The 51,679-nt window shown below is 27.6% G+C and overlaps 4 protein-coding genes and 1 pseudogene across 6 annotated transcripts; 3 read left to right on the top strand and 2 right to left on the bottom strand.

Annotated features, from left to right (window-relative positions):
* Window positions 1-421: 421 nt before the first annotated feature.
* On the top strand, window positions 422-852 carry LOC112690635 (ubiquitin carboxyl-terminal hydrolase 10-like; the record flags this gene model as incomplete). Its single annotated transcript, XM_025564680.1, is given in 1 exon segment — window positions 422-852. A coding segment is annotated over 1 exon segment (234 nt), but the record flags the coding sequence as incomplete, so codon positions are not given.
* A 4,966-nt stretch (window positions 853-5,818) lies between these two features.
* On the top strand, window positions 5,819-9,778 carry LOC112690633 (DNA mismatch repair protein Mlh1). The gene is made up of 13 exons (XM_025564676.1): window positions 5,819-6,020; window positions 6,226-6,289; window positions 6,353-6,552; window positions 6,617-6,773; window positions 7,667-7,806; window positions 7,874-8,007; window positions 8,077-8,303; window positions 8,388-8,605; window positions 8,668-8,841; window positions 8,907-8,970; window positions 9,031-9,232; window positions 9,329-9,498; window positions 9,558-9,778. Exons 1-13 carry the CDS (start codon window positions 5,905-5,907, stop codon window positions 9,714-9,716), a joined length of 2,025 nt encoding a protein of 674 aa, XP_025420461.1. The 5' UTR covers window positions 5,819-5,904; the 3' UTR covers window positions 9,717-9,778.
* A 12,013-nt stretch (window positions 9,779-21,791) lies between these two features.
* Window positions 21,792-38,060, top strand: LOC112690636 (EF-hand domain-containing protein D2 homolog). The gene is made up of 4 exons (XM_025564681.1): window positions 21,792-22,328; window positions 36,175-36,322; window positions 37,393-37,527; window positions 37,602-38,060. The coding sequence occupies exons 1-4, from the start codon at window positions 22,099-22,101 to the stop codon at window positions 37,731-37,733; spliced, it is 645 nt and encodes a 214-aa protein (XP_025420466.1). The 5' UTR covers window positions 21,792-22,098; the 3' UTR covers window positions 37,734-38,060.
* Window positions 38,061-38,872: 812 nt separating this feature from the next.
* LOC112690634 (SWI/SNF-related matrix-associated actin-dependent regulator of chromatin subfamily A-like protein 1) lies at window positions 38,873-42,592 on the bottom strand. Of its 3 annotated transcripts, XM_025564677.1 has the most exons (13): window positions 42,463-42,592; window positions 41,898-42,272; window positions 41,707-41,822; window positions 41,532-41,641; window positions 41,340-41,474; window positions 41,063-41,240; window positions 40,830-40,999; window positions 40,495-40,656; window positions 40,233-40,394; window positions 39,661-39,768; window positions 39,397-39,571; window positions 39,141-39,326; window positions 38,938-39,069 (listed from the first exon to the last, which is right to left on the bottom strand). In XM_025564677.1, exons 2-13 carry the CDS (start codon window positions 42,226-42,228, stop codon window positions 38,938-38,940), a joined length of 1,965 nt encoding a protein of 654 aa, XP_025420462.1. In that variant the 5' UTR covers window positions 42,229-42,272; window positions 42,463-42,592. The 3 variants fall into 3 exon arrangements, with proteins under 3 accessions (XP_025420463.1, XP_025420462.1, XP_025420464.1); XM_025564678.1 differs by lacking the exon at window positions 42,463-42,592 and having other exon boundaries at window positions 38,873-39,069; window positions 41,898-42,228; XM_025564679.1 differs by lacking the exons at window positions 38,938-39,069; window positions 42,463-42,592 and having other exon boundaries at window positions 39,215-39,326; window positions 39,399-39,571; window positions 41,898-42,429.
* A 4,100-nt stretch (window positions 42,593-46,692) lies between these two features.
* Window positions 46,693-51,272, bottom strand: LOC112690632 (annotated as a pseudogene).
* Between the last annotated feature and the right edge of the window lie 407 nt (window positions 51,273-51,679).

Below are 51,679 nucleotides of genomic sequence, written 5' to 3' on the forward strand. Positions count from 1 at the left end.
GAATTTTTAATAATTAATTATTCTAAAGAAATAACTGATACATTAATGATTATAAGTTTTATTTTAAATAATTTGATTCTTATTGAGTATATTTCACCCCATTTTATTTAAGCCAGCTCATAAAATTGCCTATTGTTTTTTGGGTGTGCTAAAAATGGGTATATTATTTTTCAGTTTGTGTGTATGGAATTTTTTTATTAGTAAATTATTCTAAAGAAATAACTGACACATTGATGACTATAAGTTATAATTCCCAGTTGGTCATTTTCATTTTAGCACACTCGTATCATTGCCTCTTGTTATGTCAAAATAGGCATTTCTAATATATCAATTTTTTAAAAAATACTTATAATTTGTTTTTCTTAATTTAATTTTTAATTTTAAAAGAGTTTACTTTTAAAATATATAATATATTATATTTTTATTTTTTTAAGTCGTTTATCATGATGGTAAAGAAGCAACTAAAGGTCATTATTTTGCTGATGTATTTTACGTGGCTCTTGGTAGATGGTTACGATTCGATGATGCATCTGTACGTTTTGTTACTGATAAAGAAGTGTGTCAGCCAAAACCTCCATGTATGCCATACCTGCTGTATTACAGAAGAAATGACACAATTGCTGCGCTCTCGGCATTTGATAATAAAGGCCGATAAATTGTTGTATATATATATATATATATATATATATATATATATATATATTTACATTTTTTTAAAAAAAACAATTTTGATATGTATTTTGCTTTACCCTGGGTCATATATGCGATTTATGTAAAAACAACTAATTACTATTTATATATATGTATTTTTTTTTTTTTAAAAATTCAAAATGGAAACCCCTTAGTGAGATACACAATATTTCTTGTAGATATTAATACTTAGTTGACCTTGGTAGACATGGGTAGTTTTTCTTTTTGTCTCTATGTCGAAGTATATTACACAGGGTTATTTCAAATATATATTTTTTTTTTTATTATTATCGAAAAAAAATTATGTTTGATTATGACAATTTTTTATTTGTCTTTCTCTTTTAAAGTACTGTCAAATTATCTTAAGGCCTATATAATTCATGAAGATGTTTTAGAGAGTATTATTGAGTGAATAGTTTTGAGAAATTGTATTGCCTGTTTGTGCAAGGAAATTTGTAACATATAAAATATAAATGATACGAGACTAAAATTACTATTTTTTATTAACTCAATTATTTGTTAATTTAAATACATTTTTTAATTACATATATTTTTTTCTTTGTAAAGTATTAATTATGTTTGTGTATATAAAAATTAATTATAATGTATAGTATCATAGAAATAATTAAGTCATGGTTGATTTTGATAATAAATAAAGAGAAATTAATTTGTATAATAATACCTAAAGTAAATACTGAAAATATGAGAATATTGAATATGTTTTTAAAATCATCCGCCTATGTATATTTATAGATACAATTATATACCATTATATGTGTGTGTATATTATAATTATAAATATATTTGGTATTTTTATTTTATTGCATATTATGCTTCTAAAATAATTTCAATTTAATGTATCATTTATAAACCGATGGTGTGTATTCTTTTCTTAGAATTTTTTTTATTTTGTTTATATTTTTGAGTATCTTAGATGTTTGAAGATGCAACAGTGTAAACTATATTAATTACCTATCTACACATGTGAACATAATTTATAAAAAAAAAATTTAACAGTTATAAACAGTGTTTAATGGGTTTAATTTATGTTTTGTTTTTTATTATTATTATTATTTTTATTATTATTATTATTATTATTATTATTATTACTTTTATTAATTATATTATTGTTAGTGGTATCACTTACAATCTCAATGATCATCTGTAAAATATAAGTGTCTTATAACAAATGTAAAATGGGACTGTGGAGGGGAAGTAGAACTAACCATACATGTCTCATTAAATTATATAATTTATACTTTATTTAGTCACGACTGCAACTTTTATAACAAATTTTGAGCATATTATTAAATATATGCTTTATAAATTATTATGTTAACATTTCAATCGTTTTGATATGTGTAAATCCTATTTTTCCTTTCTAACTATCTATTGTTCAGGCAACAGTCTTAAAAGTATCAGCTAAAACAAGATCAAAATATTATTCAATAATAGTAAAGCACAATTATGCTTGATCTTGGTCAGGAAGACTTCGAAATGAATAAAATTATAAATGGTCATCAATATGGAACGGATTTATATGTAATAAAAATACAGAAATATGTACATATGTATGTAAGTATAATTTATAAAATATATGTTAAAAACATCCAAATATGTAAGAAAAAAATTGAATTGAAAAAAAAAAATTATAATTATTAAATTATTAAAATGATTTGTTGCATTGAATTATTACAATATCTTTTAAATTATTAAATATTATATGTCGCTTATTGGATCTGAATATTTTTTTAAAATGGCTAATTGATCGTTCCACATCAACCTATATTGGTTGATTGAAGCGCATAATATCAGAAGGCGATAATTCTAAATTTTTAGAATGGTGTCTACCACTGATTATGTCATTGATTAATTTAAAATCAATATCGCCTGGAATTTTTTTTTGTAATAGCATAAATTTTATTTTTTACAAAATTGTTGGTCCATTTAAGAGTTTTCATTTTTCAATCGTTGATTCGACAATTTGCATACTATCATTTAAGGACTTATTTTTTTTCTAATTTTGTAAATGTATGTGCAATAAAACTAAAATTCACTGAAATGAAAATTAAATTATTTTTCAATGTTTCATTTTGCATAATATTTTGAGCTTTTCTTATAGCGATAGAAGTTACTAGATTTAAATTAGAAATAATTTCTTGTATTTTTCATACGAAGAAGACGTGAAATGATAAAATATGTTTAAAAATATTTACAAGTTAGTGAAATATGTAAAAATGTGTAATTATACCAAAATATTTAAAATAAAAGTAGCATCATATTAATAGGAATGATTTAAATCATGAACATTTCTTATCGAATCTTAAATAACTCGTTTTAATAAAAATATGCATTTACATGTAAATCCGTTCCCTAGTCATCAATTTACTAATTAAAGCAAATGCATTTAACTAGGCTTAAAAAAAATATTAAGTGCTTTTGAAGTTTCTATTTCTTAAACTAGTCGAAGAATACATGATTATCTGCAAACTATATTTATCCACTTCAATTGTGTATTTTAAAGAGTTATCCCGTTTTCTTGATGTCAGTATCTTTTTGGAAACAATTTTTTTGTTATCAAGTAAAACATGTTAAGTTTGCTGAATTTCACTTAACAAACACTATCAAAATATAGTGTCTGAACAAAACTATTTTGTCCACAAATATAATTTTCAAACCATATATTGACATACATATTTTTTGAACAGCTAGAAAAAGTTGAGATTAATTAACAGTCCTCGTTCAATATCCTTGAAATACCTACATACTTCACCAAGGGAACTATTATATTAATAAATAAATTGAATGGGAAAATAACACCTGGATTTGAATTTATTAAAGATAAAACAATATGGAAACTTTATACAATAGTTGTTATTCCTAAACTCAAACAAACTAAAGAATGAAATTACCTTTTACCTACTCTTGCTAAACTTCTTGAGAAAATCATAAAAATAAGACTTAATACTACAAACCTACAACATTATTTCTTAATTTAAATTTAAATCTTTATTTAGTTTAAAAACAAAACATTTGACTGTACATCAAATGCAATAAATCGATGATCAAATATAATTTTCCTTAGAAAAAAATAATTCTACCCGAAGTTATTTACAGTTAATTAAGTAACATTAAAATAATATTTAAATGTATTTTATGTTGATGTACAAACTATACACTTCATAACCAGGGCTGTGTTAAGGGGGGGGGGGTCAAATGGGCAATTTCCCCTGGGCGCCGTAGTTTTTTAAAAGTAATGGGGTGCCCTTATCTGCACTTAATATGCTATCTGTGCCCAGCGGCCCTGTAGAAAAAATTTGGCCTGAGGCGCTGAAATGTTTAACACGGCTCTGTTCATAACTACTTTAAAATAGAACCAGTTAATCTATTAGCCACATAACATACTAAAAAATAATGTAATCAATGAATTTGCAACACTTTTAAATCACTTCTTGGATATCCTTCTCGTTGACTTAAGATGAATAGTGTTGGGATGTATTTAACGATTTACATGAGATGTTCTTACTTTTCGTAATATAATGAATTAAATTGTTTGTTTATTATGCCTCAGAAAATAGATTGTAAATATTCTTTTAATAAAGAAAAAATAAACATTTTTTGTTCTCACAATCTCTCGTTATATATATATATATATATATATATAATGACTTTCATTCGCTTCACATTGTTGTATAAAAAAAATGTATTTTTGTAGTTTTATAGTTATCTGTAGTATAACCAATCTGTAATTAAATAATATTATTTTTAGATGTCGAGGACAGAAAAAATGTAGTATTTTTTGTTACAAGACTAGTGCTTGAATTGGTGGAGAAAGGGTGCGCAGGCGGACGGAGATCCTCTACTAGTTTTTTTTTTCTGCATACCCCCAACTACCTTTATTTTTTCACTGGAACGGGGACTATTAATCGTAGCGTTTTCCTCGGGCGTAAAAATTCCTAGTTCCATCTCTGTCCACGATCAGAACCCAAAATTCAAGGTGGGTCCCCAACTTACTTACAAAATCTAATATGACATTTGATGTACAGTCAGGGCCGGCTCAAGTAAAAATAATGCACTAGGCAAAATCAAATTTTGCCGTCTCTAAAAAAAAAAAAAAAAAATGAGCTCTTATTTTAACTTAGCCCCTCCTATTTTTAATGTGACATATCTACGTAAAAAACATTATAATTTTTTACTTTATGTATAAAATTATATGTAAAAAGACTTAAAAATGATTTCTATAATTATTACTCAAAACCCATCACAATCGCGTCTACTGGAAATCACTGAATTGAATATTTATATTTTTGGAATAATTGAAAACGCTCAGTATAGGCTATAATATAATGTAATATACCTAATACTTGTAACTTCAGACAATATTATTATATTGGTAAGTAGTTTTCACGAAAAAATTGATTTAAATATTTTTCTTATAAAACACAGATAGAACTAAAAAAAATGTATAAGTAAATTTTGAAAATGCCGCTCTAGGCAGATGCCTAGCTCGCCTATACCTTGAGCCGGCCCTGTGTACAGTGTATGCGACCATTTTACTTTACATGATTATTTTATTTTTATATTAATATTTACGTATAAACGAACAATTTCAAAAATGTTGAAAACTTGATAGATCATTTTTGAATCAACTGTGAAAAGCTAAGTTATTTCAATTGCCAATCAAACTAGTTAATGCCCACCTTTGTACAGGACTATATAATTTCATTACAAACGTAAAAAAAATGTATTAACTATTAAGAATTAAATGAACCATTTAGAACTGCTGAAGTTGAGGAAGGTCATTTTCCCGTGTTTGATAAAAATTAAATTATATCTCTTCAGAGATAGTAACATCGTGATTTTTATCGTTGATATCAGTGATAAACAACACGTATTTCAGTTTGCCGCCAAATTGTGTGCTATATTCGTATATTTTATAATATACGACATATTATTTATTATTACTGTTATTGTGACACTATTTTTTTTTGAATTTCTATTTGACTAATTTATTTGATTTTCTTATAGTTTTTTGATAGATAAAATACTATAAGTTAAATTATAAATTTTTATGTTCACTCAATAATTAATATTAGGTAATGTACGATTGTCTTTTTTCTAAACTATAATAAAATACAATTTTTGGTAGTGTCATAACTTAATACTATAATTGTAGGCAAATATTTTGTCAATTACGTTGTGACAGAACAGATAATGGATCAGCAGGTGCCTATTGTGAGACGGTTAGCAGAAGATGTAGTGAATAGAATTGCCGCTGGTGAAGTGATCCAAAGACCAGCTAATGCCTTAAAAGAACTTTTGGAAAACAGGTATATAAAGTGTAATATTTTATTGTATTGTTCCTGATCAAGATGTATACACATAAACCGTCTTGGATTAAATCTTATCTGTATTATATTTTAATATTAATTTACGTTTAAAATTATTTTCTTAATTATAAATTTGTTTTGGATTTATCAAAGTTTATAGTTCTATTATACCATTTTACTATTGAACATTTTATTTATTTTTCAGTTTGGATGCTAAATCTACAAACATTCAAGTTACACTGAAAAATGGAGGATTAAAACTACTACAAGTTCTTATTTAATATTTATTACTATGAAAAATTCACAAATTTTACTATTCTTATGGTTTTTAGATACAAGATAATGGTACTGGTATTAGAACAGAAGATTTGGGTATTGTATGCGAACGATTCACGACTAGTAAATTAGAACAATTTGAAGATTTAACTAAAATATCTACTTACGGATTTCGAGGTGAAGCATTAGCTAGCATTAGTCATGTTGCTCATTTGACAATTACAACCAAAACAAATGGAGCTCTTTGTGCCTACAAGTATTAATTATATATAGTTTGTTATTTATTCGATCTAAACAGTATATAATAATTTTTTTTATAGAGCATCTTACAAAGATGGTAAATTAAAAGCACCACCAAAACCTTGTGCTGGTAATGTTGGAACTATAATTACTGTTGAAGATTTGTTTCATAATATTGCTACTAGAAAAAAATCAATGAAAAGCTACAATGAAGAACATTTAAAAGTTGTGGAAGTTGTAAGTGATTTTATTATTATGATCTAAGTACTTACAATTAAAATACCACTTACTGACTGATAGATCAGCATACAACCAAAACTATAACCGATTCGTTTTAAATGTTGAGGGGGTGTACTCAGGGGCGTATTTCTATATTTCTCACATGTAGGCCTGTGGAAAATGTCCACTTTAAATAATTAATGTACTGCACTAACTGGATTATCATTTAATTACCTACAATAAAATATATATTAATTAAGTAAGTATGCAAAACAAATTTTATTTAAATACTAAAACATAATTTCTTAAGATTTAAATCATTTTTATTTATAATTATTAACAAAGTACATTCTTCAAATTTGCCGCTGTAGGCACGTTTCTTTAGTGTCTGTATATAAATATGCTACTGCATGTACTATACATAAGTGCATTAAGAAAAGATTTTTCTAAAATTGCACCTTAAGAGTTTTAATATTTCCAGGTTAAATTTATAAATTTTTTCACTTTTTGATCAGGTATCTAGGAAATATTTTATTTTGTATAATATGTTGATTTCAATAACTATTAATTAAGTTATATGAAAATTAATAATATATAAATAAACAAAAATAAATATCATTAGAATATACACACATTGTATGTTTATTTTAATCTAATTTTTTTCATGTCTAAATTTTAATGCTCTAATCTAAAATGGTAAAATATCTTCTGGGTGAGGTTGAGTAATTCAGATAGTTTTTATTTTTTTATTTTATTGAATTGTATTTTATATAGATTATTTTGATTTATATTTCAATAAATTAAATGTTATAATATTTATTATTAAATTAAGTAAAAATAAATATTTGTATGTTTTTTAGTTCTAAAAAAAATTAATGTTGGATTATTTACATTTTATTTAATTTTCTAAGGTAAGTCGATATGCTATACATAATCCTTTGGTTGGGTTTACCATAAAGAAACTAGGTGAGTCTTTAACTGAAATAAAAACAAATCAAGATTCTACTCATATTGATAATATTCAAGCCATTTTTGGATCAACTATATCCAAGTAAAGTATAATATATTTAGTTATATAAAAATATTTAGATTATGAATTTAATTAATTAAATTTATAGAGATTTGTTAGAAGTAAATGATTATTGTAATATTCTTAAAGTTAAAATCAAGGGTTATGTGTCAAATCCAAATTTTTCTGTAAAAAAACAGATTTTCATATTGTTTATTAATAACCGTTTAGTTGATTCTCAAGGTAAATTAGTTTAGTAATTTATTTAACACCTTTTTTTTCTTGAAGTCTAATTATATCTTATAACATTAGGTTTAAGAAAAGCTGTTGATCAGATATACAGTATTTATTTAGCTAAAGGGTCGCACCCATTCATATATCTTAGTTTAAACTTAGATCCGCTGAATGTTGATGTAAATGTACATCCAACAAAACATGAAGTTCATTTTTTACACGAGGATAAAGTGATTGATAAAGTAATTGATGCTATTCAAGATAAACTTTCTGGTGCTAATACTTCGAGAACATTTTATACCCAAGTAAATGTGTATTTTATATTGCTTGAATACTTTTATTTTATAAAAACCTAAATTAATGATTTTTTTAATTTTCTTTTTTTTTAGACTAGATTGCCAACAAATGATATTTCAAAAAACGAGTCTAATATAAATATAGAAATTAAAGAAAGTGAAAAATTAAAAATCATCAATTCTCCAAGTGTTTCACAAAACAAAATGGTCAGAACAGATTGTTCTGAACAAAAAATTGAGAAGTTCCTCAGCAAAAGTGATACTAGTATGTTAATGCTTGGTAAATCACAGACAGATGACGTTATTAAACGGTAAAAATTATAATAAATAATATCTTTATGCTATTTATTAGTAAATATTATTAATAATTTAGACGAGAAATAAAGTTAACAAGTGTGTTATCTTTGCGCAAAGAAATTGAAAACTGTTGCAGTGAAGTCCTACAGACAATTTTTCAAAATCATAAATATGTTGGTGCAGCTTCTCCTACTTGGTCATTATTTCAACATGATACAAACTTGTACATTTGTGATTCTAATAAAGTGCTGTAAGATGATACAATTTTTTTTTAAATAATATTATTTAGTTAATTATTTTTATTTGGGTTTTTAGGCAAGAAATGTTTTATCAAATTATGATGTATGAATTTGGAAATTTTGGTGTTATTAAATTTTCAGTATGTTTTAATAATCATTAAAATTATTATTTAATTTTTAAAATACTTTTTTGTTTGTAGAATTCATTATCTATTTATGAGTTGATATTGATAGCATTAGAATTATCAGAATCTGGTTACTTGAATGGAGAAGATAAACCAAAAGAAGAATTAGCACAAGATGCCACTGAAATATTAGTGTCTAAAGCACCTATGTTAAATGATTATTTTTCGATTGAAATTGATTCTGATTCAAATATATTGTCAATACCATTATTATTAGGTATGTATCATGAAATTAAAGTAAAATATACTATAAGTCATAATGAAAATAAGTAATTGGTATTATTTAGTCATGAATCGGTTGATATTTTTTCAGAGGGATTTTTACCAGATTTGGATGGACTACCTTTATATTTATTACGTTTGGCTAGTGAAGTTAACTGGTTTAACGAAAAAGAATGTTTCTTAAGCTTTTGTCGTGAAACAGCTAGATTTTATGTAGTACATCCTTGGAAACAACAGTGTAATGACATTGATGATATATCTGTAAGTACTAATGTTATATAAACAGAAATTAATTTTTAATTTTTTAATAACTTTTAAAGGATGCTGCACCTGATAGAAATTGGACTTGGAATTTAGAACATGTTTTATATCCATCTCTACGAAAATCATTTCAACCCCCAAAAAAGTTTTTAGAAGATGGTACACTATTAAAAATAGCTAGTTTACCTGATATGTATAAAGTATTTGAAAGGTGTTAATGTATACAACACTAAACTAAATTATTTTTAGGCGTAAAATTACATTTACATTTATATTAAAATATTAACATTTATTTCATTATATTATTATTAATACATTTTTTATTAGATTAATATAAGAATAATTCTAATTTAATTTGTTTTCATTATATTTTAAATAGTTATTTGTTATTTGATTCCAGAATTTTAATTTTGAAAAAGTGTTGATGTGTAATTAATTCTGGCATTTAATATTGTATTAAATAGATTAAAAATATTAAGGACTTTAATATTTCTGATAACCATTTCAATTATATCATTTTTTTTTAAATGCACTACAGAATTAATTTTATTATTGATAGAACATTAATTTATTTGCAAGTGATCATTTTTTTAATTACAAGACTAATGTCATTATTAATCTTGTAAACACTTAGATTAGATTTTTAATCAAGTGTAAATGTGGTGCAATACATTAATTCTTATAATTATTTGTATGTATTATTTAAACAGATGTGCCAATTTTACAGTTTCTTTAATATATACATTATTATCTCCCTCCGCCCCGGTAACTGTCCTCATATAACATTTGAGAACACAGTCATTCCTCACACAAATGTGGTCAAATATCTCGGTCTACTGTTTGATAGAAGGCTTATCTGGGGCCCCCATCTAAAAAACCAAACGTAAACAAATAAATAGCCGTCTGCACATCCTTAGGCCTCTCATGAAATCTAATATGTACATCTCCAACCGTCTACTACTCTATAAATCCTTACTGCAACCTATCTGGTTATACGGAATAGCTCTTTGGGGTACTGCTAAACCATCGAACACAAGAACTATACAAGCACTTCAAGCTATCTGCCTCCGCATGATTGCTAAAGCCCCTTGGTACGTCACAAATGTTGCTCTACATAATGACCTCCAAATCCCCACCATTAAACAAACAGCTATCAAATATTATCTTTGCCTGCACTTCAATATGGAACACTACTCAAATACCCTCATCACTCAACTTCATACCAACGCTCTTCCTAGCAACCCAGCCAGACACCTCAAACGTGAATGGCCCAGAAATCTTCTCAACGCATATTAAACTTAAAATGTCTTTTTCATTTTTACTGTCTCTAACTTAATTATCCTCCAGGTAGAAATTTCTAATGTGAAACCTCTACTCACTGTCTTCCTCTCACCACTTCTTTAAAAAAAAAAAAAAAATTATCTCATTCACATTTACTAATTGTACCATTTTATTGTAAATTTTCATAAATTAACGATAATTTAAAAAAAAAAATATAATTGTTAAATATTTTTGTTTTTATAACATATATTACATATTTTACATATATTGTTACTAGATCAGTGGTTCTTAATTTTTTTTCCATTGTATACCTATCTTGGTATACTTAACAAATAATTCTTTGAAAAAAATATTAAATCCATTTAAATTATTGCACTACCATACACTCATATTGTAATAATAAAAAAAAAATACTAATGTACTCGGTGGCGTATTTTTAGGTGGGGGGTCTCGATCACACCAGAAGAAAAAAAGGGTAAAAGTTATAAATAACTTGCTACAAAGGTACATGGAAAAAAGAATATTAATCTATATATATATGGTTGTATTCCTCATTTTTATTTAAAATAATAATAGAACAATATAATTATAAATTCATACCTTAAATGTATTTTTTTATAATATAAAATCACTTATTTTTTAGGAAAATTTAAAACCTCTCCCCTACAAAAAATTTGAAAAAAATCCCTATAAATGTACTGAAATATAAATTAAGCAGGCTTTAATTTTTAATTGTATCAAATCAATTGAAGACCATGGGACTAGTCAGTAGAATATATGTTAATTAATTTGATAAAAAGTCACTCAAAGTCCTATTTATGATGTTAAGGTTTATTATATTATCTTAATTGTTTTATTTAATTTGAATCTTTGAGAATAATTAACAAGTCACTACATCATTACCATAATTATAATATCAATGTTGTAGTAGTACAAATAAAAGCAATAATATTTATAGTTAGTGAATATTGTTTTTTTTTTCTTGAGTTATATTTATCAGTATTAAATTTTTACAACTAACAATAAATGTTAGTAATTATTTTTAATTTTAATTTCAATGAAAATACATCACTAATAGAAAAAAATTAAATAAAATTTGCAATATAGTAAACGTCACATTATTAAAAAAAACAAACATTAAAAATGATCGGTAAATTAATTAAATAACCTATTGGTTGAGAATTATAAATATTAAGTAATATTGTGTATAAAACTAGTAAACATTTAACAAGGTTACATAGGTTGTTAACTATGGTAATTTATAAATAAATAGATATATTTCAATTTTCGATTTATTGCCAAGTATGTAATTACTATCGAGCGCTCGGTTCAGCTTACTCTAAAAATATTATGACAGTTTGATGAGGTTTTGAATTTTATTCCGATTAAACGAACATTTATTTTGTCGTTGTTGCAATGCTACGGGCACGCTCAGTGCGTATCTAAATCGAATTATCATTAATTATTTATAATTCATTAAATCGCCATAATGTGCAAATCAAATAGCAAACGAAATGTCATGCATTTGTACTCTCGGCGGGTTAAAATTCAATTACCAAAAATATAATGTAGTAAAATATTTACAAGGCCTGAAACCCATTAGCTGTCAAGATTGCATAATAAATAACAATGCTTTTTCAAAGTTGTGTTGAAATAGATAGACTAATGTAAACGGTGACGAGCAGATTAGATTGTCGTTCATGTCAAGTAGAGAATTCTTGTTTTCCAGTTAAGTTTTTACTTTTCGCGCAGACTTAACAATTATGACTTGTTTACTACGCAGTAATGCATAATGCAAATATAATGGTTCTACTCAAGGGTGTAGGTAAACATTTTTTAATGGGATAGGGGAGTTTGATATAGGTATTTAGGTAATAATTATTTTTATTATTTCCTATCTACTTAGTTGCAAGGATTTTGGCGATTCGGGGTAAAGGGGTTGAACTCCTATAACACCCCCCCTTACCTACGTCAATGGTTATACTAGTCTGTATACCTTATTGATTTGAAAAAAAAATTTAAAAAAAAACTAACGTTTGTATTTAAAAAAAAAGTTATTGTCAACTATAGTGATTAATATAAATTTTTAATAATAATCAAATTGGTCCAAACGTCCTAACTTTGACTAATTTTATACGTACAAATAATATTGTTCCGAGTGATGCGAAGAAAAGTCGAAGAATATAAAAATAATTTTGACCAAGGTAAAAAAAATATACATGCAATTATAGTATGTGCAATACTATGGCATACGTGGGGAATAGGTGCATTATCCGGTCCGACATCACGTGCTGTTGATACGTGTTTGCATAGGCGTTTGACAGAAGACCTTGTTTTGTTGTTCGGGTCTAGATTCCGTATCTGGTCATAAGGCGTCGTTAAGAAGCGTCATGCTATCGAAATGATTTGGTATTTATATTAATATTATTAAAATTACAACACATATACATACAATGTGTACATATACAAACACTATTACATATAATATATTAACATTTTTGTTTGTTCATTGGTGTGTTACGCGTGTACAATCAGATAATGTAGTAGAATATTATGTATAGGTACCGGTTTACGTAGTTGCAGCTGAGATTTAGCGTAATCTAAAGTTTCTTAAGTCCATAAATGTAAATAAAATGGTAATGTTTTGAATAACTTAAATGATATGGATTATGTGCGGGGGGGTAGTAGGTACACAAACAATTCACTGGACACGTACAACTACGTGAATTATACCAATACATATTTTTTTATTAATTTTTTTATTCCGGGCAGAATGTAGTTATTGGTTTACAAATATGTTCTTCTTTTGTGATCAAACTTACATGTTGTAAATGTAAACCTGCAGCAACACATTCAAGTATAGAAAGTTTAAGAAAGATGTTACAATTTAATTCTAGCTGTCACTATTTAAATCAGAAATTAAAAAATTGATCAATGGACATGGATGGTACCTACGTTAGGTATGTAATTTTCGATTATCATAATAGTTTTCGATATTAATTATTAACGAAAGACTGAAGAAAAAAAAGAACGTAGGTACTAGTGTATGCTTTACGATTAGAAAATTGAATACAAGCGTATCGAATTGTTTTACATGTTTTGAAATAACCAAAATATTGTGTTTTGTTTTTTTGCATTAACATTTTAAGTTCTAAATATGGTAAAGTTGAGCATAACCACGATTAAGAAGTTTTTGTTCAAGAATTTTTAATTTTAAAAAACGTAACTCTTTTAACAAAATGATATTTAGTTTCACTATTTACTACGAAGATATTAGAAGTTGAATCGTTTGCTGTGTCTAATTAATAATAATTCAAACTCAATTTTTCCTAGGCGCACCTTTATTAGGAATATTACAGACTTTGTCGTGTAATTCATTTATAAACGACCTTCCGTTCCAATTTTGTAGTTCTGTGTTCTCACGCCAATTCTTCCAGTAATTGATCGAATCAATATTACGAAGGTCACGAACAATAGTCCAAGTGCTGAGGGACAACAAAATAATTATAAATTTTTAACAGATTTAATAATCTAAAAGTCATAATTTTACCCACAACTCATCATCCATCATATTAATTATAGTACAATACTATATGGCTTACAATAAATTGTCAACTGCATCATTAACATCATTAACTGTAGATCATGTTTATACACGTTGGATGAACAGTAAAAAAAAAAAAAATCTGCAAAATAATAATAATATTGTAAATCAATGTTAAACCATTTAACCACAAGTCCATTAGTCAAAGACGGACCATAGATCGTTTGGAAATTTGATTTGGTTTCGTCATACATTACGATGCACTAATATATATATTACATATAGTGATATGACATGTATACTAATATTTTTGTATACATACGTACTAATTGTTTTTGTACCCATAATGTGGTTAATCCATCGTATTAACTGAAAATTTACCTAAGATGGAATATTTCTTGGGTCTACCTTCTACGACAGTGGTTCCCAACCCATGGGCCGCGAGCAGGGTGGTACTGGGACGTGAACCATATTATATTAACATTACTTACATATATTTTCAAAATATTAAATATCAGCAAGCAAAGAAGATTCGTTGATTGAACTTTCATGTGATCAGACTCTAAAATCGTAAAATAGTTAAATATTCAGCAAGAATTTCTAGCAATCTCTAAAATTGCACTTAGAATCTTAATGGGTTATATTTCGATAACCTGTGTGTCTGTCTGAATGAAAAAATCACATTAAATTGTTTAATTCTTGAATAATCAGGTTCAATGAATTTAATTTTTTTTGATAAACAATTGTTTTTTAATAAACTGTAATAACTGACGTATGTGCGCATTATACATTTATAACTATTGGTGGACTTCAATGATTTTCTACGAAATTGGTGGTTCGCACTGCTAAAAAGATTGGGAACCGCTGTTTTACGAGATTTCGTCGAAAGATTGTAATATTACAATATACAACTGTATACTCTCGATACTCCAGAACTTATAAGGTTCAGTTTTATTAATTTTCTTAAAATAAATATGAAGAAAGAAAAGTTGTTTCGCGCAAACAATTTTTATAATCTAATTACGGGGGGGGGGGGGGGATGACGTCCTATTAATTTTAAATTCAAATGGTATACCGTATATACCTGCACTCTGAAAGTTACATCCTAAATTTATACATTAGTTTCAAATTCAAACACAGTATTAACAGCATTGGAAAATCGAACACCTTTAAAATTTATCACATTTATAAAAATGTATATTAAATGTACTGTGTAGGTTATATCTATTTGGTAAGTGGTATATTAGTAATGTTGTATAATATGTTTATTGGATATTCTATTATTAAAATACATCAAATGTTCACAATTTAAAGTTTTACGTAGACAATTAAGAGCAAAATAAAACAATATTCGATTTCATTTTGTATGGATATACTATGTTTGGTTTTTTTTAATTACCTAAAATTTTATCTTTAACCAGTGAAAAATATGAAAAAAATTACCACTTTATAGCCGTATTCTGTCTCTTACGAAAAATCAGGAAAAAAACAATAGATGCTGATCCAACGTCATACTTTTGAGTAAGTTTATATGTAAGAATTATATAGGTAATTTATTTAAGCTCTTAGTATTATTTTTGCGTCGATTGTATCACGGTTTTCGTACATAATGCTTCTACATTTTGAAAAAAAATTTAATTTGGTATATGTTTTTCAGTTGAATGCCCGTTCGATTTATTTGATTTAGGTATAACTATTTGTTTATTGTTCACAGCGCATAAAAATCTATTAACATTGAAACGTACGGTTACATTGCAATATAGTCGCAGGACTGCGTATTTAATTCGATATTCATCCGGAGCTACACGTGCAACACGAGATACACGATGTATGGCGCGGATAAAACTCGCAGAGAAGAAAGCACGCGGAAATAATGTAAAAAACACCATTCCATATGAACATATAAAGACAATAATGACATAAGTCCAACCACGGGACGATGTATATGTACACGTGCGTTGCGCGAACTGGTACAATCATAGTCGTGCGTATACTTTTATTATATTTCTCTACATAGCGATTTAACTTTTTTCATCCGTCTCGATTTTGATCATCATGCAGCACTTGCATAACTCGTTCAGCTGCGCGTTCCTTCACGATAGTTGTATTTTTTCCGCGGAAAAACGTTCTTCGTAAACGAAAAAAAAAAAAAACGTATAACAGGTAAACCATTTAATTCCATCTATTGAATAATTAGCTACTATTACCGATACGTCGTCTGTCATTTTTACCGAAACACTTATGTAAACGAAGAAACCTAGCCGTTTTAATTATGTCTATAAAAATAACTATTAACGTTTTTATTTCGATATGCAGAATTTCGTAAGTTGACTTAGAAGGTATGATTGTATCAAATATAAAATAAATATCATAATTAGTTTCGCAGTAAATGTATATTCTAAACACGCACATTGCAAGTACGCGTAACTTGTACCAAACTGCGATTGCTTGTAGGCACTTGTCGATATTTTACACCGGTTTACTAATGTACAAACAATATACATTACCGTATAATGTTTATTATGTTAAAATTACATAATTACGCATATTATTGTATGTTAAAATTAATCATATTTTATGGTAGTATTATAGGCATTAAGAATTTAGGTAGTACAATACGTGTATTTAATAATGAGTATTTCGTTGTTAAAACTATAATATCGGAAAAATAAGACATAATATGTTTTTAAAAAAATGTTGACGAAAAAATAAATCGTTATTATTTTTATTTACACTACCTTCATAAACGTTATAGCTTTTATTGCTTCGTACGCGTTATTATATAAGATTTCGTAAAAAAAAAACCATATTGATAAAATAACCGAAAGGTTATATACTATAAATTAATTATACGTTATTATTATTATGTAATAAACATTTAAAAGAAACTGTATGGAGTATAAAAATCGAATAACAGCGTATAAATTATACATATGTGCAGTGGTACACGCTGTATACTCTCAAAATTATTTTGAAAATGTACAGGTATACTAGGTATACTCTCAAATATTAATCACTTTACGAAGAAGTATTTAATGCAGGACCAAAGTTAGGATAAGAGCGGGGGCTAGAGGAGATTACGGGTATAATTCCTGAGAGGACGCAAAAATTAAAAATTTGCCATTTAGTTATTACTTATAACTTATTACTTATAAGTAAAAGTAATATTATGTATTTATGTATTTACTTGTATAACTTATAAATATTAATATATCATGCTTATGTATGTACTTAAAATTATTATGTATATTTATATTTTAATAAGTTATTAATTTAAATAAAATTAACAAACGCTTACATAATTATAAGGAAATATCATTATTTATATTGCGTTTATAAAAAATATTCAATTTTTTATGATTTTTTTTTTATAAATTAAAAGACTTAAGGGCGCATTTTGAAGTTTTACCCCGGGCGCAATATTTGGTTGCTACGGCCTTGATTAAATGTAATTAGATATACAGGGTTTAATTTTTAAATTTCTTGGAGATATTAGCTCACCAAAAAGGTCAAATTTGAATTTTTTAAAACATTCAATGGTTATATATTATATCAATTTATTATTCTGTCCATAACTCATTAATTTTATGTTAAAATTTTCGACGACATTAATAATTCAAACGTCGTGTGCTTAAGCGATTCGCGTGACGACCTGCAACTAGGTATGAAATAGTTGATTGATTGATTGGCCGGTCTACTTTAGTCATCACTTAAACAGATTAATTTTATTATTTGATTTTCATATTAATTATTATTTATTTTAAGAATTGAAATTGAAATTGAAATTGGACTTTTTATTTTTATGTTTTGAACCATGATCCCCAAAATATTATTCTGTTTATTAAATTTAAAATTGTGAAGTTATTCACAAAAAATATTTGGTTAAAAAACAAAAATAACAGTAATTACCATAAAAACTGATGGTAAAAATAATTTGTTTACAGATCGTTCTTTAAAGATTCACATTTTTTTTAAAAACGGTTTGGTCATACGGGTAACGGGGGTAATAAAATCTTCGCAAAAAAAAGATAATAAATCCTTTCGGTGACACTGTATATGTGTATAAATAGGATATCCTCTTGACGAACATGAGCCCTGCTGATACCCAAACACACGCGGATGTAAATTCATTGTTATATCCTTAAGGTAGTTAAGGATACCATGCATATAGGTTTCCGGTATACAGGACACTGTGGCCATGTCGAGCATAATATATATTATTATATATAAACGCGATGCAATTCAATACTGTATAGTGAGTATGGAAAATGGTTGGGGCAAGAATGGTCTTGCGTTCTACTTGCATTTCATAGCAGTTTTATTTTACTAATACGATAGTACCGTTTGATTGTTGTGGTTCTCTTCGCACCAGTGGAATGTTAACGTTAATTCGTGTGTATTGTATGAATCACTCATTACAATTTGTTTTCTATAGGTAACTCATTAACCTCGTTGTATAATCTTACCAATATACATACGAATAAATAATTACCATGAAAAATTAAAAACAAATGATATATCGCGCGTAAAAAGCGGGCAATTTCTCAGTATTTGTCCTAACAAATTATGGTGTATATTTTTCTAAAATGTTTAGTTACAATTTGCGATAACGTTCTGTAATTGCACGATACGACAAAAGGTGCTAAAATATAAATACTTTTAAATTTAAAAACGTTCGAAATATCATTCCATTCGGACGACTAAATAAAACCTATTTATGGTCACATATATAAGGCCATAGATTAAAAACATTCTTAATCTATGATTACATTTTATTTCCATGATGAAAAAAGTAACTAAAATAGTAATAACAATAAAGCTCATTACCAGTATTTCTATATAGATTTTACCTAAAATAATCTATGTCTACTTACGTAATGGACAATTTAAATTCGAAGTGTTATTTCTATGCACGGTGGGTGCACTAAAGAAATATATAACTGGCAGTTAACGCTTTGCGTTTTTTTTTCTTGTTTTTGTTGACCTACCTGTGATGTACATTTTAACTGGGTTTCTAAATATTTATTAGTGGAATGAACGAGAGAAAAGAATATGACGAAAAATAATGTGAAAACAATTGTTGAAAGAAAGAAAAAACAAAACGAACATTTTAAAATATACTTTATATAGTGTTTTTAATTATTTTATTTTCACTTGGAACGTGGAATGAGCATGTCATATAAAAAATATATACACGACTGAATTTCGTATAACAGTCTAAGAAAACTATTCTCATACTTCGATAAAAGACACAAATCGTCTACAATATTTTTATTATTTATTGAATAAGTATACTTTTTTTTTTTTATGAAATCTGTTATCACAAGAGAGATTTGTATTGATGGTACTACAAAAATCAAACATTTATTTAAATTTTACTTTATTTTCTGATTTAAATTTAGAATTAATGTAACTGTAAAAAATAACACTAAACCATATATATATATATATCATCTAAAGTCATCATCTCTCACTACCTAAACTGGAAAATTAAATTTTTTCGATCATGTTGTACAAATATTATAGGTGTTTAATTTATAGTGTAAAATTATAGATGGTTAACCTCCCATGTCAATTAGAGATAAGTAGGTTATACAATTTAAAATTAAAAATATATTTTTATTTACACGTTGCTGTAATAATATTAATTTTTTTGAATAGTCATCATTTCCATGTATATTACTAAAATTTTATTATTTGATTGAGTAATATTGTTATATTAATGTCGAATAGAAATATCTGTTTACTCATTAAATTTCATAACATCGCGTTAAAATTAAATCACACTGTTAAATTTAAAATTAATACAGAATAAACGATTTATAGTGATAATAGCATACAGTTTACTGAATAAATTAACGAATTCGAAGGATTTAACTTGAATTTTACTATGAAATACATTTTAAAATGGTAAAAATGACGTTTATTAATCTTTTTAAGACATATTCAATATTTAAGGGAGTTTAATTTAGGTCTAGGTGTGTACAACAGCTTACGGCATACATATACATAACTTATGTGCGGGTTATTTGTATTTTTGTGTAGTCGTGGGGGTTGTACAAGTACCTAGTAACCGTCTTCCCTCTATCTCCGTGCATATTTCAACTAATATACTGGGCGACATAAATGTCGCCTAGTAAATATTTTTTGTCGTCTAGAAAATGATATATTTAATTACTGGGCGACAACATTGTTTTGGTAAAAATTAAGATGTTTGTAATTATTTTAAAATTGTATTTATTATTGTTTTCATTATGCTTGATTTTGTAACTTGTTTATCATTTCCTTCGGTTCACATTTATATTTTGTGACACACGAACGTCACTCGATTTTTCAGGTTGAACCTGAATATGAACAATGTTTATATTTTTAATGAATTTGAACGATTTTTGGGTCGTTCAAATGTATTTCATCATCATACCCATATGGCTCCTATGGCTTCAAGACTTCGTAAGAGTTTTCTCTGCCTCTGTCAAAGCACTCCAACTTCCACGACCCTTAATCAACTCTTCCCAATTTATAATAACTAGTATCTCTAGGTCTTTTATGCCATCTATCCAGCGTTTTTTTTTGGCCTGTTCTTTTCTGGTTACCAATCCATGGTTGGTCTAACTTTGCTTGTCGCTTCTTTCCATTTAACATAGCGACCGAACCATTTTAGCCTTTGTCCTTTTATGTAACTTATTATCATGGGTATTTTTTGTACTTTCCCCTTATCTATTTTTTATTTTATACTAGTAATTGGCTATATCATTATAAACATCTAGGTACTTGGGATGTTTAAGTATATTCTATATGACATTCGTGGTTTATACCGATAACGTGTACTAAAAAAAGTTGAGTATGGATGAGTTTTATACGAACCGAAATCGTTCAACGAGCCTCATGTTACAGTTTGGTGTATAATAGTGTTTTCATGGGTGGCCTATGTGCAACATGGTGATTCGATATTTTATTTCATTACTCCATGCCTATAGGGTTATGCGTGATTTTAAAAACACAGCGAACATTTCGAATTTTCAGTTAGACGGTTGAAAAACATTCGGGTACGTTTAACACGGTATTTCCTGGTCGTAGACGACAATAATCGATTATTCATACTGCGGTAGGTGTACAATGCAAACATACTGTTAATACCTGGTTCCGTGTACGTGCTCAACGTTGACGGATGTTTCGCACGCGTACACATCGCAATCGAAATGAACAACGAGGCATTAATTATTATTATAATTATAAAAATGTGTCGTCGGAGGGTCCGCGGGGATGAAACAGCGGCGGGGCACGCATGCGCGACGTATCGACTGGGTGCAAGACGCCCACTACTACCGCCGCCGTCACCGATCGGTATTTTATTATTATAACAATTTTATATCACACGGGCCGGCACGCCGCAGTGCACGCACGCGCAGCACCTGCCGCGCAGCCACCGGCGACCGCGCGAAAACGGCGCTGGGCTGGTGAACGTACGACGTCGATTGCAATACTACGCGAACAACCGTCGGACGCGCAACACCCGCCCGCATTCGACGAACGTACACGATCACGCGCGCGCACCACTACGAAAACGTGCGCAATATTATCAAACATATTCCGTTGATTGCGTTTTGGTACACGATTTAAACATTTTTTCGATTTCGACACCAGTACTTACTGCCGGCGGTGTGTCCGTCCGTGTATGAAAACCGTTGGTTCTACCTCGTCTCGTCAATCCGTAGTCTAGCGAACCCGAGGAGCGGTTAGGTTTCGTTGTCGCATCTCGTCGTCGAACTCAGAACATGGATAACGTTTCGGTTTCATCGGGGTCCTCGTGCACGTCCGGCGGGGCCGCGGACGGCGACGAACTGTCGGCCGTGCTCAACAGACGCCAGAAGATCAACGAGGCGCTGGAGGATGGCAAACCGGTGCCTCCGCACTTCAACAGGCGGCAGAACACGAAAAACGTGTACCTGGAGTTCAAAGAGTTCTCGCGGAAGCAGATCAACGAGTACGAGGCGACGTTCAAGAAGTGAGTTTACGTCGATAATTTTTACGTCGCATTGTAGCGCGTATTTTATTCGTTGTCAATCAATAAATCGTACCACCGGACGTGCCTTAAAGCTGGTGGTGTCTTGCAGTGTTAAGCGCGACGCTATTTATATTTTTCTTATGCGTGGGCGTGTTGCGTGCCCCGGCCGCAGCCCCGAACCTATCGGACAAGGGTGTTGTTGTCACGCTGTCGATAATGATTATCGCGACGTTACGATATACGTAACGCGTGGGGTCCCTCGTCTGGCCGACAGCTGATTTGCATGCGAATTTCAAGTACTCGACGAGTTACAGTGTCACGTCTCTCCCCGTACGTTGCCCGCCCGCGTATCCGGAATAATCTACACACACACACACACACGATTCAGGTCGTTAGTCATCGTTAGTTATCATCACTTATAAATCCGCGTCTAGGTGCGGATGCGCTTGTGCACGTGTGCGCAATATTGCCCGGCGGAACGTTGAAAATAACTCGTATCCGGTTTTCCGGGGCCGACCGATAATCTTCCGAGACGATACGGTAGAGCCGCCAGTGTTGTGTGTTCATGGTTGTGACTGGTTACCGCGTAATATCGCGTCGAACGAACCGAAATCCGTTTCGAACAGACCACGAACGCCGCTCGGCACGCGCTCGTAATTATTACTATTATCATCGCGATTTCTTTACGTGCGCTACGGTCACCGTACACTGCACGGTAACGATTATTATGAGCATTATAGACATGTGATGTTTCACCAACACGGACCGTGCACAACGTGTTCGTTCGGTAGCATGAAATGTGTACCATAATAATGTTGTGTTTGTATATTTTTTTATCGTTATCGACGGCATGCGTCTAGAAAAGGTCATGGGTTTTTTTTTCTTCAGATGTACACATTTTATACTTATACAATATTTGCATGTGTTACATTATTACTGTATTGTGTTCGCGCATGTACGTACACAATACTGAACTGTAGGTGCACCACCATGTAGTTAGGTGAAGCGCAAACTTTCCGTTTATTCATTTAATCCCGGACTGCTATACATTTATCAAGTTTTTCTCTGAGCGACGTGCGTTTTCAGTGAGTTATCAGTTCTAAAATGGTTCATTTGTTTATCATTTTTCGTTAGATTTCGTTAAATTATTATGTAAAAAAAATAGAAACTACGAACATTCGCCAATAGTCTTACAAAACAATTTCTTTATTAGGTTTATATGGCTTAAATTCAGAGTAGAAATATTATTGAATATTTTTATACTTGTATTGTTTAATTAGTAACGGTTTTAATTAACTTTACCAACAAATATGTACATAATATTTGCGTCATTTCGTGTATGTATATAAAAAATCTGTTATCTTATATCGTGAGTTTGAAAAAGTATTTTTTAAGCTATATAAAAATCTTTGCATAGTTTACTTAGCTAACTTAGTTTTTCTTTCTTATATAACAATTTAATTACTGTGTTTGCAATGCATTGAGAAAACGTGTGAATTATGAAATGATGAGTATACAATGTTAGTTTTAAATTAGGTCTTTTAAATTATTTCTCTGTGAAGATATTTATGGTATTTTTATTACTTTCGTTTTGAAATTTATTTATCAAATATCGGCAAACATAAACTCTTATAGTACATATGACATCAAATAATATTGACTCTTACTATAAAAATTAAATTTGAACTTTCTCTCGTTTTTTGTTCGTACGTGTTTGTTTGGTCAAAAACGTCGACGATTGTTGAAAACTGCGGACGGATGTAGAAATTAATCATAAAGTGAATGTTTTGGTTTACGTCAGAAAAAAATTATTTTTTAATGTAGTTTCACTGTGTGTAATATATTTAAATATGAAATGTTAATTCATGTATTCAACAAAAAAAGTATTTTAATAAATATCTATCGATTGACGATTTTATTCAAGATATTTTCTCTTATATATATATATATATATATATATATATATATATATATATTTACTTTGCTATAATAATATGATTAGTGATAGATATTATGCACAAACTTTTTTTTATGATACTTCATCTGTTATAACTCATTTTAAGAAATTTTCCAATTAAATATGTAGTACAATAGTTTGGTATATTTATGATCAATAATTATTAATTAATTAATTATTTTGCATAGTTAAAAATTATTATATATTAGGATTTCTATGTAAATTCATAAAATATACATTTTTGCAGTAAATAGTGTAATATGTTATAAGTATTCTATTTCCATTCTTACGTATCAATACAAAAATAAGAACTATTTGTTATTAGAAGAATTGTAAGAATTCAATGAAATTATTTTTTGTACGAGAGATATTTTCTTTACTACGGATATTGTGCTTTTTTTTTTTTTCATGTTTCTCCATTAAAGAATCATCTCTAATTACAAGTACGTCAGTGCCATATAAATACACGTTTTCATGCGCTCTAGAATTCTGTATAGATGCTTGACTAATATAATATGTCCGTCATTAATGGTTTATTTCATATACGAAACTTTTTACTACGTAATTATCTTGATCGTTAACCAATGCTATAACCGATGGATTACCGCTATTAGAACGTAAATACAAGTGAAGTCATCGGCCTGTTAAAGAAAAAAACTGTATTGAATGTCACTTTTTGTATCGTATATAGTCATGTATATAGAATTGATATGAATTTCGGTCATGGGGTTTATTATGACAATGGCATTTACACATAAGTCTGAGATATTTATCGCAATGAATGCTTATACCGTAAACTATCGATCAGAAAGTATGTTTGTTGATTACTTGTCTCGCTCCTAATGAAGTAAACGATTGATTATAGAATGAACATTTATATTATAGTGTATGTTTAACTAAGTACATTATAAAATCAAAGGAGAAAACACGAAAAAATAAAAAAAATTTAAAGGAGTGCCCTTCGTGTGAAGTCTGCTGGGTTTCAAATTTCAACTATAATCATACTCGTATACACACATATGCCCGTATTATAAAATATGTACACTACACCCACGCAATCGAAAATTTTGTTGTTATTATAATATGCATTTTATTTTTACATAACGCACACACGCACATGTTGACGATATCGTATGTTACGAGAATTTTGTCAATAAACTCTCCTACAACGAATACGCGTGCGACAATAGTCGATAACGCAACATGTCGCAGATTATATTATAATGGGCCGTGTGTACTGAACTCCGTGGAGTCCACGTCATAGACTGAAGTAGTAATGGAGAGGAAAATTCTATCGGACTTGTGTTAGAATACGAACGATAAAATATATGCCGATGCTAAAAATTATCTTCTTTGTTTTGAAATTTAATCACTACCCACTCTATGAGATACGCACCGGGGCACTGAACGATTTCGTGTTTTTTTAACGGTTCAAAGTTCATGTGTCGTACGACGAATGCAGCAGCAACGCGTACGCAAACCATGCATATAGGTAATCAATCGGTCGTAAAATGTTATTATATAAAAGTATCATAATTTGTTTGACGTGATGCGTGAGCGTGGAGAGTTGGTAACCCACAATTTTCCATCGAAAGTAGAAAAAATGGGAAAAATATTATGTCCTAAATAACTCTAAATAATTTTCATCGATTGGAGGTGTTTAAAATGGTAGTTGATGTGTTAAATGTGGTATTACGTAGAAAAATACATTCATACAAGGATGTAGCTATAGGAAATAGTTACTGAGATTCAATCCAATTACCATTATTTTTTAAACCTGTTTTTTTGAGGTATATATTCTATTTTACTAAGAAATTTTTAAATGAATATCACGATAATATTATTACAATTTAATTTACATTGACTCATTTAAAAATATGTTGAAACCCGCCCTGAAGACTAAAAAAAAAACATGAAGAAACAGATTGTCGAGTTTTATTATCACTGAATTTGACTAATTAATCAATTATACTAAATCAATGACTTAATTATTTTTTCGATTTTCGTAAATTTGGTAAATCAGAAATATCTATAATACTGAGTGTTGAACGCCATGTTAATTTTAGATAATGTGCTTAGTATTTTTTATAATTAATATGTCTTGGCAAATTTATTTCCACCATGATCTAATTATTTTCATTAAATAATTGTAATTATGCATTGTGTTTATATATGTCGTTATTTAAAGAGAGACAATTTAAAAACAACCGTAAAAAATGCTTATTTAAACAATATAAATATACAACTATTGCTATTCTAATATTATATTATATTATAATAGACTTTCCGTAGTATGTCTCAACATTTTCAACTGTATTTAATTGTTTGTATTTCAATTATGTATATATTGCTATAGGTATTCATGGTATATTGCAATATATTATTAATTTTTAGATTATCTATATGTAGTACTAACGCATGATATTTATGTATTCCTGGTAGATTTGATTAATATGCATAAATTGTTTGATTTATAAACGTTCAACGATTCTTTAATACATTAGGTATTTAACGTAGTTATTCTCCAAAACGTTACACGTACCCAACTCAAATTTTTGCACATGTAGATTGAAACTTGGACATAAATACGAAATTCTACAGTGGCTGTACCTAATTTACCGTCAAATATGCTGTAGTATTAGTGTCATTTTACGTGGAGTCGTTGAGATGTATAGATTATATTATCTATGTATATGTAATATTTTATATGTATGTTGCAAGCATTAATGTATAATAAATATATTTAGTATTCGTTTACTTCACGTTATAGTAGTTAATGATGCTTAATAACTAATGATAGTTTCCATAAAATCTAAAGGATTACTAACGCGTTACTCACAAAAAATATTATGTATTCATTATTGCGTGCATTAGTGTTTGAGGTTTACTTTTTAGTTTATTAGTCACACATAAATATTTAACGATTTGTCATAACTATTCAATTGATATTGAGGTAGGTATGCACATTTTTAAAACCTACGCATAATTCACGAATATATATTTTTATAAATGTATAATTGTATAAAATGTAATAAATTTTGTACTTGCTTAAAGTTAGTTGTTATTTTTTTCGTTTTGAGTAGGTACAAAATATGTACGTAAACATTATATAATTACTTTTTTCTCATTTGTACGTAAATACTTTATTAATTAATTATAGTTTCACACACTTTTTTGCTTAGGACTTCAAATCGTATTAGAAAAGGTAATAATACATTTTTACTAATTTGTATGTTTTTTGATTTACGCTTCCTATAAAATATTTCACCTCACTGTACACGTATGTGAGTGGACTATATACTTAAATGTTATGTATGTATAAATTAATATTGTATTGAATATGTGCTTGTGTGTGTGTGCTCGCACGTGTATGCGTGCATTGTGCATGGTGCATCACGCGCGATGTTACGAACAATTAGTGAAAGGAAAAACAATGGCTATTAAAAAAAATAACAAAAATAAAAATAGAGTTCGTATGGAAACGCGTAAAATAACATGTCTTCAGGAAATGTTTTTCTCGTGTGTGAAATCGCACGGAACGAATCTCGCCGGAAGGCTCTTTTCGCACGGATTTTGCGGTCAACACGTCCAACTTGTCCTGAAAAACTGCCGATATTAATCAGTTAGATACTGAAATCTATTTTTTTTCAATCATGTAAAATTCAGAAAGTCAGTTTTGAATCACTTAGTTTTCCTAATAATTGGAAAAAATTAATAAAAATTACAAAAAAAAAGAACGGCAATATTTACAGGGAACTAGTTTCCAATACAATTTTTTTTTCGTTACATTAAAATTATAAAGTATTATATATATTTGATATTTGAAATGTTTGTGTTTTCTCAACTGTTTTTTGTGAAATATCGATAAAATAATTCGTGTTCCAACAAAAAAAAAAACCTTGATAATTTAATAAAAATTTGCTTTACAATTTTCTTACTTGTAAAAACAATATTGAAGTGTAGAGCATGTAATTCAATTTTTTTTTTCAAGTGTTAGAATTTTAAACTTTGTTAAAACTTGACAAAAATTACGAATATCTGCTACATATATATAGTTAAACTATTCATAAGTATTTTCATTCAAATAATTATTTTGATACTCAAAGCTTGACAATTTAATACTGGATTTTTCAAGAGTTAAAAATATTTTATGAAACTCGTAAAAATCGGGTTTTTCTGATTTAAAATATTTTGAATAAACGATATTCGTTATTACGATGTTTTTTCTCAAGATATTAATCTTATCGATTTAAACTGGATACTTATATTAGCATTATACGGAGTTATCGAGAAGTTGTACACATCAAAATAAATGTGTATCTAAATAGTATTTTTATCGAATTACTTATACTTTTATTTAGAAATATAAATACAAAAAATATTCTAAATTAATTTATACGTATGCATTATGCGTGTTTTACAATATGTACTTAAAATGGCTACGTTGTTCATTAATACATGCACAAATACGTTTTACCACGTTTGTAGCCACTTTGTGGAGTACTCTAGCATTGATTAAGTTAATCTTAGATCCAGATTTCTTTCTATGAGATAATCTTAAAGGAAGGATTTATAAAAATAAACCACAAATATTGGATGAACTGAAGAGTAACATAAAAACGGAGATTAACTTAATCAATGATAGCGTACTCCACAAACGTGGTAAAACGTTTTCGTGCATGCATTAATGAACAACGTAACCTTTTTTAGTATATATTGTAAAACACGCATAATGCATATGTATAAATTAATTTTAAATATTTTTTGTATTTGTGTTTCTAAATAAAAGTATAAGTAATTTGATAAAAATACTATTTAGATACACATTTATTTTGATGTGTGTGACTTCTCGATCACTCTGTATATATAATTAAAATATATTAATCATACTACTATTATTGAATTAGTGAAATTAAAACCAATGAATTTACTATAAGCAATTTTTTCTTCCTAGAAGTCGTTTTTGTACCCTGATTACGAAATTATAAGGTGTTTATTTTATTTCAGTTATATAAATTATATTTTGATATAGAGGCTGATCGATCCAAACTTCTTTGCTTATGATTTTGTTTTCGAAACTAACAGGATATTGATGTACAAGAGTAATTCACTTATATCAGTCACTCGACTCCTATATCTGGTCTTTTTTTTATTCTAAACCGTTTTTTCTGTAAGATTATTTACGTTAACCAGCTGTTTAACTTTTAGATGTAAATAAAATTGTAGTTGACCTATACAAAATTACTATTCTTCAGTACCTAATCTTAAGTTATTCTGTGAATAGTATGCATAGTTGTTCGTTTGCATTAAAAACAATGAATAAAGGAGAATTGAAGGTTAACTTAAAAAACAAAACATTATTGTAATTATTTTAAAATTATTTCTGGGTTGAGAGCGAGTTTCCTGTTAATTGTTTTTTATTTGAATAATCTTATTCGGAATATATATATATATATAAATTCGTTGATTTTTACGTTGGGCTTATGAATGAAATTATTTTAGAAGATAAATTACTCTTCCAGTTTCTTGTGTAGGATTGTAAAACACTGAAACTAATAGTGCTGATATAATCTGTTATAATTTTTTTTCATACATAAATGTATTAACATAGGTGTGTACTACGAGTATATCCAATATTCATGTGTGAATTACTAATGTTTCTCTTATGAATGGGATATTTATAGTAATATATGCACAGAGTTTCCTACGGATTTTTTTGTTGAAACGATTCGTATTCTTTATCTTTATCTATAATATAATAGATATATAGATATCTCTCCATCTCTCGCTTTACGTACCTTTATATGTACGTAATACATAAATTTAATTTAATTGCATTTTCTGTGTATATAATCCATACAATTTCCTCCAATTTTATTTCAAATCATGTTACACAATTAATGTAACAGAAAAAAAAATCTTGCCATCTTAGTATGTATAAATATAGTAATTTATGTAAGTATTGATAATTATATGAAATTGTTCTGATTGAATTATTCAACTACTTAATCATACAATGTATAGAAATATACATTATTAGTCATAAAAATGCTTGAATATTCTTCATGTTATTCCAATTTAAAAATATTTTTTTTTATTTATTGAGAAACTTTTGTTTAATTTGTCTGTTCAAAATAAAACATACGATATTTTATAGTATACCACAATCAAGGCCGGATTAAGCACCTATTGGGCCCCGGGGCTGAAATTTTATATGAGCCCTTTTGACAAAACATGCTTTACAAGGCTACTCGTTACGCTCGCAGAACGATACATTTTTTTTAACTATTTCACAAATTGTCAATTGCATTATAAAATTATAAAATGAATACGAGGTATATACAATTTATGTCTATAAAACTACTAATTTTAGTATGATAAAAAATGTGTATCGGCTTAAAATTGTTTGGGCCCCTTTCACTTGGATATTCGAGAGGACCCCGGGGTTGCCGCCCCGACTATACCCCCCCTCGTAATTCGGCCTTGACTACAATATATTATAAATTTAATGTACAATATTTCAAATGGCGTAATTTAAAAACAATATATATATGTCATTGCTCTTTTATCCTCCATTTTAAACCATGGCGATGCATTTTTGTGGAATGATTATATCGCTTCGTTAAATTATATAATATAGACTTAAAAATAGTAATATAATTATAAATTACAATTTGTTGACTATTTATTATCAAATAAATATTCACATATGTTAAATAAATATACACCATATTGCCTAATAGATTCATGCTAGAATAATAATAATGAGGAAGTGCTTAAATAAATTATTTAATATTTATTTTATCTAAAAATGTTTTTGAATGTCTGAAAATTATTATGAGCTGTATTTCGTATATAATTAATTGCATCATATTAATGTTACTTACGATTGTGGTATATTATATATTAGTTTTCATTATGTGCAATATTGTAATTATAATAATTATTAGGACTAAATTTAAGCATGTATTTAATGATTAAATGTATATATTTAAATTTTATTGCATTATTATAATAAAAGAATTGTAATCATTTTTAAATTAATAGTTGATTTGTCTTTCTATCTCATTTTAAATTTAACTAAACTTTGCCAGATAAGTATTTTTATGGTATTTATTATGTTCTCACACTTAACAATAAGCATAATATGAATAGAAATTTGCAATCATTTACTATTGTAGCATTGTTCATATACATTGTATGTATTTGAAACGTATGTTTTTACATTTCAAAAATAAACGTGATTTAACATGCAAACAAAACACGAATACATAATAGATAAAAAACTGATATACAAATATATATTATTTGTAAGTATTAAATTTCGAAGTAATCTTAAAGGCATGATATTTACGAATGAGATTTATATTTATTGTTAAAAAAAAATTGAATAATAGAAACATTAATTACTTTTTAGAGTATAAAATTTTAATCTGTTTTATTTTCTAAATTAATAAATATTTAAAGTCTGAATCTTATTTAAGTAATTGTTTCGTTAAGACATTGATAAAGTTGTAGTGGTTATTGTATTCGTAAAGTTTTTTTAAAACAAAATTTCTAAGTATTATACATTTTAACATTTTATATTGGGTTAAATAATTATAACATAGACACTCCTTATGAGTTGTATATTATGTTCTATCTATGATCTTGAAATTTGGTTTTATTTTTTTTTTTTTTTTACATTAATAATTAGTTCTTTAATTAGTTCCTTGGAATACGTACATCCAAGTGTGGAGTAATAGAAAATAAAGAAGGAGAAATAATTTATGAGAAGGAGCCGGTTGCAGATAGACGGAAAGAATACATAGAAGCACTGTACAATGAAAAAGAACGGGTTGTTACAGATTTAGAAATGACAAATGACAGTGAACAAGATGAAGAGTATGTAAAATATCCGGTATTAAGAGTAGAATTTGACGAAGCATTAAGAGACTTAAAACTAAAGAAAGCAGCGGGAATAGATGAGTTCCAAGCCGAACTTTGGAAGAAAGCAGGAGAAAACATTTTGAATGAATTATGTAAACTCATTAAAGATATTTAAAGAACGGCGGATATACCCACAGACTTTGTAGAGAGTTTAATTATTCACATACCAAAGAAAACATCAGCTTTAAAGTGTGAACAATATCGAACCATCAGCTTGCTATCGCATGCCTCAAAGATTTTTACAAAAATTATGTATAAGAGAATGGAAAGGAAGTTAGAAGAGATATTGGTTATAAGATTAATAATGGAGAAAAGAATACGGAAAGATAAGTCAACGATTATTGCTTTTGTTGATATTGATAAGGCATTCGACAATGTTAACTGGGAAATAATGTTTAAAATAATGAAAAGAGTCGGATATATAATCGTGGAAAGAAAACTGCTTTACCAACTGTATAAAAAATGGGAGATATTCAAAGAGTCCAAAATAAAGAAGGGTGTTAGACAGGGATGTACATTATCACCTTTAATATTTAATGCCTACATTCAAGAGGCTATAGATACTATAAGAGAGAGGATACAGTTAGGAATAAAGGTAAATGGTTATAGAATAGACATGTTGAGATTCGCAGATGACATTGCAATAATAGCGGAGAACGAAAAAAGATCTAAAAAAGATTTTAGAAACATTGGAACAGGTGATGGAAAAAGAATTACATATGAAAATTAACACAAAGAAAACGAAAGTATTAGTTTGTAGTAGATACAACATAAGATCAAGAATAAAATTAAAGGATGGTGAAACTATAGAACAAGTAGAAGACTTCATATATTTGGGTAGCACAATAAACTCAGATGGGAGATCCAAAAAGGAAATTATAAAGAGAATATGCCAAGGTAAAGTGGCATTTAATAAGAAAAGAAATCTTTTTATTTAAAAAAAACATTGATCTTAATATCAGAAAGAATCTGCTAAAAACAAAGTACATCTGGAACATAATGTTATATGGATGTGAAACATGGACTATTGCAAGAGAAGAAATGAGAAGAATAGAATAGAATAGAAGCATTCGAAATGTGATGCTACAGGAGGATGGAAAAGATAAATTGGACCGATAAAGTCACTAATGAAGAAGTTTTAGAAAGGGTATCTGAGAAGAAATCAATGTGAAAGAGTATACAAAAAAGGTAAAATGAATTAATAACACGACGGGCTGCTATTACTAATTTTAGGAGTAATAGATGGAAAAAATCATAGAGGACGACCAAGATTACAATATATAAGTCAGTTATTAGAAGATCAAGGATGTAATTCTTATCAAGAGTTGAAGAGAAAAGCTAGTGATAGAGAATCATGGAAGTTGCTGCAAACCAATCATTAGATTGAATACTGCAAGAGAGAGAGAGAATTAGCGTATTTATTTGTACTTTAGACGATATTAAATATAACACATTTGTACCCATCGTTAGACTATGGTACACCATAATTTCTTATTATTGGTGCTGTATACATGTATTTATTATTTACATTTCTGCATTTCACTATTTACATTACATGTATATTATTATTTGTATACATATTTTATACAATAATTGTTAATTGTGTATTTAATTTATTTCGAGTAAGTACTTACTATTAATACTTATTGAACGTAATTTTTAATGAAGACCATTTATTAAAGATATTTAAAATAAATGACACATTGATTTCTTTGAAATTTTAAACGTTACTGAACTATGGGATGAGAAGCATTGGGCCTAGGTGGATCATTGTAAGTTCTGATATTAATTAGCCTTTCTACCAGGGTTGCTTGTTAGTTCAATCAAAAAAATTAATGCTTTCTAAAAAATCATAATCATATATGAAGACATAAGACGGTTGTTTACATCAATGTTTGCGATCAATGATTTTACGTTATTGAAATTTATTCGTAACATAAATAATCCGTTGATTTTGTTAATTAGTATTTTTGAAAATGCTATTTTTTTTTATAAAATATGATAAATAATTTAAATAAAATGTATTTATTTTCGAAGTATTTATTTAATTTGCATTTATTTTTTTTCTATTTTCTATGTAATATTTGAAATGCCTCGAACGTGTTAAAATATCATAAGATAAATAATTGAATACCTACATATAATCGTACTACATAAATTAAAAATGCAAAAAAAAAATGTAAAATATATTTTTTACTCAGAACAAGTTATGTGATATAAATTTTATGTTGTCTACATTTTAATATTTATAATTATACACATTTTGTATTCAAATTCATACCTTAGTAACTAATAATAATATTAGTAATAATTTATATTATCTGATTAATTTTGGTAAAGTATTTATATACATATAGTATTTGTCGTATAATTAAAATTAAGTTATAATTTTATAGGACTTTTAAATTAATGATTTTATTTTTTCAACTTTTATTCAGAGACTTTCAAACTTAAAATATAGTATTATTATTATATTATTACTGGTTCATTTATTTATTTGTAACGTAAGTAACAAATATGTAATGTATGTTACTTAATTTTAATTTTATTTTCTGATGATATTATATATAGTATATAATATCTATAGGTATTTAAATTTGAGCTAGTCAGGGAGTGAGTATGTAGAATTTTTTTACTGTCGGTTGCGCGTGACTGATAAAACCAGACGAATGCATTGAAAACAAGAACATTTTACATATTATAATATTCCCGTTTTCGAAATCGAACAATGAACACAGAGAAATGTATTTTTCGTAGCTAGACTGTTAAATAGAAAAAACGAATTACTAATAAAAAAAATTAAAAAAAATTCGAGACGGACGTTCCATTTATTCAATTAAGATAATCTCTTATTATATAATTTAATGTACATTTATTATTTGAATAGTAGTTAGGCAACTAGTATATAAATGGCACAGTTTATTAATAAATAATATAATATACGTTATGATAATTTATGTTTGTATGAAATATTGAAATTAACTGTTTGATTTATCTAGAAAAATATTTTGTCTGATGGGTCGGAACGATATATTATATTATATTTAATGTGTCATTTTTTGACGTCATTGCGTATAGTATTATCAATTATGAAAAAAACATTAAAAATCTAGTGAGTACAAGTTATATAACTTGGATGTAAATAATAGTATCATATATTTAGCTACGGGGCAAATTAATTCCCGAAATTAAATTTCGAAAAGTATCTTCATTTTATTTATTTTTTCTATTCCTATATAGTATTTTTTGTTTTTTACGTTGTTAAAAAGTATCTACATAAAAATGTTCTAGATTTGGAACGCTTGTTTTTTGTTAACCGTCTCATTATGTTATTGAATCAATTGTTAACTGCTATATGCGTCTCGCCTTATATTTATATATATATATATATATATATGTCTAAAAAAAAATTAATATTTTATCTATTTATGTTTGAGGTAAGTTTTCAAACTGTATGCGGCATTTAATAAGTATTTAATGAAAATGCTTACGAATGGGCGATTCGTTCATAAATTGTTTGCTATTTGTTGATTAAAATTTTTAGACAATTTTTGGATACGATATTTTAAAGTCAATTATTCGAGAGAATCATTCATTCTAGTCGATCAAAATTAATAAGGAGTATTATAACTTAAAATTGAAAAAAATACGAAATTATGCGTTGTATAATATAATTATAGTTTCATATTATAATCTACTGCACATATAAGTGCCTTATAAAAAATTATAAAATTATTTATACATTGTATAGTGTATACACATAAAACTATCTTCATAACTAGATTGCATACATTTTCTAATAAGGGCGGGCGATTGAAAAAGCTTGAGCTCGAAAGCTTCAAATTACTTAACTCGAAGATGGTGATATAATTTTGGAACATTTTTAAAAAAGACATAATTTGTCTTTTAGACGTCTTGTGTCTGATATTTTATATTATAACGTAATATTTTTTCTTTCAGATTCGACACGGGCAAAGATGGATACTTAGACTTAGGAGAATTGAAGCGTATGATGGAAAAGCTGGGTGTTCCGCAGACTCATTTGGCGCTCAAAGCAATGATCAAAGAGGTAGACGAGGATGGTGACGACAAGATTAGTTTTAGAGAAGTGCGTACATCAACATAATATCTATTAATTATTAACTACAAAAAATTTCTAGGCGCAACTATGGATACTTTTGCAAACCTCATTATTAGACCCACCAGTAATACATGTAATACATGCGCAGCTTAAGTTCGTTATGATTGATACATTTTAATAGTAATCTAACCTGATCACCCGCATGTTATTCTACGCGACTATATAAGAAATCCTGTTTACTCTATTAGACACGTCTATGATGGCAAACAACAATATTTCTGTATAGTTAAAAGAAAACATATTACGTGTATAAAAATATATACAAAGCATTAGGTTAAATTCAAGCCTATACATACTATACCATACTAGTGTACCCATATGAATTTCTCTTTCACGAACAAAATATTTCTATACGTTAATTAATATCGTTTTCTCCGTACAATATTTCCATTATTAATTAATCATTTCAGTTTTTGCTTGAAATAATAAAAATGGAAAAACATATTTTTTGTTCGAAAGTAATAAAATCAAAAGCAAAAATGTTCCAAACACTAATACATAACATTTTCTATACAGAAGCCATATTATTCAATTCTATAAACGTTAACATTTTACGACGTTTACTTTGATAGCATATAATATGATTTATCACATCAACCGTAAGCTGTATACGATGATATATTATTTAATTGTGGGCTTTTGTATGGGTACGTGTTTACCGTGGTATAGTTCGTATATGAAAATCTTAAAAAGTATGCCGCGTTTTTTAATCAATTCTTAAAGGTTGGGTTTATATGTTGGCTAACCTACGTATGAAATATTGAGTCACTGACGGTAAACAGAAACAATGTATATGTTATGATTATGGAATACATTATTAAATAAAATTGGCTTAATATAGGTATTTGTAATACGAAAATATAACAGTGAAACGAGAGAAATATGTCTAAACATTTCTACTTACAGTCTATACCAAAACCTTGTGTTGGTACAAGGGATAGATAAAAATTAATTTAACTTTCGAATGTAAACACTTATACTAAAAGAGAAGTTGTAACGAATTTATTTTCTAAACAATTGTTTTTTTCGTATTGTAGTTTTTGTTGATCTACCGCAAATCATATGATGGTTCGTTACCAGAGGACTGTGGTCTAAATGAGTTGGCTCGATTGACGGAAATAAATGTGGACGAAGTTGGTGTAATCGGCGCTAAAGAATTTTTTGAGGCCAAAGTAATGAAAAAAAAACTTGCAATTGTGTAAATTTTAAACTATTAGGCTAAAACGCTTGTTGGATTTGTTTGCAGATCGAGTATCAAGGCATTGCGAATCGGTTCGAGTATGAACTACGACAAGAGATGGAGGAGAAAAAACGGTTAGAGGACGAAATGTCTAAACGGAAAATCGCGTTTAAAGAAAAGAGTGCTATTTTTCAATGATGTCCCAGAAAAATCACTGCTCCCCGTTTTATTTCCTATTTACCTGCCCTCGTTGCGACAAGTGTTAGAATTTTGTTCGGTACTTATTTTTGATGTACTACAGATTTTACCATAAAAATTATTTTATACTAGTAATTATTTATTATTTAAAATCCATTATTAAACATAATGTACATCAATTGTTTCCCGAACTATACCTGTAGGATAATTGTTAATTTTGTTTTTTTTCTACCATATAATTGTATAATTTTGTTTATTGTAAATGTTTCTACTACCTATACAATTTTTGCCTAACTGAATTTTAATAAAATGTAAAATATGTAAGTATGTTAATTGCATTATTTAAAAATATCATTCAATACTTTTTGTAATAAATAGCACATGAAGCGAAATTTTTGATTTTGGAGTGTGTTATACATACATTCTTATCGCATTAAATATTATATGTAATAATATTTAGTTAAATGAATATTAAGAAAAAAAAAATGTATGGAAGTATTGCATAATGATTGGATTATTACTTACTTAATTATTTATTTACTCATAAGTACCAGATTGTACTGACTTAAATGAATTGATGGCTAAAGTATACTAATAATACTATAACTACTACAGTTATTGTTTTTAAACAACTGTAGATATACCTAAACATATTTTTTATATTGTATTGTTATTTTTATAATAGCGCGGTATAGTAAAATGCATTAATTTTCAAAATCTTAGTTATAAAATTAATTTTAAATAAAAAAAATATTATGATTCAAATTAAAATAAATAAAACGAAGCTTAAAATGTTCATATTAAATTGAAAATTTCAATATCAACTTTAGTAAATGTAACATAATTACTTTTCTTTAACTTGCCTATTTTTTTTTTTTTATTATAAAATGTAAACAAATAAAAAACATGACAAATTTTCATGTATTGTTGATAGTATAATGAAGTATGGTTGAATCATAAACCTATTTTATTTGTTTATATATATATATATATATATATATATATATATATATATAATAAATAATTAAATCTAATAGGTACAATTTTATTTTTTTAAACAAAATTAAATCTTTAATAAAATCAATTATTAATTTTATAAACTTAATATGTTCATTTTTAGGTATACATTCTAAACACAATGATATAATTAAATATTTATTTTAATTTTAATTAAAACATTATTTAAAGAAAATAAATGTATAACTTAACATTTTCGAGGACGTTTGCAATCTGATTCTTCTACTTCGTCCAAAAATTTCAAATCATTTTCATCTAGTTCAACATTATCATCCAAGTAATCAAGAATACTTAATTGATTTGACTTAGCAGAACAATTCTAATAAATAAAATAACATAATAAATATATGTTATTTTGCAAAAAAAAAAAAAATATGCAAAAATAGTTACTATAACTGTGGTGCTGTCATCTTTAAAATTGTCTTTACTAAGACCAGCTTTGTTTAAAACATTCAATTTAGTCTGAATCATTGGCCAAAGACTATCATCAGCAGTATTTTTTGCCAAAAGGTATTGAATAGTCACTGTTTCAGCTTGACCAATACGATGTGCTCGGTCTTCAGCTTGAGTTAAAATCTGAAATGTTAATATTTTAAATAATTTATGAGTTCTGTATGTATGTGACAGTATAATGAATTATTTTTACACCAGGATTCCAATAAAGTTCTGCAAATATAACTAGTTTTGCTGCAGTTAATGTAATACCAGAGTTTGCAGCACAAATTGAAAGAACAGCTACTCTATACCTATCATCATTTTGGAATTGATCACATACAAATTTTCTTTCTTCGGATGATGTTCTTCCATCAATTCGAATATAACTAAAAAAATAAATATATTAATAAAAAAAAAAAAAAAAAAAAATTATCAAACATAAAAAATGAAAGCAAGTGCTTAGAGTTTTACTCACTAAGTTCTATTATTTTCAAGTACTTCACTTATACCATCCATAACTTTCTTATGATGAGCGAATACTAAAAATTTATTTCCTTCTTTCAGTGTATTTAAGATGTAATCACTAAAATGAAATTTTTTTATTAAACTTTTTTAAAATAATAAAAGTATCAAAAGAAAATTTACTCAACAGCAATTTAAATTTTTCATTATAAAAATTCTTTAAATGTAGTTAAGTTATTTCAATAATTAAGATAATATATATTTACACTTTTTTTTTTTAGTAAATCATTATTTTGTATAGACGTTAAAACACAATGAAAAACTTAAATAAAATATTTTCATATAATATTTTTGTGATAGATTTTTAAATTTATTTCTATAATACGATCATACTTTATAAATACACTCCACTTAGTATTATATCTGTATCATTAATCAGTGGGTAAAAAAACAATTGTTTGTACAAAATAATGGTAATTTCTAGTTAAATTATAAAATACAAATGTTAATATTTAAATATTTGTTCAGAAAATTAATCCTATAACTTTTATCTATTCTTTAATCATATAGAGTTGAAACACTTACCAAATTGCAGGTAATTTAGCATCACCAGTTTGTTGGAAATATTGTAACAAAGCTCCACGAACTTCCATTGCTTTTAGAGACTTATCATTCATCATACTTTCTAAATTATCCATATTTTGACTGCGAGATTTAATATTTTCTGCTTTTAGTATCACTGCATTTCTACAATTTATAATTTTATATAAATACTATAGTAAAGTTGAATTAATGATTTATAGACTGGATACCTTTTTTAAATATATATATAAAAAAAAAAAAATACCTAATTTTTTGAGGCAATTGTTTTAATACATCGCTTTTTAGACGACGAATCATAAATTGAGTTTCAAGTATTATTTTCAATTCTTCCATATTTGAAGAACCAGAAAAATCCCATCCGTATATTGTTTCTTGACCATTACAGTAACGTTTACCATATTCAATCCTAAATTAACATTAATTTATAAATTTTGATTAAAAATGATTAACTATTGGTATGGAGTACTTTAATGTACTTTTATTTTATTTGATTTCAGCTTATTTTTTCTTAACACCCAAAATTTTTAAACTAACTAGAAAATAATGTTAAATACAATTAAACTACTTTTTTAAACTTACGGGGTCATAAAATTATTTCGAGTTATTGCTTTGATTTGTGTATAAAGTTCAATTGGCCTTGATAATGCTGGAGTACCACTCAATAAAATACATCGACTACTTTTCATTGCTAGAGAAAGTGCAACTTTTGTTCTGGCTGATTTTTCACTCTTTAAACTATGACTTTCATCCTAAAAAATAAATTGATTACTTAAAGAATATATTTTATTTTAGATATTTTATGTAAATCTCACAAGTATAATAATTCCGAATTTAAAACTTAAAAGCATATCTTTTTTTTTAGTCATCATGTCATATGATGTAATAACCACAGTTGGATCAATAAATTGTTCATTAGATTTAGATAATACATATATTCCAGTTACAGGTATATTTGGCATTTTTAATCGAATTTCTTCTTCCCAAGTGTATCTAATAAAAATTATAGTTATATGTTAAGAATTAATAGATCCATAATAATAACTATAATAACCATAATTTAACAACTAGTGTGACTATTCATGTTCTTACCTCATACTCGAGGGGCAAACTATAAGTAAAGGGAAATCATTTAAGTAATATTTTACAATTCCTATGGCTTGTATGGTCTTTCCTAAGCCCATGTCATCTGCAATAATACAACGACCTTTTTTTGACACTCCAAATCTAAATACAATAAACTTAAAATAATTTCGTATTAGAAAAAATATTAAAAATACTGACTGGATTCCTATTTTTTGAAAGGGAAAAAGCTTCCCAAGCCAATCATTACCAATACAACTCAGGTCTATTTTTGATAAATCTGTTTCAATACGTTCACTAGTTTTGAACATCTGAAAAAAATTTAATATTTATTAATTGAGACAAATAAAATTATACAAAATTAAAAAAAAAATACTTTTAAAATAAAATGTGGTAACTTTTCAATTGTAACATTAGGTTCAAGTGGTTTTATACTTATCATAAGCTGATCATGATCCTTTATGAGGAATGACCATTTTGATACTTCAGGTTCTAAAATATATCAAATATATTTAAAATATTTTTTTTTAATACATTTTATATAAAATTATAACAAAGTTGACTTACTATAATTTTTACTTTGAATTGTTTTAAAAATATCAATTAGTTGTTTATGATAGGCAACATGTACAATGAACCGATCTTTTGATATAAGTTCACATTTACCATGAATCGGTTTAGTATTTAGGTTCTGTGGTGTATTATTGTAATTTATGTGCACAGTTTTTCTAATTGGAGATTGTAAGACCAATCCAGTATTAGATAATGTGCATTGATTATTATTATTTTTGGTTGACACAGGTATACTCTTTTGAGAAAACTTTGCTGCTAATTTTGCTTGTGCAACTTTTTTTTTTTCTTCAATCATTTTACGTTGCTCTTCAGTTAAACTCGACATGATAATTGTTTTTTTCCTAAATTACTACAAATATTGTAACAATTCTGCAAAAACAATGTGATTATATACTATATTATTAAGAAAATTAATTTTAGGATTAATAGAATTAAATTAAGTTTTATTTATCGATTTAAAAGTGTAAAACATTTAAAAAGTTTTAACTTGTTAGGTTAAACGAATCAGATGAATAAAAATAATAAGAGTTAGAACTTAAAATTAAAAATATACACCAACATAATATGATTATTCAGTATTTTCAGTAATCCCGTAATTAAGCAGAAAAATAATAAAAATAACGAATTTCCGTTTTGCAATTACGGGAAATAACATGATTTTCCCTCCAATCAATTGACCATACAACATTATCACGCAAAAGTATCAAGTGATAACCACCACAAAACTTAGAGCGGCTGATAACAATAATGACACCTAATGATAACTGAAATGCTCACCAGTGTTGTCCGAAAGAGAATGTTAGAACGAGATGACACATACAATGGTGTTTCTATCTTTGTCTTGCACATGGCTTTAATATCTTAATAACATATTTTACCACGATATTATTTTAGTTTTGTTCTTAAAAATTAAGGTTTTAATTCATAACTCAAGCATATGAAATAGCAACTTCATTTATAGTAATATAATAATTATTAAAATAAAAAATATAGTGTTTATAATATTATTCATAACAGTGGTGGTTCGTGCTATGGGGCACATGGGCACGTGCCCCACCTACAAAATTGAAAGAAATAAAAAGAATTTAAAATTGAATGGCTATTGGTGTTTATTCTAACTATCATAATATAGTAGGTAATTGGCATAGGCAGTACTACGGGAGAGGCAAGGTAGGCAGCTGCCTCTCCCTGCGAGTTATTATTCTCTCTATACATTTCAAATATTGGTTGGTAACCCCTCATATTACATGCTTATTTAGAGTCTGCATGGTTGTAAGCACGATTAAAGATAACATCTTATCTTTAACCGTGGTTGTAAGTAATAATATTATTACCTACAACCGTGGGAGCCATCCATGTAAATATGCTGATAAAATTTTTTGCGTCAACATTTTCAATATTATTATAATTTATTTTTTATCTTTGACAAATCATTAACCAATATTAGGTATTACTTTATTATTATCTGTATCACAAACGTTTTGTATGATTTTATACTTTGATTTGAAGTGTGTATTTTATTTAGTTTATTTCTTGAGTTTTTTGGATAATATTAATTATAATAAAAGTTATGAACACAAACCAAAGTAAAAAAAATAAAAACATTTTACGACTATTTCATACAAGAATCATCATAGGCGGCTTGCCGGTGTGCCGGGTGTGCATCCTAATGTGAATAATGCGAATAAAAAAATTAAGTAATTACAATTGAGAATATATGTGCATACACATTAATTAAATTTTAGTTTTTTTGTAAGTAATATAGTAAGTGTTCAGAATAAGTCTGAAATAATAATTACGTGTATATTTTACCAATCGTTATTTTACATAATTAACGAAGCCTTTATTTTTAGAATTTAAATCATAACACGGTCTACACGTACGTGTTTATAGCCTCCCCTTAATATTTTGAAAAAATAACCAAAAAATGACACACTCAAATGAAATAAGTTAAAATAGTTATCAATAGATTACTTTTTTTATAATATTGCTAGTCTAAAGATTTAGACAAAATAGTGTTAATATTTTACTTATGTGAAGTCACTTTTGGTATGTTCAAAAATACACATATTTATATATGTATCTAGTCACTTTAGGCATATTGGCACTGCAATATTTAGGCTTCCAATTATTCGTATCAAGAATGTTAAAATTATCGTAGAAATATGTTAGGTATTTGAGCCTCTATTTGATTAATACTTAATATAATACTCGATAAATCAAATACAATACACAACTCAACATTTATGAATGCAAATAAATTATTATTTGTAATTATAAAATAAATAAATAAAATACATAGCGTTAAACGTTATACTTAACTGTAAACGGTGATTAACAACAGGCCTGTACACTGACTATGGAGTTAGTTAAAAAATCCGATAATTCAATTTTTTTAAGTTGGTCATTTTTTTATTAGGTATTGATTATGGATTTAAGAATGAATAAATTTAAAAAAAAATGAGGATGCTTAAATTAAACTAGAGGGGAATTTTTATGGCACCCCCCACTGTAAATTGTCTATAACTCGGGAACGGGGTTGGAACAAACGACGAAATTTTCGGAACAAACAAGAACAAACGAATGCCCCGGATCCGGTTCCAAAATTCAAAGGAGGGGGGGGGGTGCCAGAGAAATGCACATCAATATTGAATGCATTACGTTTAGATTTAATTTCATCAGATATAATTTTGAATTCATTACCTGCATTTTTTTACTATAATTAATAGTCTAAAATTTAGACTATGATTAGGTTAGATCAGTCTCTAGTCAGACTCTAAATAATGATACGTTTACTAGCTTATAACTTCAAAAATATACGCAAAAGGAGGAAGGGAATGTAAGCAGTGATGTAGTGTTAAAAATATAAGTGGATATACGCCAAATTCTGTCAAAAATAAAATAATTTTTTTTTCGCCTTCCACACCCCTCTAAGATTTCTTAAAAATATAATTTCTCAATCATCAATTATGAACTATACAATATTATTTATTTTTAATGTAATATAACTCAGTGTTCTATATTGATTTAGGTAGTTTAAATGTTGTGCTTGATAAAATGTTACAGCCATGTCACACACATTACAACTAACATTTTCATTTTTATTTATAGCAACTATAAATTATAAGATATTGCATGATTATTGCACTTATTGCAAAATTATTTTCAAATGATACTTAATATATGACGAATTAACGAAGATAATACAATACAATTAACTTGAAATACCATTGTAAAATTGTAAATTGACAAATGTTAATATATTTTTAAAATAAATAAAGAAACTAAAGATTGGTTATACGCATGTACACGACCGTGAACCCACGAACTTGGTTTTTTTTATTGGGTACACGCATATTTTGAAAAAATGGAAGTAGGTACACGTCGTGTACCCCCGTGTACCCTCCACTACACCGCTGAGTGTAAGTACCTTTTTTGAAGTAAAACACCTCTGGCTATGCAATGCTTATAAAATGTAATGACGCAGGAATAAAGATTTACCATCTCATAGATAAACCGTAAATTCTGTTTATTTAATATTGAAAACAATGATCTCATATAAATGTCAAGCTTCTATTATATCAGCGGGTTTCAACCTTTTTTTCTTCTGTACTCTTAAGCTTAAAATTTTGCTAGATTGTAACCCTTATTATACCTCTTAACCTTTTTTTCACAAAACTACTCTAAAAATGCTTAAACACAAAAATAACAATACTATAATGTAATAATGTATATTATATTTTATAATAAGACACACTAAATAGATATTAATTATTTTTCTTTTATATAATAAATAATAGAATCGTAATTTAAAAATGTAGAAAGACCTCTGGGGTTATTTCGAAATTAATAATTTTTTATAATCAGGTTCAAATTTTAAATCTGAAGCTGCGTTCAATTTATAACTATACTTAATATTATCTGTATAGTATTCTACAATCTACATTCTATACTTTATTTCTATATGACCTATAAGTTAATGGTTATTTACTGCTGTTTAATTTTTAACGATATACTCGTATATAGCATATTTCCGATATAAATCGATTTAAATAAAACTTAATTTTTTTTTTTTGTCATTACTCAATTTTTTTCATGTATCCCTTGTGATCATATCACGTACCTCAGATTGGTAACCGATAACCTAGATCCGTTTAAGTTTAAGTTTGTTGCATTTAAGTTGTTACGAAATAATATATGTGGTTATGTTGGCGGATCGAACTCGCGGGTCTTACACGTGTATTTATTTACATAAAATTACTAACTAATATTATAACTAACATAGTACTAACGCGCAACGGAGAACGCGCGGTCGGTTAGCGAAATATATCACAATATATAGTCGTATAAAATAGTTTTATGCATTCATATGAATATGTTATATTTAACAAAACAAATAGTAACAGATTTATAAAAAAGTTATTATGGTACGTCACATTATAATCACTTAACATAAAAAAAAAAAGACCGTAAAATGTATAGAAATTTGACAAACAATTTAAAAATATTATCAAAAAAAGAAATAACAAAATGATATATATATATATATAAATTGCTTATACATAAAGTAATAATTTCAATCTTTAACAATATATTTTTTTTTCAAAAGAGTTTAACACAATAAGAAGTATAAATTTGAATAAGTAGAAATTTTTACAAATGGAACAATAATAATTAATAAAATATATAAAATATGAATTTCAAAAAACAATAAAAAAAAAAAAAAAGTAAAAAATAAACATTTTGTTAACAAAAAAAAAAAAAAAAATCAAAAAAACAATAATCATAGTCAATTTTGTTGCAAGTAAGAAGAAATAGTTTTTTTCACGTCATTGATAATAATCAAACAATTAACAGCAACAATGTCTTTATAAATTGATTCATCTGAAACATAAATTAACACTTAAGTTATAGCTTTAAAATAATAAAAAAAATGTTCAATAAATTAGTTTTATCCAAAATAAAAAATAAAAACTTACACATAAGTTTATCGATCGGAAGGAAGGAAAGTAAGGATTGGCCTTGCTTTTCCATAATTTCTGTAATATTAAGATCCTTGATATGTTCTTTTACATTATACAACATGGACATTAAGTCATCTGTACTTTTACCATTAATTTTTGAACAAAACACAAAAGCATGACCCATTTCAACAGGTTTGATCATTCCAGTCTGAAAGAAAATTAAAATTAAAATTTAATACAAAGTACATTGAAAAATAGCAATAGATAATTTTAAAGTTCTAGTTCAAAAATTGTAAATACCTTAAGAAACATATTAACAAGCACATAGAAAACACCAACATTAACTTGAGAAAGTAATGGATATCCAATTAACAAAAAACTGTCAAAAGCTTTAAGTTTTTTTTCAATGATTCTAAAATTAAACTCATAGAGTCAAGCTGTTTTCTACTATTGTTTATACAATCATTGGCATAAATCGATGTTACATCACAAACAATCAATCGACCATGGACCGCTTGTTTTGGAATTTGAAGCCGAAAATATCTGTAATGCATAAAAGAAACAAAATTAAATATTAATTAGTTAATATTAATATTAAATTTATACTTATTATTAAGTTGAAATATAATTTCATTAACATAGATTAAAAAAATTAATAACTTACTCTCTACGATTTATAGAGTCTTCTGTTGGAATAGCAAATAATGATCTTGCTCGATTGTTGTAATCAATAAGTTCATTTGCACAAAATTTTGAGCTGCGAATTATAGAAACAGGCTTACCCATTTGCATTTTCAAACTAAACAAATCAATTTTGGCATCCTATAAATAAAACAAAACAAAATAACAAATTATCATTTAGTTTTAAACAATACGAATATTATATAAATTATGTAATTATATAGTATATTAATTATATGAAATTTAAATTTAAGTTTTATAATTCTACTAACCTCTGCGGTAAACCACGAAACTTCATCATCATACTTCCATGGAGTTTGCTTATAACTATTCACTTGATCTTGAAGTAATTTAGCTTCATCTAATTCTAGGTATTCCACTTGACGCATTTTTTTCGGCAAATGAACAATTCATATCTGTCTTCGTTGTTGAAACTTTCGGTAGATCAAACTGAATGGCCTATTCAATAATAAATAATTTTGTGTTAATCACAGTTTAATTTTTAAATGTTTGAATGATAAATTAAAATAAAATATTTATTTATTTTGAAATTTATCTCCAAAAAGATTAATGCACAATAGGTAAAATATCAATGAAAGTTAACAAAAAAAAAAAAATTAAATACTATAAATCATACTCTAAGTTTATTTTGTCCAACAATTTCCTGAGAAGGGTCAATTGGTTTTATTTGAAATTTATTGACATATGTGTTAGCGACACAATACTGTAATTCTGTTAATGATTTAATATCATTTTCAGTTTTTTGGAAAAACCATTTTATGTTATTCTCTATAATTTGCATTTGCAATTCACTAAAATATTTGGAACACTTATATACGGATGATAAGAAATCTTTTGGCAACTCGTTCAATGGAAACAAACAGTTATAAGACAGTGCTAAAATTATAAAACAATTGTTATAGAATATAATTAAATAATAATTGAATAATTTAATATTTAACAAAACTTACTGCGATTAGAAGTTGAGAAAAATTTATGTATCAAAGGTTCTACGCATTGAAATCCCTTAAAACCTCGACAAACAACATAAATCTCAGAATTTCCTTGTTTACTTGTTAACGGTTTTTTTTATCTGTACCGAGTCAAAAGCACAACACAACAAATATATTCGACATAATGTATTACATTCAAACATGGTAAACATTTTTAGAACAAATGTACCACCTGTAAAAATAATAATTATTGTTAGTAAAAATATTATTATTAAAAATTTTAAAACTAATAAAAAATATTAGTATTACCTTTTTCAAGTATCATAAGGGCGACCATTGTCTCTACTAACTGCAAACGCGTGACTACATCTTCTTGTTCATCCGGATTATTTTGACAATCCATACTACCGTCGGCTGTTACCTGAAAAATTTTAAAAAAACAAACTTTAGTTACAAAATTAACCATTAAAATGAATATAAATATAACAAAAATTAAAGTAATGTTTTTTTACCATGCTTGCTTTTTTTCCAAAACGTTTTTTAACATAGGCACAAAGATCCTTATAGAAGTTTCTTTGGAAAATATCTCCTGTTTGATCTTTACCAAAAAACCAATGGCTCATTGTATGTAATATGAATCTATCATCACTAATCATATCAGGATTACCATTTCCTTCATGATATGGGTTCAAAGAAACACCAATCCAATCCCACTAAAAAAAAAAATAATAATAATAATAATAAAATAAATTATAAGTTAGTGAAGGAAAAAATTTAAAAAATTAGATTACTTACTTCAACATCAATATCTCTGTTACAAATAAAATGGTTTAGAGCAGTAATAAACCCTCCTGGAGCTTCACATAGATGAACACTGCAGAGTTTACCATCATCAATACTCTTTTGAGGTATTACATCATTATCATTTAATATTTCATAAAACTTCAACCAAGCTGTTGTCAATAACTCAGGACGCCCAGCCCCTCTAACTTTATATAGAACTTTATCGGCTGGATTAGTCTGTTTGGTATTTTTATGCCAATCGTTCAAGTTGAAATCATTAAGTTTATCTTTCACATTATTTAACGATTTTTTTAAAGTGATAAAATCTGGTAACTAAAAAAAATAAATAAATAAATACTTAATCATAATTCAATTTCAATAGTCATTAAATTGAAAAAATGTGAATGTTTCATAATATTATCATACAAGTGGGTAAATATTTTGTTATCATGGATTATTAATAGGTTAATGGTATAATCTACACAGGGACATATTTGGAGTCATAAACACTGAACTATTTGCAAACGTAGTCTCATACCGAAAATAAGTTTGAATATAATAAAATATGTTGTACAATGATATAAGGGGATTATCTTTATTTTTTAAGTTTGGTCACAAAAATGTGGCATGATAAGTTTAAATTAATTATATTGCATCTAAAAATTTGATTAAAATTTAATTATACCTACATAATGTTTTAATCAATAATATATATATATATATTTACCTCCCATTTCCTTCGACTCAGCATGGTGTTTGTTTTTGGAAGTTCCCACTTGTTGGACTTATCCATTGTAAACTTCTTTAAGAATAGTTGATCAACTTGGTCGTATATCGATCGTTTTCCACAAGTGTTGTTGTGTGGTTTTTTGTTGGTATATTCGTCATATCTCGAGCTAAAAGACTTGGAGGGCTGTTCCATCCTATCAAGTCGTCTATTCCTCGTCCCAGTAATAGATAGAGTAGCGGGGGCCTGGACGACCACCCCCGCACCCTCGCGGTCGCTGGATGACGACCGGAGTGGGCCCGCTACGTTGGTTCCGGTTTTGACACCGGAACCACCCACTCCTGCCGACCTCTGGGGTTCCGAAGCCCCTGAGGTGGTAACAAGAGTTGACTTTTGACAGTGCATGTTTTGGTTTTTTAAGTGATTTCCTTCACTGCATTTTAACCCTACTGCCAGGGGGTTTTTGATCAAGGTTTTCCTTCCTCTAGGACGGCTGCCAACCAAGGCTGAAGAGCCCGTCCTACCCTTTGTCGAGGACCACTTTGTCAGCCCTCAGTTCGTCGACCTGTCCAACATGGGAGACCCTGCTGGTAGTAAACTACCGTTGGCATAGCTCTCGGAACTATTGAGGGACGCAAGCCCCCCCACCACGTCAAGGTGGGTCCTCATGGGGGGGGGGATTAGTCAAGACGTCACACTGGATGAAGAACTTAGCCAGCCTCACCAGTGGGTAAGAACATATTTTATTATTTTTTCTACACCTCTATAGAGTTAATCGCAAGAGAATGTAATACGGCCATGCAAAACAAACCTGTAAATTATATTGTGAGGGGTTGAGTGCGAGGAAATGCTAGTACTTGCCTCGAAAAAAATTGTGACATTGAAAGAATAAATTATGGCGATCCGCTACCCCAAGCATTACCTCATCGGTATATCAGGGTGGCGGGCTTGCTGTCAGATTTTAAGGAAATAAAAGTTCCACCATACTTTGAGCAGCCACAGGTTATTGTGTTATTGGAACATTCCACGTTTTTACCCATTATTATTAAGTTAGCATTTTTTTTTTTTGGTGTCCAAATCTTGTAGAATTAACGAAGCGACGTACGTGTATTTATCTACAAAAAAATTGAGCACTCACGTAAAATTGTTGAACTTGCCCCTCAACAAGTGTTTTTAACACGAGACTGTTGCTATTTGAAGTTATATGTTTATGTATTGAAAATACGACAAACTTCAATTAAAATGTAATTTCAAAACTTCAACAAGGAACGTATTACGTATACACCTCATTCGATTCAAATATTTGTAGTCTATAAATTACGGGGTCTAACCTGATATACTAATGAAATAATATTTCAACTCTTGTTAAATCCAATATCAAGTCATTATTGAGACTTGAATTAATGTTTAACTTATTAAATTAAATTATAGCTTTAACTATTTATGTATAATTACAGAATATGCTATTCTGTAATAATGTTACAAAGAATTTATTTTGAAATAAAAAAAATATAAACCGATAACATAGTACAATATATTTTATTTAACATAATTAACAGCTAAAATTAAAAAACAAAAGTACAAATCATAAATAAAAAATTTGATTTATGTTTATTTAACTTTTTTATACATAATAATTTATTAAATACATCCATAAATTTTATTAAG

The sequence above is a fragment of the Sipha flava genome, unplaced genomic scaffold, assembly GCF_003268045.1.
Source record: "Sipha flava isolate LNK unplaced genomic scaffold, YSA_version1 51367_pilon_pilon, whole genome shotgun sequence".
Classification (NCBI taxonomy): domain Eukaryota; kingdom Metazoa; phylum Arthropoda; class Insecta; order Hemiptera; family Aphididae; genus Sipha; species Sipha flava.

Bases quoted from the DNA above. Each gene is read 5' to 3' on its own strand.
- LOC112690633 (XM_025564676.1), top strand. From the start codon at position 5,905: ATGGATCAGCAGGTGCCTATTGTGAGACGGTTAGCAGAAGATGTAGTG. The intron at 9,233-9,328 runs GTATGTATCATG...ATATTTTTTCAG, and splicing joins GTCAATACCATTATTATTAG to AGGGATTTTTACCAGATTTG. The intron at 9,499-9,557 runs GTAAGTACTAAT...TAACTTTTAAAG, and splicing joins ATGACATTGATGATATATCT to GATGCTGCACCTGATAGAAA.
- LOC112690634 (XM_025564678.1), bottom strand. From the start codon at position 42,228: ATGTCGAGTTTAACTGAAGAGCAACGTAAAATGATTGAAGAAAAAAAA. The intron at 40,395-40,494 runs GTATTTTTTTTT...TATAAATTGTAG, and splicing joins CAATTGCCTCAAAAAATTAG to AAATGCAGTGATACTAAAAG. The intron at 39,769-40,232 runs GTAAGTGTTTCA...ATTTCATTTTAG, and splicing joins GCTAAATTACCTGCAATTTG to TGATTACATCTTAAATACAC.
- LOC112690636 (XM_025564681.1), top strand. From the start codon at position 22,099: ATGGATAACGTTTCGGTTTCATCGGGGTCCTCGTGCACGTCCGGCGGG. The intron at 36,323-37,392 runs GTGCGTACATCA...TTCGTATTGTAG, and splicing joins ACAAGATTAGTTTTAGAGAA to TTTTTGTTGATCTACCGCAA. The intron at 37,528-37,601 runs GTAATGAAAAAA...ATTTGTTTGCAG, and splicing joins AAGAATTTTTTGAGGCCAAA to ATCGAGTATCAAGGCATTGC.